General features: G+C 43.9%; 4 protein-coding genes across 9 annotated transcripts; 3 read left to right on the top strand and 1 right to left on the bottom strand.

Annotated features, from left to right (window-relative positions):
- The first annotated feature begins 35 nt into the window (after positions 1-35).
- On the top strand, positions 36-2,414 carry LOC110537028 (growth arrest-specific protein 1). The gene has a single exon (XM_021622743.2). It carries the CDS (start codon positions 656-658, stop codon positions 1,442-1,444), a length of 789 nt encoding a protein of 262 aa, XP_021478418.1. The 5' UTR covers positions 36-655; the 3' UTR covers positions 1,445-2,414.
- Positions 2,415-15,709: 13,295 nt separating this feature from the next.
- Positions 15,710-28,152, bottom strand: c9 (complement component 9; the record flags this gene model as incomplete). Its single annotated transcript, NM_001124426.1, is given in 12 exon segments — positions 15,710-16,143; positions 16,262-16,484; positions 17,146-17,321; positions 17,834-17,965; positions 19,617-19,717; positions 19,907-20,046; positions 20,253-20,486; positions 20,874-21,012; positions 22,966-23,107; positions 27,522-27,675; positions 27,836-27,944; positions 28,072-28,152. Coding segments are annotated over 12 exon segments (1,804 nt in total), but the record flags the coding sequence as incomplete, so codon positions are not given.
- Positions 28,153-40,094: 11,942 nt separating this feature from the next.
- On the top strand, positions 40,095-54,879 carry LOC110537025 (disabled homolog 2). Of its 5 annotated transcripts, none has more exons than XM_036937003.1 (15): positions 40,095-40,315; positions 43,867-44,148; positions 44,396-44,535; positions 47,659-47,757; positions 47,989-48,120; positions 48,199-48,279; positions 48,644-48,670; positions 48,834-48,884; positions 50,291-50,353; positions 51,164-51,784; positions 52,431-52,548; positions 52,821-53,486; positions 53,640-53,839; positions 54,166-54,232; positions 54,323-54,879. In XM_036937003.1, the coding sequence occupies exons 2-14, from the start codon at positions 44,013-44,015 to the stop codon at positions 54,205-54,207; spliced, it is 2,376 nt and encodes a 791-aa protein (XP_036792898.1). In that variant the 5' UTR covers positions 40,095-40,315; positions 43,867-44,012; the 3' UTR covers positions 54,208-54,232; positions 54,323-54,879. The 5 variants fall into 5 exon arrangements, with proteins under 5 accessions (XP_036792898.1, XP_021478413.2, XP_021478415.2 ...); XM_021622738.2 differs by having other exon boundaries at positions 54,319-54,879; XM_021622740.2 differs by lacking the exon at positions 51,164-51,784 and adding an exon at positions 50,664-50,687 and having other exon boundaries at positions 54,319-54,879.
- A 2,847-nt stretch (positions 54,880-57,726) lies between these two features.
- On the top strand, positions 57,727-68,506 carry LOC110537026 (mucin-5AC-like). 2 transcript variants are annotated; one of them, XM_036937000.1, is made up of 5 exons: positions 57,727-57,835; positions 58,857-59,085; positions 59,358-60,070; positions 65,692-65,728; positions 65,927-68,506. In XM_036937000.1, exons 3-5 carry the CDS (start codon positions 60,056-60,058, stop codon positions 68,323-68,325), a joined length of 2,451 nt encoding a protein of 816 aa, XP_036792895.1. In that variant the 5' UTR covers positions 57,727-57,835; positions 58,857-59,085; positions 59,358-60,055; the 3' UTR covers positions 68,326-68,506. The 2 variants fall into 2 exon arrangements, with proteins under 2 accessions (XP_036792895.1, XP_036792896.1); XM_036937001.1 differs by having other exon boundaries at positions 58,857-60,070; positions 65,687-65,728.
- The last annotated feature ends 3,583 nt before the right edge of the window (positions 68,507-72,089 follow it).

The raw sequence follows: 72,089 nt of genomic DNA, 5'->3' as shown, positions 1-72,089 counted from the left end.
ATTGGTCACGTTTCCATCTTCACGTCACTGCCCTGAACAATGTAACAAATCACAACAACTAATTTGACCAATAAGGCAAGGAGGTTTTAGTCAACCGACGCAGATGAACGAGAGAGTCATTCCACAGTCTTCAATGGGGCGAATCGTTCATCGCATTCCTCATGCCTTTACATAATTGTATAGCTAAAGAAGACACCGAATGGCATGCTAGTTGCGCAGATAGCCTAGGCTACATCATAAAACTTTTCCTGGAACGGAGTTTGCCTTTCTGAACGTTAAAACGACGACGGAACTGTTTTTTTCTACTTCATCTTGTCTGTGCGGCAAAGCAATGGAACGCAGAAGTTGAATAATTCAGTATTGTGAAGCCTCTACTGCTGTGAAGATAAGTGGAGAGTGCCTGTGAACTTGTATTGTAACAGTGTATCAAACCTCGGGGAAAAATTCAAATGAACAAATTGCAGGCCATGTGCGGTTTTCACACGGTATCACTGCATTGCACATTATTTGGTGAACCTCGTTCATTCCCCACTGGCGCGTACTGAATGGGAGGGAATGGATTTGGATGACTTCTTTTTGACATATTTGATGAATATACTGATAACCAAATCCACATGTTGAAGTCTTTTGTTTATTCGGATCAGTCTACTTCGAAATGGCAAGTTTTGCCGGGTTTATAAAGTGGACTGGGAGACCGACTTTGTATTTATGCTGTGCGTTTGCCCTGTTCGGTTGTCTTTGCATCGCGTCCCCTACTCATGGTCGTCGGCTCATCTGTTGGCAAGCCATTATGAAGTGTCATGGAGAGCCGGATTGTCACTACGCATATGACCAATACCTTTACGCCTGTGCGCCTGTTATCAACGGGGATAGGAAGAAGTGTCCCAGCCACTGCATCTCGTCCCTTATCCAGCTGAATCTAACTGAGACCGGTCCGTCTCTAGAGGACTGTGACTGCGCCTCGGACCCCGTCTGCCGGAGCACCAAACGCGCCATAGAGCCGTGCCTGCCTCGGACAAGCAACATGGGCTGCACCGAAGCCCGGCGGGAGTGCGAGAGCGATTACCAATGTAGCTCGGCAATGCGTGACTATTTGTTTCACTGCCGTAAACTTTTCGGAGGCGAGAGATGTTCGGACGATTGCAGGAGGGTGATAGCCAACATGCGCAATATGCCCAAAGCACAACAACTTGATACTTGTGTTTGTGATGGCACGGAGAGAACGATATGCGAGTACGTCAAAGTTAGTATGAAAAACTTTTGCTTTGACTCTATGGACAGATACGCAGGCAGCGGGTTTTCTGATTCGGACTCTGAAGATGATTATGATGATATGGAGGATTATGTCTATGTGGAAAACGCTAGTGATTCACTTAAATCCTCCTGTCGGGATGTATGGACTTCTACTGTGGCCACCATTTTGGTTCTAATGCGTCTTATCTGATAGGGCAGTCTACCCAAGTTGATTCAGCTGTTGGGGAAGTTGTTAGAGAAATAGAGAGGCCTGTGAAACGTTGACAGAGAGACAGAATAGCTCATGAAAGTGTTGTAACAACAGCACACCTGCTTTAGCGTATACTTTGTGTGTTTGGAAGATTTATTGGCCTTTGCTCTGCTGTCTTCATAATGGGGCTTCTCAACATTCTATCTGGTCTCAGTCTCTGTGCTGATAGGCTATGGGTCATCTTGCTCACAAATGTTTATATTTAAAATGTATACATTTTATGTGAATCTCAAAAGTTTATAGATTCATTTCCAGATAGCTGTGCACCTCTAAAATATGTAATTGTTTTAACCAAACCTTAAAGAATGTTCTAGGCCTACTATAAGCTTCTCCTTACCTTGTGTCTCACAAAATAGCCCAAAAAGTTTGACACACAATTTTCTTTAATGTGGACAGCCAGGTGACTTGTAAGTGTACATATGTATAATGCTGTTTCAAGACAATAGTGAAAACATCAGTATAAAACATGTTCTTGGTCACTTGGTGAAAATGGGGACAGACTAATCAAGTTTTCTTTCACTATGAGCTAGACAATAGATATAGGCCTACATTTCATTAAGATGCCATTTAAGCTCTAGTCAGTTGGTAATCATCTAAGTGACAGATGTAAAATGCATTTACCTAACCACAGTTTGATTTGTTATTTAATATTATTAGCCTTAATCATGTCCCAGACATTTCCATAAGCTCAGTATCAATATCAAGTTAAAAAACAAGTTAAGGGAGATTATTTTTATATGTCAAAATGTGTGAAGTTAAATTGTACAGTATATTGTATGATATGGATTTTTTTTCCCAGAGTTATTTGTTTATTACTGCTAAGGATTTTTGCACTGTATAGAAATGTCATGAAATGCTTCACTGTCTACATTGTATTTTAGTGAAAATATAAATGTTCTTGCTTAAAATTCTATTGACTCTTGATTGTTTCCGTCTTAACTCTACTTTATGTAGCCGTATGGGTAGCAGCAGGTGATTTTAGTACGGTGTCTCGCAAATCTTTTGGCAGCTGTACCAATCCTTTCTACATCACAAAACCCCCTCAATACAAACCATCAGTTCATCTGAGCTACTGAATGTTATCTGACTCCTAGAGCAAATGAAGAGTCAGATTGATATACACTTGAATTTGTCAACATTAATGTTTGCTGAAGGCTAAACTGTTAATGCTGGAAGACTGTATAAACCTGAGGACGAAATAGCCTATCTCCTGGGGATTGCAGCTCAGATGGAGCCAAGATGGGCCTGGCTAGTTTATTTATCCTCACCCCATGTGTTTGTTAGAAGAAGCATTCACACAGAGGAGAGAGGGTAAGAAAAGCTGTGTCTGGGTGAATTGAGACTTAAGTAACCATTACAAATGCACTCCGATTGGATTGCTGTTGGTGTGTATGTGTTTAGCTACGGACCATTGCTATGTATGTGTAACAAAGTAGTTTGTTTTTATTTGACACTTTCGCATAAACTATACTGTTATTATCATCCTGAACAGAAGTTGAAATGCTGGTTATTGACCTAGGTCTACTTGTAGATGTTGTAGCCTAGCCTACCCACCACCACCATATACTAAAATATAATAATCTTGGAGTTCACATAGATTCACAATTGTTTTCTCTCTTGGCATTACTGAGAGACAGAAAAAAAGATGGGACATCATCCTCTCCTTCACCTCTTGTCACAAGAGGGACTTGAGAGCCATGATGGCAGCCATGTTGTTTCTCTCTGGGAGGGGACGAGGGCCCTCCAGCCCAGTGAATGGAGGAGAAGTCGAGTGGCACTTCTGTCATAGAAATGTAAAACACACAATGGTGGAGCGGCACCATGTGCAGACACTTCATTCACTCTCTTTCTCTCTGACACCAGAGAGAAAGGAGAGAGCGGAGAGCTGGGCTGGGGGAGAGACAGAGACTGCTAGCTATTGCAGATAGGGGCTTCTCGGAAGGATGTGTAAAACTTCTTTCAAAGTTGTATCTCTCGTTGGGCCAGTAACCAAAAGGTCACTGGTTTGAACCCCTGAGCCGGCAAGGTGGACGAATCTGCATTTCTGCCCTTGAGCAAGGCAGTTAACCCCCAATAACAACTGCGCCGATGACATGGGCGTAGATTAAGGCAGCCCCCCGCACCTCTGATTCAGAGGGATTGGGTTAAATGCGGAAGACACATTTCAGTTGAATGCATTCAGTTGTTCAACTGACCAGGTATCCCTTTGTTTATGTATGAGTAGTACACATATTTTTCTAATAACATTATGTACAACATACATGAACACATTAAGTATGCTACATAATCAGGTTACAACTGGTTAACAAACTATTTGATACTGGTTTGTAAAACATTTTATTATGAGTTCTTTATAAATAGTCTGAGAAATAATTTATTTGAGATTGTAGTTTACTATCAGAATTACAATTATGTACTCCCTGTTCACCCACGACTGCGTGGCCACACAACTCTATCATCAGGTTTCCTGACAACAAGACGGTGGTAGGCCTGATCACCGGCGACGATGAGACAGCCTACAGGGAGGAGGTCAGTGACCTGGCAGTGTGGTGCTGGAATGACAACCTCTCCCTCATCATCAGTAAGACCAAGGAGCTGATTGTGGACGACAGGAAATTGTGGGGCGTGCACGCCCCCATCCACATCGACGGAGCGGGTCGAGAGCTTCAAGTTCCTCGGTGCCCAAATCACTAAGCACTTAAAATGGTCCACACACACGCGCACAGTCATGAAGAAGGTGTGACAGCACCTCTTACCTCTCAGGAGGTTGAAAAAATGTGGCATGGGCCCTCAAGTCCTCAAAAGGTTCTACAGCTGTACCGTTGAGAGCATTTTGACTGTCTGCATCACTGTTTGGCATGGCAATAGCATCGCCCTCAATCACATGGAGCTAAAGAGGGTGATGCGGACAGCCCAGTCCATCACCGGGGCCGAGCTCCCTGCCATCCAGGACCTCTATATCAGACAGGGTGAAAGGAAGGCTCAGAAAATCAAATAAATAGCTTACTAAATTGCTACACGGACTATCTGAGTTGACCATTGTATTTTATTTATTTTTGCACTGTCTTTATGCACACTCACAGGGCCCTACACACTCACACTACACACTCACATGACCCTACACACTCACATTACCCTACACACTCACAGGGCCCTACATACTCACACAAACAGTCACCACATAATTTGCTCACACACACATAATATGAACATACATTTATTCTGACTCTACACACACACTCACATACAATCACCATATAAGATGCTACTACTCTGTTTATCATATATCCTGATGCCTAGTCACCTTATCCCTCTATACATTTACCTCGATCACTCCAGTATCCCTGCACATTGTAAATATGGTACTAGAACTGACTGACCCTGTATACAGTATGTATATAGTATGCTTACGTAATTTCTTGTGTGTTTTTGTTCTACCTTGTGTTATTTTTAGTATTACATTGTTATTGATTACTGCATTATTGGGGTTAGAGCTGGAAAAAAGTCATTTCACTGTACTTGTGCACATGACATTAAAACTTAAAACTTGCTCAAGTTACTTTTGCTTTCCTTCCCACTCAATGTAAAAAAATAAAAAAAAAACTGTGGAAGCCCTGCAGCTTTGTCACGGTGATGTGGCGAATGCATTTATGGGCCTTTGTTTGCCGTCACAAAAGAGGGTCCTGCCGCTTTAAGAGGGCAGGCCTGGTCTCCAACCATTATTAATTGTATTGCCTCTTTATTATTGCTAGGGATAATGAAGGAATGAGAGTCATATGGGGCCCCCAAAACCATACTTTCTCTTGAAATGTTTTCAATTAACTTTTGGCACTGGAGGAAAATAGGCAAGATGTTTTTTTTCCATCATGCTGAACTAGAGGAGAGGCTAGAGGGGGATGGGTGCAGCGCTGCGGGACACACTACCTCATTAAAGTCACCTCATCATAACTCAATCCTCTACCTCTAGTGCCCCCCCCCCCCCCCCCCTTCCCCATTTATCCACACACACAGATGCACCCAAGCACAAACACATACATACAGAAGGGCATACACACACACACAAGCACATAGCATACACACACACTAACCCTTGGTTCTGGGTAACTCTGTGATCTGCAGAAGCAGACTAAGGGTCTTACATTAGTGGACATTCCAATCTAGACACAATTAAGGCGATGATGTGACTTATGGTTGAGATGCTTCTTGGAACAATGATTAACAAACCCCTGAGCATAATGACCACATTTTCCTCTCTGAACTTTCTCTCAGTTGAAATACATTACTAGAAGGTAAACCATTAACATTTTACACAATGTAAACTGCGTAAATGAAATAAGTATCAATACTGGATATCTATTCTAATATCAAAAAAGGGCATATTTCATAAGATTAGACTTTTATTTCACCTTTATTTAACCAGGTAGACCAGTTGAGAACAAGTTCTCATTTACAACTGCAACCTGGTCAAAATAAAGCAAAGCAGTGCGACAAAAAAACAACACAGAGTTACACATGGAATAAACAACGGTACAGTCAATAACACAATAGAAAAATCTGTATACAGTGTGCGCAAATGAAGTAAGGAGGTAAGGCAATAAATAGGCCAATAGTAGCGAAGTAATTACAATTTAGAAAATTAACACTAGAGTGATAGATGTGCAGATGATGATGTGCAAGTAGAAATACCAGTGTGCAAAATAGCAAAAAAAGTCAATAAAAACAACGTGCCCCTTAACAATTTTCCATGTTGTTTAAGAAGCATCTGTAGGCTACTCAATGAACAACAATAATAAATAGTAATAAAAATGGCAGTAATGAAATTACTCCCTTTCTCTTTTAAGCTTCTGTGAAACTCTTCAAAATTCCAAACTGCCACATTGATTCTGTCACGTCAAGCCCTTTGTGAGTTCACCGGCCTTTGAAGAAAACTGTCTCTAATCCAGTTAGACTTCCTTGTGCCTCCTGTGAACCCTAAGCTAGACGGAGAGAAACATAGGCGAGTGGGGAAAGAGTAAGACTAAAATTGTTCTGAAAGAGAAGGTTGATTTCCTATTTGTGTGTAAACAATCAGCCTAACTTAGAAACGTTGCTTATTTGAAATTGAACTTTAAAGTATAAAGCAAGTTTGTAATGTTTTTTAAAAATACAAACATACAGATATAGGATCTTAATTTGATCACTCGTTTGTTGCTGAGAAATGTCCTGCACCACTGGAAGTGCACAAGCTTTGTTATTTAGGTCAATTCCCTGAAAACCCACACTAAAACATGGTTTACACTACTTTTGGCTAGCTAATAGACTATCTGATCAGACAGCATTATGGACTAAACGTTCAAATCCAGTTGCTGCAGGGTTATTTTGGTCAAAAGTATATTTGTTTAAATTCAAGCTCTTAGGACAGGGTGCATTTTTCCTCTTTCATTGACATATTTGCTTGTCATGACTGTATTTAACCACACCATGTCTTGTGGAAGGGACTTCTGACAGTATTCTTGACTACTTACCTCTCAGGACTAACTAGAGAATAAACAAACTCACCCACAGACAAGCTGAGTAGGTAAACCCCCAGGCCAGCGGTCTACTGAGGGCTGTAGAGGTTATTGGGGCTGCCTGGTTCACCCTGGGCTTTAGGAGAGGTGAGGGGGTTACGTTGGGGAGGGGCTGATTTATTGTTTTTAAGTGCCTGGGGGGGGGGGGGGGGGGTCTGGAGGAGAGGGGAGGGGGGTTGGATGTTGTCGAGTTCAGATCTCTCTGAATGATGATGCTGACACAAATGTCCCAAATGGCACCACATTCCCTATGTAGTGCACTACTTTTCCTGGTCAAAAATAGGATAGGGCTATGGTAAAAAGTAATGCACTACATAGGGAATAGGATGCCATGTGGGACATAGATAAAGAATGGGGATATTCACCCAGGCCAATCAGATAACTTCTTCCAACCCATGCAGGGATCTCTGGAACGCTGGAGTTGAGCTCTCAGTGGGGCGCCCTGATTGGTTTCTCATTCCTGCCTCTCCTTCCTGCGTCCAGGGCCAGAGAAGACCAATAGAGGAACGCTAATGTTTTGAAAGGACCGAGGGAGTCGAGAGTGAAGCGTAGGTTTTGAGTTTGGGTTGCGGGGGAGAGTAGAGAAGGAGGAAGAAGGAACACAAAACATTGCTGACACGGGGCATCATTTCATTTCCACGGTGCTGGGACAGCTGTGTGCAGTAATCTGCCATGGCTCCACTGACCCCAGGGGGGGAGACTTCAACTGTGTCCAGCCGTTTAGAGGAGAGGACCAGGGAGTGGAGCCCCTTTCACACCATTCAGGGGTTTGTCTTAAAGCAATATACCCCCCTATACTTCTCTGAGAGGGGAATATGCAGTCCTGTGTGTTTAGGTCCGAGGACGCAAGGAGACAACAATGGGTCATTTTTTAAAGCAAACTTAGAATTCATGCCTTGGTTCTATAGCTGTTTGATCAATGAGCTGGGAAACAATCACACACACACACACACACCCCTATATGCAAGAGTTTAGATCTTGGGAAAAAATATTTTTTAGAAAGTTAGTTGACCTTTATTTATTTGACTTTTAGCTACCATTCTGTAAGTTGCTATTTGTTGTTTGGAAAATGTACAAACATAAAAATAATCTATTATCATATGGAATATGGCTTTATACAGCCTTTAAGCATCACATCACTTCTAGCCTGGGGATACATAGATACTTAAATGGGATTTGAGTGCATGATCATTTTGGGGAAATAATAATGGTTGTCTATTTCCTTCTGAAGTAAAGGGCCAGGTTCCTACCCTACAATTGTTTACATGTATCTTGTAATTCTGTTCTGTTTTCCCACTTGCTGTCCCGGTATATGTTTTTTATAGTGTTGCGTCAATCAAGGTTTTTAACTTGTCCTTTTCTTCATGTGATCATTAAATCATCCTCAAACTTTAATATTGCCAAATATAATATAACCAACGTGTTTTAGCCATCAAACAGAATATTAAAAAACAACTCTCTCAAATATACTCTTCTTTCAAATGACGTTTCACAGTACTTTTACCCTTTTGTGTGCTCAACAATTAACCAATATAACAAATATGAGTTAACAGAGAACTGGGAGAGTCTATCGAAGGAAAGAGGTTCATTATTTTGTGCTAACCGTTTTGTTATAGAGAGGGGTGAGAACAAAACATTTTATCCTAAGATAATGGCCCGAGGCAAGGGGGATGTCGGTAGTGAATAGGGTCTCCCTGGATCTCAATGGGAGCCCAAAGCTTTACTCCATTATCTTGACATCCTGAGGGCCAGGGGCCACCACCCCCAGCCACTGTCTAGGTATCCCTCCATCACACATTCCTCCCACTCTCTCTATTTCTCTCTCTCTCTAGCTCTATGCTCTGAGGCTTTTTCTTTTTACGATGAAGGGAGGACAGTTTTATGGTGTTATTTTTGAAAAACAAAATGTAGGTCAGTCTTGAGAGGGGAAGAGATGGAGTGATAGAGAGAGGAAGGGAGAGGCACTGGATATGAGAGATAGAGAACATGCAATTACAAGAGAGAAGAACAATAGAGTTTTGGTAGAGGGAGAGAGACAGACAGACAGACAGACAGACAGGCAGGCAGGCAGACAGACAGACAGACAGACAGACAGACAGACAGACAGACAGACAGACAGACAGACAGACAGACAGACAGACAGACAGACAGACAGACAGACAGACAGACAGACAGACAGACAGACAGACAGACAGACAGACAGACAGACAGACAGACAGACAGACAGACAGACAGACAGACAGACAGACAGACAGACAGACAGACAGACAGACAGACAGACAGACAGACATTGGGGTGGCAGGTAGCCTAGTGGTTAGAGCTTTGGGCCAGTAACCGAAAAGTTGCTGGATTGAATCCCCAAGGTAAAAATCTGTCGTTCTGCCCCTGAACAAGGCAGTTGACCCACTGTTCCCTGGTAGGCCATCATTGTAAATAAGAATGTGTTCTTAACTGACTTGCCTAATTAAATAAAGGTTAAGGAGAGAGAGAGAGAGGGAGGGAGAGAGAGACAGCACAGACAGACACAGAGAGAGAGAGAGGGAGGGAGAGAGCACTGACAGACACAGAGAGAGAGAGAGAGACAGCACAGACACAGAGAGCGAGAGATGGAGGGAGAGAGAGAGCACAGACAGACACAGAGAGAGAGAGGGAGGGAGAGACAGCACAGACAGACACAGAGAGAGAGAGAGAGGGAGGGAGAGAGAGACAGCACAGACAGACACAGAGAGAGAGAGAATTGAGAGAGACAGAGACAGACACTTAGAGAGAGAGGAGTCAAGGTTAAGACTGAGGCCAAAAAGTGTTTTGAGTCGTAGCGGCTATTGAAACAAGCCAAGCAACAAGCACTCAGAATATGAGGGTTTACCACAAGATTTGTTTGTGGAACCAAAATATAATTATAAGAGGCCCCTTCCGTTTCCTTATCTGTGTTGCACAAATGAAATGATAAGATTCCTCTCCACTGTCTCCATTACCTAAGCATAACAGCAATGGAGAAGTGATCACATTGGAAAGGTTGCCTAAAAGATCTCATGCGAGTGATTTAAATGTGTTAGAAACACATACCTTTAAGGTATGCTGCGGTGCTGCAGTTGATTTGATGTATCACTGTGCAACTTTCAGACAGTGGCAGCAGTGGCAGTACTCTCATTGCTTTGTAAGCAAACCAACACTTTGACACCCCCACATTTTCTCCCTCCCTCCCTCCCTCCCTCCCTCCCCTTCCCTCTCCCCCTCCACCACTGTTTGTTTAACAAGCTTGGCTCAGGCGTAGGGATCTCCAGTCATGCTTGCAGTGTTGACGGTAAATGACTCAATTTAAACCCGAGAGCAAACAGGCAAATCAAAGCCAGCCGAGCTAGGCAAATATCACAGTTCATCTCAAGCCCTTTCTAGCCATTGTGAGAGCAGGATCTAGGAGCATTAGGCCAGTCACAATGACTTTGTTCACAGCTCTCAGATGGAAACAGATAAACAGCGTCACAAAAGGGGTCAGGACACTTGTGGATGTTAGCAGAGGCTTTAACAAAGGCAGAATGGACTTGACAGTGAAGTGCTATGTAGTAAAAGGGATAATACCTTCTGGTTGTGAAAAGTAACGTGTGTGTGCGTGCGTATGTGTGTGTGTGTACCATATGTGTGTGATGTGTTATGAATGTGCATGTGTAAGCCGTACGGAGCATGAGTCTGTGTATCAGTAGTTTCATGACGAGAGGGTAAACGTTCAAATACCAGGGAGCTGCTGTCTTTCTGCCTCATCAACATCCACTGTCACTTTCCTTTATTCTATAAAACCCATCCTGGTTTCATCCAGCAGAACACAGAGACCAGCGGGGAACAGAGACCAGCAGAACACAGAGACCAGCAGAACACAGAGACCAGCGAGACACAGAGACCAGCAGAACACAGAGACCAGCGAGACACAGAGACCAGCAGAACACAGAGACCAGCGAGACACAGAGACCAGCAGAACACAGAGACCAGCGAGACACAGAGACCAGCGAGACACAGAGACCAGCGGGACACAGAGACCAGCGGGACACAGAGACCAACGGGACACAGAGACCAGCGGGGCACAGAAACCAGCAGAACACAGAGACCAGCGGGGCACAGAGACCAGCAGAACACAGAGACCAGCGGGACACAGAGACCAGCGGGGCACAGAAACCAGCAGAACACAGAGACCAGCGGGGCACAGAAACCAGCAGAACACAGAGACCAGCAGAACACAGAGACCAGCGAGACACAGAGACCAGCGGGACACAGAGACCAGCAGAACACAGAGACCAGCGGGGCACAGAAACCAGCAGAACACAGAGACCAGCGGGGCACAGAGACCAGCAGAACACAGAGACCAGCGGGGCACAGAGACCAGCAGAACACAGAGACCAGCGGGGCACAGAGACCAGCGGGACACAGAGACCAGCAGAACACAGAGACCAGCGGGGCACAGAGACCAGCAGAACACAGAGACCAGCGAGACACAGAGACCAGCGGGGCACAGAGACCAGCGGGACACAGAGACCAGCGAGACACAGAGACCAGCGAGACACAGAGACCAGCGGGGCACAGAGACCAGCGGGACACAGAGACCAGCGGGACACAGAGACCAGCAGTACACAGAGACCAGCGGGTTACAGAGACCAGCGGGACACAGAGACCAGCGAGACACAGAGACCAGCGGGACACAGAGACCAGCGGGACACAGAGACCAGCGGGACACAGAGACCAGCGGGACACAGAGACCAGTGGGACAGAGACACCAGCGTGACACAGAGACCAGCGGGCCAGAGAGACCAGCGGGCCAGAGAGACCAGCGGGACACAGAGGATCAGGAACATCTTTACGACCTGGCCTGTCTGGTTCCAGTTTGCTCAATCTAGGAACCATGCTGTTACCAGTTCAGACTTGTGTCAAATGATAAACTTGGCTATGTGAGAGGTAATGCCAAAATATGTTCATATCGAAAGAGAGCTCTCTTGTATACATACTTATTGCTAGCCTAAGATGTCTACATACTGCAACCTAATTTACAATGTCATGGTATCTCTACACCCTTAGAAAAATGGCTTCCAAAGGGGTAAAAACCCTTTTGGGTTCCATGTAGAACCCTCTGTGGAAAGAGTTCTTCATATAACCCAAAATGGAACAAAAAAGGTTTCTCCTATGGGGACAGCCAAAGAAACATTTCAGGTTCTAGATAGCACCTTTTTTTCGAAGAATGTATACACAATAAAAAATATATCAGATATCTTATTTTTCTCCTGTCCATGTCAAGATAAACCATCTCTGAATCTCAATCACCTTCATTCGTCAGTCTCCATGTCCTGTCCAGATCTTAGTATGTCTTTCCCCTCTCTCCCTATCCTTCTATATCTCTCACCTTATCACTCTCTTTTGCTTTCTCTCTCCACCCTCTCCCATCTCTCTCCCAGTTTCAGCGCATCTGTTTCTCATTTCCATGGTGTAGCTGCTTGGAATGTGGCCATGTTTTTAGAGATGAGTTATTAGGCCATTAATACATACTTTACCCAACACTTTTTGAAGTGGGCCAAAGTGGAAAGACACAGCAGCACTGTGTTTTAGGAACAATGCTGTTTTGGATGACTTCTTTTAGTATGGTTTCATGGTTTCAATGCCTATTTGGAATGTTGGATTCGTGTTTTGTAAAATGTGTTTTATATGTTTGTGACAGCAACGGGCTGATCAGATTTACCGGCTGTTGTTTTTCTGTAAATGTATACGGCCCTCCAGTGCCGTTAGGTAAATTTCCTTAGTAGACAAAAGAGGATAACTTCTTTGTGGAAGCTCTCTAACGATAATGCATTTAACTTACAGTGCATTCGGAAAGTATTCAGACCCCTTGACTGTTTTGACATTTTGTTACGCTACAGCATTATTCAAAAATGTATTAAAAAGTTTTTTTTCTTCTTATCAATCCACACGCAATACCCCATAATGACAAAGCAAAAACAGGTTTTTATAAATGTTTGCAAATGTATAGCATTTTTTAAACAGAAATATCACGGGCTGCCCCCAGGTGGTGAGGGTAGGTAGTAACACATCTGCCACGCTGATCCTCAACACTGGAGCTCCCCAGGGGTGCGTGCTCAGTCCCCTCCTGTACTCCCTGTTCACCCACGACTGCATGGCCAGGCACGACTCCAACACCATCATTAAGTTTGCAGACGACACAACAGTGCCTGATCATTGCCTGATCACCAACAACAACGAGACAGCCTATAGGGAGGAAGTCAGAGACCTGGCCAGGTGGTGCCAGAATAACAACCTATCCCTCAACGTAACCAAGACTAAGGAGATTATTGTGGACTACAGGAAAAGGAGGACCGAGCACGCCCCCATTCTCATCGACGGGGCTGTACATCGACGGGGCTGTAGTGGCGCAGGTTGAAAGCTTCAAGTTCCTTGGTGTCCACATCAACAACAAACTAGAATGGTCCAAACACACCAAGACGGTCAAACCGGGCTATCTGCATTGTGTCCCACCCATCACTCGCCAACCCCTCTTTTACGCTACTGCTACTCTCTGTTCATCATATATGCATAGTCACTTTCACCATATCTACATGTACATACTACCTCAATCAGCCTGACTAACCGGTGTCTGTATGTAGCCTCGTTACTGTATATAGCCTGTCTTTTTACTGTTGTTTTATTTCTTTACCTACCTATTGTTCACCTAATACCTTTTTTGCACTATTGGTTAGAGCCTGTAAGTACGCATTTCACTGTAAGGTCTACCTACACCTGTAGTATTCAGCGCACGTGAAAAATACACTTTGATTTGATTTACATAAGTATTCAGACCTTTTACTCAGTGCCTTGTTGAAGCACCTTTGGCAACGATTAAAGCCTCAAGTCTTCATGGGTATGACGCTAAAAGCCTGTATTTCAGGTCTCTCCTCTGGCTGGCCACTCAAGGACATTCAGAGACTTGTCCCAAAGCCACTCCTGCATTGTCTTGGCTGTGTGCTTAGGGCTGCTGTCCTGTTGGAAGGTGAATCTTCGCCCCAATTTGAGGTCCTGGACACACTGGAGCAAGGATCTCTCTGTACTTTGCTCCGTTCATCTTTCCCTCGATCCTGACTAGTCTCCCAGTCCCTTCCGCTGAAAAACATCTCCACAGCATGATGCTGCCACCACCATGCTTTACCATAGGGATGGTGCCAAGTTTTCTCCAGACGTGACGCTTGGCATTCAGGCAAAAGAGTTCCATCTTGGTTTTATCAGACCAGAGAATCTTGTTTCTCATTGAGTCCTTTAGGTGCCTTTTGGCAAACACCAAGTGGGCTGTCGTGTGCCTTTTACTGAGGAGTGGCTTCTGTTTGGCCACTACCATAAAGGCCTGATTGGTGGAGTGCTGCAGAGATGGTTGTCCTTCTGGGAGGTTATCCCATCTCCACAGAGGAACTCTAGAACTCTGTCAGAGTGACCATCTGGTTCTTGGTCACCTCCATGACGAAGGCCCTTCTCTACCCAATTGCTCGTTTGGGCCGGGCGGCCAGCTCTAAGAAGAGTCATGGTGGTTCCAAACCTCTTCCAGGCCACTGTGTTCTGGTGACCTTCAATGGTGCCACCCTTTTTTGTTACCCTTCCTCAGATTTTTGCCTTGACACAATTATGTCTCGGACCTCTACAGACAATTCCTTCCACCTCATGGCTTTGACATGCACTGTCAAATGTGGGACTTTACATAGATGCGTGTGTGCCATTCCAAATCACGTCCAATCAATTGAATTTAGCACAGGTGGACTCCAAAAAAATTGTAGAAACATATTAAGGATGATCAATGGAAACAAGATGCACCTGAGCTCAATTGAGTCCCAAAGCAAAAGGTCTGAATACTTATGTAAATAAGGCATTTCTGTTTTGTTCTTTTATCAATTTTTTAAAATGTCTAAAAACCTATTTTCGCTTTGTCATTATGAGGTATTGTGATTAGATTTATGAGGAAAAATGTTTTATTTAATCAATTTTAGAATAAGGCTGTAACATAACATGTGGAAAAAGGGGTCTGAATACTTTATTAATGTACTGTATATACACTGAGTGGACAAAACATTAACAGTTTCCTAATATTGAGTTGCACCCCCCTTTTGCCCTCAGAAAAGCCTCAAATCCTTCTTTAACCTTCAAAAATCTCCCCCTTCTTCTACACTGATTGAAATAGATTTAACAAGTGAACTCAATAAGGGATCATAGCTTTCACCTGGATACACCTGGTCAGTCTGTCATGGAAGAGCTGGTGTCCTTAATGTTTGGTACACTTTGTGCATATTTTAACACGAGAACATTATGGTTCTAGATATTTGGTTTCCTGAAGGAGGAATCATGACATTAAGATTGCCAAACAACAGCAATAGGTTTCGGTTAAAATGCATTCCAAGCCTCCATTTCCCTTAACTTCTTGAGATTATGAGATTATCAAAGATGATCATGAAGACAAACCTAAGGTTTCTAAGGACCATATGAATTGTATTAACACTGTTGGCCACAAGGCGGAATAGTTTCTTGTTAGACGATCAGTCAAAGGAAGCTACTTCAGGTCACAGTCTAGTGAACACTTGAGATTAGGATGAATTTTAAATATGTAATGGGATGTTTTCATGTTGTATGGATACCTTTCATCATGAACTCTCAATAAAAGGTCAAACTTTATTGGCAATGTTGATTTGTAAAACAGAACTACTTCAAGGAATACGTTGATACAGTTTTTAATATTAAAAAATGACATATGTGTGTGTGTCTGGCGCGTGCGTGTGGATGTGTTTGCGTGTGTGTATGAGTGTGAGTGCGTGAGCGAACATGTGTATAAGATGCATTAACTCCTCTTTGTCTACATGTATGGGGTTCCGTTAGTTATGCTGTGTCATCATAGTGTTCTGTATGAGTGTGCTCAGCAGTAGTCTTCAGTGACTATGTCTCCCCTGCAGGTGGCATCAGAAAGGCCCTGTGTGTTACAGCTGCGGGTCCTTATACGTTTTCCTCCACTGCAGCCTGACCAGGCTGCCCAACACGACCAGTTCCCCTCCTGAGGAACACTCTCCACGGGGGTTTTAGTATTCTTATCTGGAGAAGAAAACTATATTTTCAGCTTGACAGCTTTAACTATATACATAGGACAGTGTGCTTGTGCGTGCATACATGCTTGGGCATGCGTGTGTATACAACGGCTGGCTCCACTCACTGTTATCAGCCTTGGCATCCTGGCAGGCCAGACCTTCAAACTGGGGCAGACAGAGACACAGGCACTTCCCATCCAGCAGGGCCAGAGAGCCCCCGTTGTGACAGGGCTTACACTTGCACACACTGTACTCAGCCTCGTACTCCTGAGTGGCTCTCTGCATGTTAAGCCTCCTGGTGTTCGCATCAGGCATACTCAGTGGGATCAGGGTCTGAATGGGTTCTGGCTATGAGGGGAGACAGACAGACAGGACAGGAAACTGACTTACTGTAACATTCAGTTCAATACAACTCAAGGAAACAGAGTTGTGATGTGAACTGGAGACAGATGGAAGTGGAGTTATTGGGCATGGGATAGAATGACGGTCAAAGATAAAAGTAACAAAAAGTTTTTAAAAATACATTTGAATGACACCGAGGGGCAACGCTGTTACATCCACTCGCATTCAAACCCATGCATGTGCACACACACGGACACACTCATACACAGATGTAAATAGTGCAAACATGCACTGAAACGTATTCAGTTGGCCTTGCTGTTATGATGTTTGTTGTCCTGGATGTATTTTGTTTTCTGTTGTTTTCAGTTGTTATTTTCTGTTTGTGTTTGTGTTTTCCTTTGTTTACATTTTCTTCTCTTTTGTTCATTTTGTTGGCTGTTGGGGGACTGTGGCTTGGGGGGAATGGAAGGTGAGGTTGTTTTTTTGGGGGGAGGGGGGGCTTCACTGCAGGTAGATTGTATGTTTTAATATACATACAGTATATATTTTTTATTACAAAAATACAACTTTAACAATCCCTTTTGGGCAATGTAACACCTTCTTTCAGATCTACACAGTGTTTATAGGAGTGAGACAGTATGGGATGGATTTGGAATTGTGCCCTCACCTCACTGCTGAGGAGTGCAGGGGCATCGCCCACTGTCCGGGCCCAGTTCTGATAGGTCGTCACGTCCATTAGCCCCTCCTTCGTTATCTGGGTTCTCATGGCGACAGCGGCCTCCAGGGTTCCGCCCCTGACTAGAGTTATCACCTTATCCACCAGCGCCTTGCCCTCCTTCTCAGCTGTGGATACAGAGCCACCATAGGAATCAGGAATCAAGGAGGGTGGGTGTTGTGTGTGTGTGCCAACAGCATACCACCCTGCATGCCACTGCTGGCTTGCCTCTGAAGCTAAGCAGGGTTGGTCCCTGGATGGTCCCTGGATGGGGGACCAGATGCTGCTGGAAGTGGTGTTGGAGGGCCAGTAGGAGACACTCTTGATTGGGGACATTGCCCTGTGTAGGGTGCCGTATTTCAGATGGGACATTAAACAGGTGTCTTGACTCTGTGGTCACTAAGGATCCCTTGGCACTTATCTTAAGAGTAGGGGTGTTAACCCTGGTGTCCTGGCTAAATTCCCAATCTGGCCCTTATACCATCAGGGCACCTAATCATCCCCAGCTTCCAATTGGCTCATTCATCCCCCCCTCCTCTGTAACTATTCCCCAGGTCTTTGCTGTAAATGAGAATGTGTTCTTAGTCAACTTACCTGGTAAAATAAGGGTTAGATAAACGGTATGTTTGTGTTGACGGACCTGTGTTTTTATTCACAGTGTCTTTACAGTGTCCGGGTCTGATGTGGGCATCTCCTCCAATCCCGATGTTGGTGTCAAAGTTTGCTGAGATTCCAACTTTAATGCAGTCCTGGAGCTTTCTCTCAGTCAGCTCTATAGGAGAGACAACATTGCTAAGAGATCACATACGGACATCACTGCAAACAGGAGAGGTTTTTATATGGTCACATTTCATTCATTTTCCCAAATCATTATAAAAAAACATGCATATAGAACCAAATATTTTCTCTCTTATCCTCAATACAATGTTGGGCTGTTTTGAATAAGAGCCCTAGCTAGTATTGATGTTTCATGTATCAGTGGTAGCCTCTTAAAGGCCCAGTGCAGTCAAAATGTTGTTTTACATTTTTATCAGATGGCAAAAGTCCCGACGTTAAATCTTCGTCATACTTCTTCTGCACAAAACCCCTCTTACACCATTTAAGATAGAAACGCCTTTCAAACTTTAAAATGTGCAGACTGGTCTGGAATAGTGGGCTTGTATACAACTGTTTGATATTATTTACACTTTCTGTCCATCTTCATTTACTTTAATTGTGACATCATCACTTCAAACTTCCATTCACTGTAAATGCAACAATGCAACATTTGACACAAATCAGCTACTTTGGCTAAACACTTATACATCTTCTCTGCTCTTCAAATCTGAAATAATAACATCATTATCTGGTACCATTACAGCATCAACAACATTTTCTGTAACTTTAAAAACTGACATTTTGATCTTTCCCAACAAGTTAGACAAGAAGTTAGAGGGTATGAAATCTTCATCCACTTCTCTGCTATTCCAATCAGTCCACTGAACAAAAATATCCGCCAAGGATCTAACAATACAGCCGTTTTAGTAACTGCATTAAAAAAAAATGGCCAACTTTTTCCTAACAACTGACATTTTGACCAAAGTTGAAGTAGACATCTTGGTCTACTTCTGTGCGATACATATCTGGAAATACGAACAGAAATATCTACTACCAATCAAGCGCTACAGATGTTTTAATAACCACAGCAACTAATTTAGCCACGTTCCCACTGTTGAATGAATTGCTATGGAACTTTTCAGAACTTTCAAATTAGAACAATGTGGGAGCGCATTCAAGCATGAGACAATGAGTAAACGTTGTTACTAATAACACTAATCAGCTACCTTGACCACTTTTCTCAACAATATGTCGTAGACAAAAACTTAAAGGGTATGACACCTTGGTCTACTTCTCATATATTCAAATCTGAAATCAAAACAGCAATAACAATAACTACTTAAGTCAAATATTTTAAACTTCTTCCACTACCACAAAAATACTTGTAAAGAGTTTAAAGCAAGTCCCACCAATTTTTCTTCACGGAAAATAACCATCCAGTTTCCTGATAGTTGCTGGTAAAAAATGCACTCTACACAGGAACTTCTAATCAGCAGGTTTGCATTGGCGGGAATTCCGGCTTTCCATGGTGACAACACCATACAGTAAATAGGTTAATTGACCAGTAACAATGTTCTAAACCTCTCTGCCAATAACAGCTAGTTTTCCGGTTTCCCCTCCCCACTCAGACCACTCCCAGCCAGTCCTATAAAATTATTGTTAAGAAATAGTTTTCCTAAAAAGTTATTTTTGCCAATTTTAATTGAAATCTATTACAATAAGGTATTTAATTGTTACCCAGAAATGATTTGATATAAAAACAGCTGCATTGGACCTTTAATAAGAGTGGTGTTGGTAGAAAAACAATACGATTTTAAGATCCCTACTTTTGTCCTTGATGGTGTCCTGGTTGAGAACGTAGACCAGCTGGTACTCTCCTCCAGACTTCCCATTCCTGGTGTAGTGAGTCCCATAGTCCTCCAGAAAGCTGCATTCCATTCAATTAAATTCCATTAAATTCCATTCAACTTAACTCAAAACACTTAATCCATCCACAATTGTCCAAGCAGGAGTAGGCAAATACACACACACAACAATTTATATACATTATATATCAATTTACACAAGATACAGTCACAAAAACAATGTGTTTCTAGTGTAATAATAACAGTCCAACCTGAAGTACTGTCCTTTCTCGTACTCCAGAGGTAGAGACTTGACATGCTCTAAAAACTCCCCAGCCACCTGAAGGTCCCGGGAACGCATCCTATAGGTGCTCAGCTGCACACGGCCGTTCACGCGCATGAAACTCTTGTTCTGATTGGACAAGAACCAACATCAATTCATAAATTCAAATCAGGGAGTTTAAACTCAATCAGCCAAGACATTTTAGACTTCCGGCAAGTATAAAGCCACTGTGATTTACAAGATGGATGAAATAAACAAATACAAATGGACTGAAAGTATTTTATCCATGGGGTACAGAGAGCGTACACTTCAGTATAACATGAAGCCTACTGTACCTTGATGGTAGTGTACTCCGAGACTTCCTTGATCATCTGTGTCCTGTCATACTCAGCATCCAACCCAACCCCTCCTGACACAGTCGTATTGGACTTGGCCATAGACTTTTCTGTGGGGGTGAATTTTAAGTTCAACCCAGCGCTCACAGTCAACTTGGTCTCAGTCATCAGTTCCCTCAGGAGGGTGTATGTGTCCTCATAGATCTCTTTGGAAACGGTCTCCTCTGCTATAGTCTGGGAAAGACACATGCAGGGGTCAGAGGTCAATCACCAAGGTTTGAATTTGCTGAAGTGTTACATACTGTATTGTCTCATCTTCGAACCCAGAAGCAAATCTCACATGCTCATTGGCCAGCTACTAGATGTTAATAGTCTGTCACAATGTGGGATGGAACTTTGAGCAAATATACAGACAATATCATAAAGCCAGAATGGTTTGGGTCAGTGCAATTTAAGAACTGATTTGAAATTACATAAAGATGATTTGAAATTACAATGCAAGAAAAGTTACATTTATGGACGGAGAAGTGATTCATCTTAGTCTGAAATCTGAGCTGAATATCTCTGTTTCAATATTATTTTACTGAAGTGAAGGCAAATTCCAGGCTAGGCCTTACTCACCTCATAGTTGAGCAAGCCCACGTTCCAAGGCAGCCTGTTGTACTCGTTGTTATTGATGTTCTTCACCTTGTTGCACATCCCATTGAAGTAGTCGTTGTTGAAGGGGTTTATACGGGGCTCCATGCCCAAGATGTTGATTCTGTCACAGCATAAAGACAGACACAGAACTTAAAAGAACACTAATATAATAAGTATTTCTATGGACATGTCAGAGAGCTCTGTATTCAGACCTTAGTGGCTGCTGGAGAGCATTCAGGAGCAGACCAGAGTTCAAATAGTATTTGTTTTCTTTACTTTGTGTCTTTGAGTGTGCCTGGAGTCGAGGTTTGCATTTTTGGGAATATTCCATTGCACCAGGCATACTCAATCAAGTGCAGCTATCATCCCCGTGCTCAAGAAAGGGAAAGTAACTGAACGACTACCGATCCGTAGCACTAACTTCCATCATCATGAAATGCTTCAAAAGGCTAGTCAAAGACTACATCACCTCCTCCCTCCCTTGACACACTCAACACTCTCCAATTCGCCTACCGCCCTGACAGATCTACGAACGAAGCAATCACCATTGCGCTGCACACTGCAATCACCATTGCGCTGCACACTGCCCTCACCCACCTGTACAAAAGGGATGCATACAGTATGTGAGGTGTCACGATCGTTTGTAGAGACGGACCAAGGCACAGCGAATGTTGAGATCCACATTATTTATTAGAAAGTGAAACTAAGCAAAGACAAATAAACTAACAACGAACTGTGACTACAGAGATGCTACAGGCACTAACACAAAACAATATCCCAAATGCTACTTAAGTATGATCCCCAATTAGCGACAACGATAGCCAGCTGCCTCAAATTGGGAATCATACTAAAACACCAACATAGAAAAAACTAACTAGAACCCCACATAGAAAATATAAACTGACCTACTCTACCATAGAAAATAAAGGCTTTCTATGGTCAGGACGTGCCATGAGTTTGCTGTTCATTGACTACAGCTCTGTCTTCAATACCATAGTGCCATCTAAACTCATCACAAAGCTCACGACCCTTGGGGTGAACTCCTCTCTATGCAACTGGGTCATGGACTTCCTGATGGGTCGCCCCTAGGTGGCAACATTACCTCCGCCACAATGATCCTCATCACAGAGGCCCCAGAAGGGTGCATCCTAGGTCCCCTTCTGTATTCCCTGGATACCCGTGATTTTGTGGTTTCACACAGTTCCAACTCCGTTATCAAGTTCGCTGATGACACGACAGTAGTAGGCCTGATTACCAACAATGACGAGACGGCCTACAGAGAGGAGTTAGGCACTCTGACGGCGTGGTGCCAGGTAAACAACCTCTCCCTCAACATCAGCAAAATAAAGGAGCTGATTCAGGAGGAACCAGGTTGGGCACGCCCCATCCACATCAACGGTGCCATCGTGGAGACGATACAAAACGTAAAGTTCCTCGGCATACACATCTCTGATGAGCTGAAATGGTCAAACCACACGGACACCGTAGTGAAGCAGGCAAGGCAGCAACTCTTCAACCTCAACAAACATTTACCCTGCACACCCTCCAATGGACATTTATCATTGTTACAGCTGGAAATATGTATATATTATTAGTTTTTATTATTGTTTCATTCACTTCTCACTTCCCTCCCCTGCTGCTCCCCCCCTCTACGGACACTTACCCTGCACACCCTCCAATGGACATTTATCATTGTTACAGCTGGAAATATGTATATATTATTAGTTTTTATTATTGTTTCATTCACTTCTCACTTCCCTCCCCTGCTGCTCCCCCCCTCTACGGACACTTACCCTGCACACCCTCCAATGGACATTTATCATTGTACAGTTGTAAATGTGTATATTATTATTATTATTCTGATTGTCTCATTCACTTCTATTTTATTGACCTGAACTGTATGAGCTTGCAGCATAAAAACTGCACTGTAACCTGCGAATCAATCTGCGATCCTGTGCATGTGAATAACAAACTAATCTGATGTAAAATATTTAAAACAAAAATAAATACTATTTGAACCCTATTTGGTCTGCTACTGTCCAGGTGTTTGAGAGGTAAGTGCTGCTGTGCTGACCCGTATCCTGCAGTCCTGCCCTGTTCGTTGGTGTCATACAACTTTGTGCCACAGGGCTTACGTACGGGCTCACAGTCCTCGTCTGACCCGTCCTCGCAGTCATAGTCTCCGTTACACGACAGTCTCAACTTAATACATGCACCTTCACAAAGAGAGGGAGAGAGAGCGAGAAACACAGACAGACAGAAACGTGCATGATCAGTGTATGATGACAGTTTTATCAATTAATTCACTGCAATAGCACTACTGCAACTGTGTAAATTGTATTACTGTTAACTTAACTTTAGTCCATAGCTGCTCAGAGTAAACGTCCTGCCCTAAATGTAATATTGCCACCAGCTTTGATGCACACAGATTCAGCTTCATATTCGATCTGAAAAATGGAGGCACCATTGTGACAGCCCCTCCCTGCTCTGTCTACTGGGTTTTGCTGTGCTTACTTCCTGCAGGAGATTGGTGGGCGGAGTAGTAGAGGTGGGCGGAGCTGGGAGGGTCGTCAGTGCTGATGGGGCACACTTGTGAAATCTCAGCTGTGGCATAAAGCCACTGTTTCCCCATTCAGCAAGAGATCCCTCTCTCCATGTATACCTTTGGTTGTTTTGATGTAGCTGTGGCAGTTGACACATGTTGGGCAGTGTTAGTTCTTTGTTATTTTTTTTGTGGTGACCATGGCTGGGGCAGTTGTCTCAGGAGCACATCTGTGGCTCAGTGGGGTAACCAGCTTGCTAGGTGCTTTTTCTGTGACAGCGGGGTAAAGTGCATGAAGAATGAGGTTGAGCTAGTAATAGGTCTTGGGGAAGCTCCACTTGTTTTTTTGTTTTTTTTCTATCCTGTGTGGTTGACACTGATTCTGTTTTGTCTGGTTTGGGGTACTCAATTGGGGCGAGAGCAGGTTTTTTGTTCGTTGACTGTTTGACTATGGCTAACATTGAGTAATTATTCCAAGTCCTGAGGGAGGAGCTTCTGGATTGCTATACTAAAGATCAATTGTTATGAATTGCGACATATAACATGGAGATTGATGATAAATGTCTGAAAGAGACGGCCAAGTCCGTACTAAAGGCCAAGTCCGTACTAAAGGCCAAGTCCATACTAAAGGCCAAGTCCGTACTAAAGGCCAAGTCCGTACTAAAGGCCAAGTCCATACTAAAGGCCAAGTCCATACTAAAGGCCAAGTCCGTACTAAAGGCCAAGTCCGTACTAAAGGCCAAGTCCGTACTAAAGGCCAAGTCCATACTAAAGGCCAAGTCCATACTAAAGGCCAAGTCCATACTAAAGGCCAAGTCCATACTAAAGGCCAAGTCCGTACTAAAGGCCAAGTCCGTACTAAAGGCCAAGTCCGTACTAAAGGCCAAGTCCGTACTAAAGGCCAAGTCCGTACTAAAGGACAAGTCCGTACTAAAGGCCAAGTCCGTACTAAAGGCCAAGTCCGTACTAAAGGCCAAGTCCGTACTAAAGGCCAAGTCCGTACTAAAGGCCAAGTCCATACTAAAGGCCAAGTCAGTACTAAAGGCCAAGTCCGTACTAAAGGCCAAGTCCGTACTAAAGGCCAAGTCCGTACTAAAGGCCAAGTCCGTACTAAAGGCCAAGTCCGTACTAAAGGCCAAGTCCGTACTAAAGGCCAAGTCCGTACTAAAGGCCAAGTCCGTACTAAAGGCCAAGTCCGTACTAAAGGCCAAGTCCGTACTAAAGGCCAAGTCCGTACTAAAGGCCAAGTCCATACTAAAGGCCAAGTCCGTACTAAAGGCCAAGTCCGTACTAAAGGCCAAGTCCGTACTAAAGGCCAAGTCCGTACTAAAGGCCAAGTCCGTACTAAAGGCCAAGTCCGTACTAAAGGCCAAGTCCGTACTAAAGGCCAAGTCCATCCTAAAGGCCAACTTGATTGAATCCGGCATTCTAATGGAGTTGTTTTCTCCTGGTTTGGCTACATTTCGGTCCACTCAAACAGCCATAATCCAATCTTATCTTTTGAACAGCAAAAATAACTGTTGTTGCTACAACTAGAGCATGATGGACTAAAACAGCAACAAGCGTTGGAAAAGGAGTTGGAGGTAGAAAGGTTTAAACCGGAAACGGAGTGTGCCAAACTGACGCTGCAACAAGTCCGTTTAGACTTGGTCTGTCACGCCCTGGCCTTAGTATTCTGTGTTTTCTTTATTATTTTGGTTAGGCCAGGGTGTGACATGGGTGATTTATGTGTTTTGTCTTATCTAGGGTTTTTGTAGTCTATGGGGTTGTTCAGTTGAGTGTTCTAGGTAAGTCTATGGTTGCCTGGAGTGGTTCTCAATCAGAGGCAGGTGTTTATCGTTGTCTCTGATTGGGAACCATATTTAGGCAGCCATATTCTTTAGGTATCTTGTGGGTGATTGTTCCTGTCTCTGTGTATTGCACCAGTTAGGACTGTTTTGGTTTTTCCACGTTTTCTTATTTTGTATAGTGTTCACGGTTTCATCTTTCATTAAAGATGTTTATAAATAACCACGCTACATTTTGGTCCTCCTCTCCTTCCCAGGAAGAAAACCGTTACATGGTCAGAGATGGTAAGCTCTCTGACATCTCTTAATGACAGTTACAGTGATTTCTCTGGAGTTCGTGCTCAGCTTTCCTTCAATGTAGCTGGAAAATTTAGGCTCCGGATGAAATTCAATGAAAAGGGTAGCAGATTCCACGAATTGGCCTGACACCGACCGTACATTGATGTTTCAATGTGTGCTAACTGGAAAGCACAAGAGGCCTCCTCGGCTCTTAACGTTGCTGACAGCCAAAACTAGGGCGAAGTTAAAGCTGCTGTGTTGCACGCCTATGAGATGGTTCCAGAAGGGTATCGCCAGTGGTTTAGAACCTGGAAAATAGCTAACAAACAGACTTTTGTTGAGTTCGCACGGGATTTGCACACCCAGTTTAATGGATGGTGCACTTCGTTAGATGTTACAACCTACGAGCAGTTGTGCTGGAGCAGTTCAAAGATTGTCTCTGACCGCCTTGCCACATACATAAATGAGCATAAGGTGCAGACCGCCTCTGGGGCTGCCGTGTTGGCTGATGAATATGTGTTGAGGCATAAAGGTCACTTTGGGGAACCCCGTTTTAGCAGTGATGGTTGTAGGGATAGTTTTGGGACTACATTTTTTCCTACTGGGCCTGACCTTGTCTCAAGGGTTGACTGTGGTTCCCATGTGAAGTCAGATCATGGCAAAATCTGCAATTACTGCCGTGGTAAAGGTCATTGGAAAAATGAATGCCCTGTCCTTAGCGTTAAAGCTAGGCCTTCTGGGGTTAATGTGCCCGTAAAGCCTATGGAATTAGCGACACCTGCTTCTAAGTTAAGGGATTTAAATGTTCCACCTCAGGACCAGTTAAAAGAACCATTGGGTATGGTTGACAGTGCATCCATCTATTAACCGTTCATTACTGAGGGTTACGTATCTCTGATAGGTAACCAAGAGAGTGTCCCGGATGAGCCCCCACTTGTTACAACCTGGCTGAAGATTGTAACAAATAATGGGAAACCACACACTCAGTAAAGGAATAACAAAATGAATTTATTCCATAAAGTAAACACTCTCAACAATAATCAGATGAGGCAGGAAGGTCAGTAAATTAGGTGTCAACTACCAAAGCCACAACAAAACAACCAAAGGTATGCATGGTGAGGAATCTCTTGCTGAATGGGGAAAAAGTGGCTTTAGCTGAGCTTTCACAACTGTGCCCCATCAGCACTGACGACCCTCCCAGCTCTGCCAACCTCTACTACTCCGTGAAATGCACCAGCCACTTTTCAACGCCTTATGAACAGGGTTGTTTCTGGTTTGGAGGGATGTGCTGTGTACCTTGATGATGTAGTTGTGTACAGTGATACATGGGAACAACACTTGTGCCGTGTAGCAGCACTGTTTGGTCGCCTGGCAGAAGCTCGACTTACCATTAACTTGGCAAAGTGTGAGTTTGCCCTGGCAACTGTGACATACCTTGGTGAAGTTGTCGGTCAGGGGGAAGTACGGCCGGTACGCGCTAAAGTTTTGGCCATTGATCATTATACTCACGTCCAACCACTAAAAAAGATCTCCAGTGTTTTTTTGGGATGGTCGGCTACAACCACAGTTTTGTAAGAATATTTAGACTGAGGCCGCACCCCTTACTGACTTGCTTAAGGCAAAGGCCAACTTTGTCTGGTCTCCATTATGTCAATGGTCCTTTGCGGATGTTAAAGCTCTTCTCAGTACTGCTCCTGCAGGAGATTGGTGGGCGGAGTAGGTGAGGTGGGTGGAGCTGGGAGGGTTGTCAGTGCTGATGGAGCACACTTGTCAAAGCTCAGCTCTGGCATAAAGCCACTGTTTCCCCATTCAGCAAGAGATTCCTCTCTCCATGTTGACATCTAATTTACTGACCTTCATCTGATTATTGTTGTGAGTGTTTACTTTATTTATGGAATAAATTAATTTTGTTATTCCTTTACTCAGTGTGTGGTTTCCCATTGTTTGTTACAATCTTGGGCCAGGTTGTAACTCCATACACAGACATACTCATGGCTATGACCTAATTGGGAGGTACAGTACCTGATTCACAAGTGAACTCAGTGCTGGAGCACTCAGAGGGCAGGGCCTGTTCACACACAGCATCACTGGTGCACGCCTGCTGCTCTCCTATTGGCTGTCCTTGACAGGGCTTCCCACCAAATTGGCCGAACACCTCCACACTCCGAGAACGGTGCTGCCAACATGACAGAGTTCAAACAGTTAAGGAGCATACAAACTTTCACTCATGCTTTTTAAGCCACGAATCATTTGAGTCTGACATTTGAGAAAAATGAGAGACTGGGAGGCCAAATTGCTAGGCCCTGATCTGTATATTTTATTAATCTGAGACCCACCCGTATCTTGGTGCAGCTGTTACAGGGGGTCCACTCAGACCAGCGGCTCCAGACACAGTCCACTGGGTCAGGGGGAGCCACCTTGACCTCCCGAGTGTCCCGTTTGCCTCTATGGGTTACACACATAAGGTTCAGAGCTCAGATTACTAGAACAAGTGTCCTCTTATTGTATTTTGTGTAATGAGAGAATAAACAAGAGTAATGAGAGTATTTTGTGTCAAATAGAGCATACGTACGTTCTGTTTTCATCACCAGACACGGACACAGACACAGCCACAGCACAGAACCCCAGGAGAAGAGCAGCAGCTACCTCAGTCCTCATAACGGCAGAATGATAAACAGAAGGTTGGTATATCTTGCTTTATATTTAAGGCCTTTCTGTTAATGATTGCAGAACAAATCGATAGTTTGGATCTTGATTTATGGAAAAACGCAACCCAGAGTGTTATCAGTGGACTCATGGTAGAGTTAGTGGACTATCCCCTATTTCACAATTTATTACAATTATTGTGTATTAGAATAAATGGACAGATTTTCGAAATACAGTGTATTTTGTATTTTTCTATCCAACATATTATCCCAACATATGATACATTTCTGAAATCCTCAAGACGTTTCCTGATCACACAAAAATGACAAATGTTAATATCATATTGATAGGAGGCATTACACACCATTTTGTGTACTCTGAGCCAAACCATATTTTCAATTTGGGACAGTTTATTTCTTGGTCTGACAAGTGAAAATCTAAACTATTGTTTCTAAATCCTTGTAGAGAAACCACATGATCAAAATCACATCACTTCATTGGTGTGACCTTATAGAGGAGGGAAAAGCAAGCTTCAAACACCTCTGTGAAGAACACAGTGAGATTAGTGACAGCTTTTTTTCTGTTTTGATGTTAAGGTTATAAAACTGTCATAAATAATGCACTGTGCCAAACTGTGATGTAAATGTGCATACTATGTACTGGTATTATGTTAAAAAAAATTGTTGTCCCGCTTTACCAACCATAGCTAGCTAAAGTAGCACAGCATAGCTAGCTAAAGTAGGACACATGGAGTAGCTAAAGTAGCACAGCATAGCTAGCTAAAGTAGGACAACATGGAGTAGCTAAAGTAGCACAGCATAGCTAGCTAAAGTAGGACAACATGGAGTAGCTAAAGTAGGACAGCATAGCTAGCTAAAGTAGGACAACATGGAGTAGCTAAAGTAGGACAGCATAGCTAGCTAAAGTAGGACAACATGGAGTAGCTAAAGTTGGACAACATGTAGTAGCTAAAGTAGGACAACATGTAGTAGCTAAAGTAGGACAGTCTTATAGGCTTTTCTAATGGATGAAAGAGATCCAGTTTACATCAGGGACCACCTGTACTCTGGTTAGGCAGAGCTCTGGTTCTCATAGCACTATATCCTGTTTAATTTACATTTATTGGCACCAAACATAACTATTGTAGGCCTACTGTATCTACCATGAACAAATTATTACAATTAGCTACGTCTAACATCTGCAAACGTATTGATGCAAGAGTGTTACTGGAAAATGTACTCTGTCGCCCTGACCACTGGAGTTTGTTGAAATAGAAGAGCAAATAGTTGCTTTGTTTGTAGAAACTTGTGACGCAATGGTATTATTGACAAGATAAAAGTCCAACAACATTTTTGGGCCAGTTTTCCATTCTGGGAAAGCATTCCCATTAAACTGTTTTTAGTCCAGGCTGGACTAGGCTTAGTCTGTGTTTTGAAACCTGGCCCTAAATCATTTATAAAATAGCCTCCAACACTCTACTCAACAAATTGGATGCAGTCTATCACAGTGCCATCCGTTTTGTCACCAAAGCCCTATATACTACCCACCACTGCGACCTGTACGCTCTCGTTGGCTGGCCCTCGCTTCATACTCGTCGCCAAACCCACTGGCTCCAGGGCATCTACAAGTCTCTGTTAGGTAAAGCCCTGCTTTATCTCAGGTCACTGGTCACCATAGCAGCACCCACCCATAGCACGCGCTCCAGCAGGTATATCTCACTGGTGACCCCCAAAGCCAATTCCTCCTTTCTTTCCAGTTCTCTGCTGCCAATGACTGGAACGAACTGCAAAAATCACTGAAGCTGGAGACTCATATCTCCCTCACTAGCTTCAAGCACCAGCTGTCAGAGCAGCTCACAGATAACTGCACCTGTACATAGCCCATCTGTAAACAGCCCATCTATCTACCTCATCCCCATTCTGTATTTATTTATCTCGCTCCTTTGCACCCCAGCATCTCTACTTGCACATTAATCTTCTGCACATTGCTATATTGCAATTACTTCGCCACCATGACCTATTTATTGCCTTACCTCCCTTATCTTACCTCATTTGCACTCACTGTATATAGACTTTTTTTCCCCACTGTATTATTGACTGTATGTTGGTTTATTCCATGTGTAACTCTGTGTTGTTGTATGTGTCGAACTGCTGTGCTTTATTTTGGCCAGGTCGTAGTTGTAAATGAGTACTTGTTCTCAACTAGCCTACCTGGTGAAAAAAAATAATAATAATGTCCCTCCACAAACAGGGAGGGCCATCTGTGTCTCTAATGTGTGTCGTTTAACAAATGTCCACAAGGTGGCAACCCTAGACTGATCTGAAGTCTGTGGAGATCATTTTGCCTCTGTCTGTCTGAAACTGTAAACTCATGCATTACAGCGGCTTTTAAAACAACCTGCAACAACATTACAAATGTTCCACTCTGGTTCTTTTTCCTCATCTTTTTGTGTCATATTTAAAAACATTTGCAATCACTGCAATGTCTGTTTATATTTGCTGCCCTCCTGTAGGCATTTATGGAAAAACCACAGTAGGCCTAATGAGCAACATGACTAAAGTACAGTACATTAACACATAGCCTAACACAAAAAAAGTTTGCTTCTGAGAACATTTCAGAATGTTCTACAGAGTGATCTAGCCGTCATGTGATCTGATCGTTCAGGAAGCAGGAGTTTTCTGTGCTGAGAGAGAAGAGAAGAGAGAAGAGAGAACAAGAGATGTTAGGGCAAGAGAGAGAAAGGCTCATTGTCAGCACGGTATGCTATTAGATGGAAGCTCTTTTACACTGAAGGGGTTTGTTTAAGCCTGGTTTGATCAATATTGATTTATGTTTTATTTAATGGTGGATTATTTCATGTTGAAGAAATGTTGGTCACATATTTATTGTGAGTATTGTTATGTGCGTAAAAGTGTAATTATTTGGTTTATGTACTGACCTTATGTCATGAAATAAAACTCCCAGCCCAAGCTGCTAGCAATTGATGAAGAGTTAGCAGTAAGCTGCGAGCAATTCTTTAACCAAAGCAACCCTCCTTTTAACCCCTACCGCCCCTCCAGTCAATTTGGAGGCTGCCCGCTCCTGACTCCTCCTCTCCTCCTTTCCTCCCCTCTGCCCCTCCTCCTCTCCTCCCCTCTACCTTTCCTCCCCTCCTGCCCTCTTCCCTGAGCCGTGATAAATGTCAGGCAGAGAGAGAGAGGTAGAACAGAGGCCATCTGGCCAGGGTGTGTGTGTACACGCCGTGCATGCATGTGTGTGTCTCTCTCTTAGGTCCTGCCTGAGAGGCACAAATATGTGCTGAAGTCACCATTTTTCACCGGGCTCTGCCGCTGCAGCCTGTTTCCTCCCAGCCTTCTCAGGAAGCCAGAGGGGAGGCAAGGTGCTGCTTGGTCAAGGTTTCTCCTCACTAGAAAGACTTCCTGATTTAGAGGGGGGGTTGGGTCAGTGTCATCAGCAGGAACAGAGTTTGAACAATGATGTATAACATTATAGGATATGTAGAAACATCTCTACTCAAAAGAAGTAAGAAAGTGAAAAGATGAATCATAGCTCAAAGCCAGCAATGGTTCAACATCACCATTTCTGAGAGAGAAAAAATGCTTTATACTCTGTCTTCCATATGGGGTGGCAGCCAAAGGGCCATGGGACCCAGTCAGATAATAAACCAGTCCAGGATTCAAAGTAGACATTCAGGGAGACCAGGATGAGAAGCATATCAACTTCTCCTCTGGCACAGTCAGAAGACTAAAATAAGAAAAACAGTCAAAGGAAGAAGACTCCCTCAATTATGGAGTTAATTGTCTTCTTTTGGGTCCAGGCTGTGATCTGATTGGCTCCTTTGAGTTCAGGCTGTGATCTGATTGGCTACTTTGGGTCCAGGCTGACACTGTGGTCAGGTGGCCAGAGGTGATGCCAGAAGTCACTCCTCACATTGTTCCTGCAGGGACTGGAGCCTTCCTGTGGTATACTTGAGTCAGCTGCACTGCTGTGGACATGGCTATTGGCTAGTTCCCAGGTACAATTGGTTTTAAATAATTACATAGAACTCTTACTCATCACATTCAGCAGAATTTCATCAGCAGAATAATTTATCAGAATAATTTAGTTGAATCATTTAGCAGAATCATTCGAATCATGGCTAATACATCAATATGAATTGGTATCTCTTGTTTGGATCCTATTCGTGGCAGGTTTGGCAACACATTGCCTTCATAGTGCACTACTACAGAGCCCTGGTCAAAAGTAGTACACTATTTAAGGAGCCATTTGAGATGCAGTCTTGATGTCTGTTCACTAAATCACATTCCCCAAATATAGACTGTGGAATGTTTATTCAACTTTGTGTGTTGTTGTTATCTCTGTCACCACAGACGTCAGTTCAATGTCTAGTTTTGATTTACATTTGTTTGAGTTGTCAACTAATGTGAATTCAGCATGAAATCAACAAAGAATATCACCATGCCATTGGATTTATGTTTAAAATTGGGTGAAAAAATACTAAATGCTCCTACACTGACTTTGCAAATCCAATTAGTTTTCCACGTTGATTCAACATCGTCACATAGATTTTGGGGTTTGAAATGATGTGGAAACAAGGTTGATTCAACAGTTTTTGCCCAGTGGGTGGATACTAGACAGGGAAGTTGGGACATGTATCTGTGGTCAGAAGTGTCCCAATAGTGTTCTTGTTATTGGGTGTGCTTCACAACTAAATGGAATGGAAGTGATTTCTATTCAACAGAAATATGAAACACCATTTTTTTCCCCAGACACCAGAGTCATTGAAAGAAGAATGAACTTGTCACCATTGACAGATTTGATAGAGGGCATTGTTCTGTGTCTACATTGAATATGCCTATAGGATACTATGTGTCTCGTACACATGCGTCTACATCTGTTTCGTAAAGATTCTATATCTATTGCTGAATGGAAAATAGTTCTACACGCCCACGGTAATTCCACCCTAACCTGTATCATATGTGGTGGGTTGACATAACAGAATCGTGCTGATACACTCCACTAGCCCTGACTGGCCATTTCTCAAATGGCACCCTATTCCCTTTATAGTGAACTACTTTTGACTAGAGTACTTTTTGTTGTTGTTGATTTATTTGACCATTTAAAAGCACAATACAACCACGTGGACACAATGCATTTAAAAATGATTGAAGATGACACAAAAAAGTTGTAAAACACATTTCCGTTCTTGTCGTGTTGAAAACAGAATATCAAATCAAATCAAATGTATTTATATAGCCCTTCGTACATCAGCTGATATCTCAAAGTGCTGTACAGAAACCCAGCCTAAAACCCAAAACAGCAAGCAATGCAGGTGTAGAAGCACGGTATGCATACACAAGATTAGAACATGACAACAAAATACATATCATCAAATTAAAGTGTATTGGTCACGTACACAGATTTGCAGATGTAATAGCAGGTGCAGTGAAATGCTTGCGTTACCAGCTCCTGCAGGGCAGGAGAACGTCTCTCAAAAACAATACAAATACACACATAATCAAATCAAAGATCAAATCAAGAAATGACAGAATGAATCCAATAAACAACCCAGAGTAGCTATACTAGAGTGAGAATGTGTCAGAATCCAGAATATAAATACGTGGTGTGTATAGAGAGTATATACTTCATATACTGTATAGACTTCAGAAGCAATCGTTAGGCAAGTGTAGGAAAGGATGAAACAGCGTCTGTGTAGTAAGTACAGACAGTAGTTTAAATCCCCTCGCACAGTCTCCGCAGCCGGACAACTTTCTCATGGCTTCTGGAGGGAAATGATGTAGGAATGCTCAACCGGTGTTGCTCATTCAGCCAACAGAAACTTTCAACCTGTTTTCCCCATTAAGCAACGGGTCGGTCAGAGGCTGAGCCTTCTCTTGTCTCTACTCCTCCCGTTACGGGGTCTGAGACACCGAAGCCTCCCACCATTAGCTCTGACATATTGAAAACCCTAGTCAATGGCGACTCCATTACCCGCAGTATTAGACTTAAAACGAATCATCCAGCGATCATATATTGTTTACCAGCGGGCAGGGCTACCGACGTTAAGGCTAATCTGAAGATGGTGCTGGCTAAAGCTAAAACTGGCGAGTGTAGAGAGTATAGGGATATTGTTATCCACGTCGGCACCAACGATGTTGGGATTAAAAAGTCAGAGGTCACCAAGCGCAACATAGCTTCAGCGTGTAAATCAGCTAGAAAGATGTGTCGGCATCGAGTAATTTTCTCTGGCCCCCTCCCAGTTAGGGGGAGTGATGAGCTCTACAGCAGAGTCTCACAACTCAGTCGCTGGTTGAAATCTGTTTTCTGCCCCTCCCAAAAGATAGAATTTGTAGATAATTGGCCCTCTTTCTGGGACTCACCCACAAACAGGAACAAGCCTGGCCTGCTGAGGAGTGATGGACTCCATTCTAGCTGGAGGGGTGCTCTCATCTTATCTACCAACATAGACAGGGCTCTAACTCCTCTAGCTCCACAATGAAATAGGGTGCAGGCCAGGCAGCAGGCTGTTAGCCAGCCTGCCAGTTTAGTGGAGTCTGCCACTAGCACAGTCAGTGTATTCAGCTCAGCTATCCCCATTGAGACCGTGTCTGTGCCTCGACCTGGGTTGGGCAAAACTAAACATGGCGGTGTTCGCCTTAGCAATCTAACTAGGATAAAAACCTCCTCCATTCCTGCCATTATTGAAAGAGATTGTGATACCTCACATCTCAAAATAGGGCTACTAAATGTTAGATCCCTCACTTCCAAGGCAGTTATAGTCAATGAACTAATCACTGATCATTATCTTGATGTGATTGGCCTGACTGAAAAATGGCTAAAGCATGATGAATTTACTGTGTTAAATGAGGCCTCACCTCCTGGTTACACCCATAAAGGCGGAGGTGTTGCTTACATTTATGATAGCAAATTTCAATTTACAAAACCTCCCCCGATGTTTTCGTCTTTTGAGCTTCTAGTCATAAAATCTATGCAGCCTATGCAGCCTATCACCTTTTATATCTACTGTTTACAGGCCTCCTGGGCCATATACAGCGTTCCTCACTGAGTTCGCCGGAATTCCTATCGGATGCTGTAGTCATGGCAGATAATATTCAAATTTTTGGTGACTTTAATATTCACATGGAACAGTCCACAGACCCACTCCAAAAGGCTTTCGGAGCCGTCATCGACTCAGTGGGTTTTGTCCAACATGCCTCCGGCCCTACTCACTGCCACAGTCATACTTTGGACCTAGTTTTGTCCCGTGGAATAAATGTTGTGGATCTTAATGTTTTTCCTCATAATCCTGGACTATCGGACCACCATTTTATTTTGTGTGCGATCGCAACAAATAATCTGCTCAGACCCCAACCAAGGATCATGAAAAGTCATGCTATAAATTCTCAGACAACCCAAAGATTCCTAGATGCCCTTCCAGACTCCCTCCGCCTACCCAAGGACATCAGAGTACAAAAATCTGTTAACCAGTTAACCAATCAGTTAATCAGGGCGTGCCTGGGGGGTTAGTCTAGTTTATTATTTCTGTGTGGGTGTTCTAGTTTTCATGTTTCTATGTTGGTGATTTGTATGATTCCCAATTAGAGGCAGCTGGTAATCGTTGTCTCTAATTGGGGATCATATTTAAGTAGTGTTTGTGGGATATTGTATTTTGAGTAAGTGTATGTAGCACCTCTGTAGTCACGGTTCGTTGTTCATTTATTGTTTATTGTTTTTGTTAAGTTTCACTATTAATAAATGATGTGGAACTCAACATTCGCTGCGCCTTGGTCCGTTTCTACAAACGATCGTGACACTTGCACAATACCCTAGCTGCAGTTGCACCCCTAAAAACAAAAAACATTTGTCATAAGAAACTAGCTCCCTGGTATACAGAAAATACCCGAGCTCTGAAGCAAGCTTCCAGAAAATTGGAATGGAAATGGCACCACACCAAACTAGAAGTCTTCCGACTAGCTTGGAAAGACAGTACCGTGCAGTATCGAAGACCCCTCACTGCTGCTCGATCATCCTATTTTTCCAACTTAATTGAGGAAAATAAGAACAATCCAAAAATGTATTTTTGATACTGTCGCAAAGCTAACTAAATAGCAGAATTCCCCAAGAGAGGATGGCTTTCACTTCAGCAGTGATAAATTCATGAACTTTATTGAGGAAAAGATCATGATCATTAGAAAGCTAATTACAGACTCCTCTTGTCCTGAGCCTGCACAACTCTGCCAGGACCTAGGATCAAGAGAGACACTAAAGTGTTTTAGTACTATATCTCTTGACACAATGATGAAAATAATCATGGCCTCTAAACCTTCAAGCTGCATACTGGACCCTATTCCAACTAAACTATTGAAAGAGCTGCTTCTTGTACTTGGCCTTCCTATGTTGAACATAATAAACGGCTCTCTATCCACCGGATGTGTACCAAACTCACTAAAAGTGGCAGTAATAAAGCCTCTCTTGAAAAAGCCAAACCTTGACCCAGAAAATATAAAAAACTATCGGCCTATATCAAACCTCCCATTCCTCCCAAAAAATGTTGGAAAAGCTGTTGCGCAGCAACTCACTGCCTTCCTGAAGACAAACAATGTATACGAAACGCTTCAGTCTGGTTTTAGACCCCATCATAGCACTGAGACTGCACTTGTGAAGGTGGTAAATTACCTTTTAATGGCGTCAGACCGAGGCTCTGCAACTGTCCTCGTGCTCCTAGACCTTAGTGCTGCTTTTGATACCATCAATCACCACATTCTTTTGGAGAGATTGGAAACCCAAATTGGTCTACACAGAGAAGTTCTGGTCTGGTTTAGATCTTATCTGTCAGAAAGATATCAGTTTGTCTCTGTGGATGGTTTGTCCTCTGACAAATCAAATGTATATTTTGGTCTTCCTCAAGGTTCCGTTTTAGCACCACTATTGTTTTCACTATATTTTACCTCTTGGTGATGTCATTCGGAAACATAATGTTAACTTTCACTGCTACAGTGGGGCAAAAAAGTGTTTAGTCAGCCACCAATTGTGCAAGTTCTCCCACTTAAAAAGATGGGAGAGGCCTGTAATTTTCATCATAGGTACACTTCAACTATGACAGACAAAATGAGAAGAAAAAAATCCAGAAAATCACATTGTAGGATTTTTAATGAATTTATTTGCAAATTATGGTGGAAAATAAGTATTTGGTCACCTACAAACAAGCAAGATTTCTGGCTCTCACAGACCTGTAGGAGGACGGGTGGCCGTATAACGAGAACGTGGAGGATGGGTGGGTGTATAACGAGAACGTGGAGGTTGGGTGGGTGTATAATGAGAACGTGGAGGACGGGTGGGCGTATAATGAGAACGTGGAGGACGGGTGGGCGTATAATGAGAACATGGAGGTTGGGTGGGCGTATAACGAGAACATGGAGGACGGGGGGCGTATAATGAGAACGTGGAGGACGGGTGGGCGTATAACGAGGATGTGGAGGACGGGTGGGCGTATAACGAGGATGTGGAGGACGGGTGGGCGTTTAACGAGGATGTGGAGGATGGGTGTGCGTATAACGAGGATGTGGAGAACAGGTGGGCGTATAACGAGGATGTGGAGGACGGGTGGGCGTATAACGAGGATGTGGAGGACGGGTGAGCGTTTAACGAGGATGTGGAGGATGGGTGGGCGTATAATGAGGATGTGGAGGATGGGTGGGCGTATAATGAGGATGTGGAGGACGGGTGGGCGTATAACGAGGATGTGGAGGATGGGTGGGCGTATAACGAGGATGTGGAGGATGGGTGGGCATATAACGAGGACGTGGAGGACGGGTGGGCGTATAATGAGAACGTGGAGGATGGGTGGCCGTATAATGAGAACGTGGAGGACGGGTGGGCGTATAATGAGAACGTGGAGGATGGGTGGGCGTATAATGAGAACATGGAGGATGGGTGGGCGTATAATGAGAACGTGGAGGATGGGTGGGTGTATAACGAGGATGTGGAGGACGGGTGGGCGTATAATGAGAACGTGGAGGACGGGTGGGGTGTGTAATGAGAACGTGGAGGACGGGTGGGCGTATAATGAGAACGTGGAGGACGGGTGGGCGTATAATGAGAACGTGGAGGACAGGTGGGCGTATAATGAGAATGTGGAGGACAGGTGGGGCGTATAATGAGAACGTGGAGGACGGGTGGGCGTATAATGAGAACGTGGAGGACGGGTGGGGCGTATAATGAGAACGTGGAGGACGGGTGGGCGTATAACGAGGATGTGGAGGATGGGTGGGCGTATAATGAGAACGTGGAGGACGGATGGGCGTATAATGAGAACGTGGAGGACGGGTGTTGAAATCACATTAGGGACAACTTATGCATTTTACCTAATTAGCAACTTTACAACTACTTAACATGCTAGCTAACCCTTCCCCTAAGCCTAACCTTAACTCTAACCTTAACCCCTAATCCTAACCTTAACTCCAACCCCTAACCTTAACCCCTAAACCTAACCTTAACTCTAACCCCTAACCTTAACCCCTAACACCTAGCCTAGCTAACATTTGTCACCTAGCTAATGTTAGCCACAACATATTGGAATTCATATAAGATATCATATGTATTGCAAATTCGTAACAAATTGTACGAATTGCAATTAGTAACATATCATACAAATTGTAATTCCTAAAATATCATAAGAAATGGATGATGGATATCCACAAATGACAAAACGTAACATATCAAATGAAATGGAGAGAAACAGATTTACATTTACTATGTTACGTCTACCCCTGAGTCCGGGTTGGTCTTAAAGCATTTTGCCCATTAACCAATCACAAGGCTCTGGTGAAAAGTAGTGCACTGTAGGGGATACGGTTCCATTTGGGACGAAGCCACTGGCTATCCATTCCAGAGGTCACAGGAACGGGAAAAAGGGAAAAGAGGTTCTTCCTCAGCTTGACAGCGATCTGGTTCAGAGACACTCTTCTCCCTAACTCCTCCTAAACAACATCCTCTGTCAGCAGATCTACACAGGAAACCTAGCCAGGAAGGAAAGCTTCCCTCTATCTAATTCTCTCCCCTAATCTGTCTCATAAGGCTAGTCTGGAATCACACACACGGACACATACACGCACGCACGCACGCGCAAACACACACACACACACACACACACACACACACACACACACACTAGGGTGGCTGTGAAATGCTACTTCAACAACCACTTTCATTCTACTGTCATCATGCCCAGTGTGAACAATAGAAGCGTAAGATTAAAAAAATAAAAAATGAACTGATATCCTACTCTTCCTTTTTCTCTGAAGGAGGTTCTGACAAAATGCTGCCCTATGCAACATGTGTTACTGAAATAGTTTCACTTAATGGAAATTGCATTTCAAATATTTGTCTTTGGCCTAACAGGCCTACTAAATTTGGGTCAAACAAACCTGGGGCAGTGCAGTGGGGAATTATTAAATGTTTTCATCTGCAAAACATCAGAAAATATCTGATATGTTCTTATAGGCTTAGGCTACACAGATCCCAAGCAGTATGGCCCAAATATTAGAATGTACATTTAGAGAGCAGCTACATTGATTTGCATAAAACTAAAGGCAACATCAGAAGGGTATACTAGTACAAAGTATGTTTAATGAGTTAGCCAGCTAACTTTGATGAACAGACAGAAATAGCTAGATGTTCTTGTTCATTAGGAAAGCTAAACTTAGATATGTGTTTTTGGTTGTTGACTCAATTAGACCATTCCCATTTCAAGCAAATTTTTCTGAGAAATGTAAAGTTATTTCAAAATATTTAGGCAAGTTAGCTGGCTAACTCATTCATTCTGCTTTGTAGTATGCCTCTCTTGTTGCGATGTGGTGTGAGAATGAAATAATGCTTTCATGTCAATCATATTGGTCTCATCATTGGTTGGTGTAGATTTGGGGGCTGCAAGGGGTTAAATTGGGAGGTTGCATGATCCTGCTGCTGTGGGGGAGTAGCCAATTCACTGCATAGCGGCACATCTCAGCGGTAACATCTGATTCCAACAAGTCTTTGAAAAGCTGCGTTTGATTTAACCCTCATAGCGGACAGGAGACGTGTCGACGGGGAAGGTAATATTTTCATGACATTCAGAACGCTGGAAGACAAACCTCGAATATGAAGAATTCTGTCTGGAGCGCTTGTTAACGGTACGTGACAGCCACATTCTTTCGCAGCCACAAATTTACCAGGCAGGGATCGCAATTTGTGTTGTCTTGTCACGGAGTCCTATATGAAATGATACATTTGGGATGATATTTGTGACATGTTTTACATGCTGAATCAAAGACACTCAAGAAAGCCCCCTGGTTTTTCTATTAGTTCCAGCTGTGCGCACGTCACTGGTAATTGTGGGAGTTCGCTATTTTTCATGCCGAAAATGTACTTCGGCTGAATAACGGATCGCCTTGTCTGTCTTGTTGAATGTAAGGCTAAAACGACGTTCAAAACATATTTTGGCCACCTTGGCTGTTTATCCATCATGGTTAATATTTGTCCTATTGCGCAACCAGATGTATTCCTGTCCTCCCTATAGCCTACTGCTATTTATGACTGCATCTTTGAGTTTATAAAACACAATACAAATAGCTGCCTTTTTTATCCCTAGTAGACGGTTATTGTTTCCCTGTAGTCTTTGTCTGTAGTCCAGGCCACTGTCTGTACCCACAGTGGGCCTATAGGCTGAAGTGCATTTCACTATTCCATTGAGTATGTGATTAATCCCATGATCTCCTCCAGATGTGCTGAATCTCTCTCTCTCTCTCCAGCAATTCTGCTAACTTGGTGAAAAAACACTATGGATTCAGTCTATGCATTTGGGCAAGATGGCCAATGTTCATGTTGATTCCCTGGCAGCTTTCAAATGGCTTCTAGCTATTTGTTATGCGTCTGGTTCTTCTTTCACTTCTAAAGCTGTGGAAATGCCAATGGTTTTTGTCTGTTCTTAGACTGGGGGCAGGTTTTTCACGCAGTGTGTCAGCCAGGTTAGTTAACATGCTGACATTGAGAAGTTGTATTTTATTAGTGTTTTCTATAGTCGCTGACCCCACAACTTATCTGGGGCAAAGTTACCTGGACTGTCACTCCTTGGTAGTTATAGACCAGCTAAGATCATGTGGGTCGTGTCACCACCCCTAAACTATTTCAGTCTTCAACCTTCCTGTCTGACAGTATCCCAAATTGTCCTCTTCTCACCCATTACTGGAGGTCCTTTGTCTTGTCACACACACATAAACCCCAGTGTTTTCCCTATATTCATTTAGCAGCGTCAGGCCTTCCCATATAATACATTTTGTATTTCTTATAGTTTTTGTTGAAGAATTTATAATGTTTGAGTCCCTCCAATAGCATAAGAACACAGCATAAGCGACGGTATGTGTAGAATTGCAGGAAATTAGCTTTAAAACAGCAATATTCTCAGCCCCTTGCCAAAATTTGTAGAATCGCAGGAAATTGGCTTTAAAACGGCAACATTCTTTGGCCAAGAGGATTGCCTCTAAAAATGTAGGACTGTCCATTGGCCACACCCCCTATCACACCACCACGCTAACTTTGTCACCACTGCTGAAAAAAATCTTGGGGGTAACAGTCACAAACAGTGTGGTGTGATGTGAACCATAGCTGAACCAATCAGTCATGAGGTATGATCTGGGATGTGATTGATATGGTATCTAACTCCCAATTTATTTAGAAACTAGGCTTAATTGTCTTCTCTGTGCTGGAGGCCCACTAAACACACATGTAATGAATAAGAACACTTGCACTCAGTGACAGATGGGACCAGCGACTCCGTAAGTCTTTAAGCGGAGGACTCAACCAAACCCTGCTGTCTCCGACTGCATCAGCTATCATGTCATGACTGGAAAACAGCAGCGTCCAGAAGTTTTAACTCTGAACATGGTAGCGCTAGAAAGCATTTCATCTGACTTGGCTTTAGAAGAGCTGCATACTTCTCATAGTGGAAGTTTAAACAGTTCAATCTCTTTGACAGCCTCCAGTCTCTGTCATTGTTTTAATGTTACTGTGATTACCTGACATCAGGTTAGAGCTCAGAATGGACTTTACTTGATGAGCGTTGGATTAATGTTAGCTACTCTTCAGCAGTCACTGACTGTGCTTTGGGTTTTAAAAGTGCCTGTAGACTGTCAGCTTTCTGCTTGTTTTCAGGAAATGGACTGTTTTTATGAGTAACCCCCCCCAGACTAGCACAGAGGGAGGGCGAGCAAGGATTACAAGAGGCATCTATGTAAAGGGGAGGGAATTCAACTTGAGCTGTGTCAAACAGGAGGTTCTTGGCCTTGCATGTCTCCCTATTCCAGAGTTATGATGATGTTTGTTGAAGGAGTTTAGCCAGCCTGGAGACATACACTGAGTATACCAAACATTAGGAACAACTTCCTAATATTTGACCTCAGAACGGCCTCAATTCGTCTAGGCATGGACTCTACAAGGTGTCGAAAGCGTTCCACAGGGATGCTGGCCCATGCTGACTCCAATGCTTCCCACAGTTGTCATTTGGGGGGTGGACCATTCTTGATACACACAGGAAACTGTTGTGTGTGTGTGAACCCCAGCCGCGGTGCTGTTTTTGACACAAACTGGTGCGCCTGGCGCACAACCTTTTTTTCAAACGCATTTAAATATTTTGTCTTGCCCATTCACCCTCTGAATGGCACACATACACAATCCATGTCTCAAGGCTTAAAAATCATTCTTTAACCTGTCTCCTCCCCTCCATCTACACTGATTTTTGAAGTGGATTTAACAAGTGACCTCTAAGGGATCATAGCTTTCACCTGGTCAGTCTGTCAAGGAAAGAGAAGGTTCTTAATGTTTTGTATGCTCAGTGACATTGACAAGTTGTTTGCATTTTGGTCTATCATGATGATTCCCATCTGAGGTTTTATAGGGTAGACCTGCAGTTGCTGAGGGAGAATTGCAAGCTGTACTGTCATATTGTCCTTAGGTGTGTGTCATTAAGAGCTAACTGGAGCACTTGGTCATCATGGGATCTGTCAGTTTTAACGCCAACCAGCTAGCGTAAGATGAACCTTTAATAGCTCAACCTTGGGTCGCTCCAAATCTTTGCTCTTCCAGAGTGAGTCGTCGGCTTATTCAGCTTTTAAACACCCAGCCTCTTGCCTATGCTCGTCTCAGACTTGGACTGGTGGCGTTCTGGACAATACCCCTGTGGCTGTGGGAATCTGACTGAAACAGGAAGTGCGTGTGTGTGGCCAGTTGCACAACTCTTTTTGATGCCCTCTAGGTGTTTCTCTCTCTCTCCCACACACTCAATATTAATTAAAGAGCCCACTGAATTCAATGGCAGTTCCATTACCTGCGATCACCGTTGCTACATAAAGCACATGGTTCACAGCAAGGCTACAACAAGGGTCAAAATGGTGTGCTCCTTATGCGTGGTTAGTAGGAACAAGGTACTGGGGTCATGACTCTTGGTTGTTGATCATTAAAGTGATATTACTTTTTATGATGCCCACAAAACCCGTAATGGACAATATTCCGGTAGTACAAGCCAGCGAAAGCTGTTGGTCTTTAAAATGTTTAGAGCTGTAATGTCTTCTGTTATCATTCTTTTATCACTAGAAATGTTTTTGTATTTCACCTTAAATTTTCCTGAAAGCTTAACATCGGCGTGTCATTGCATTATGTGTCACACTCCTTCCTCTCAACCCTCCTTCAGGCACATAACTGAGCATATGCGAGTGCTGAACCTCTTTGCTCAGTTAACCCCTCCCCCTGCCTGAGTGACCGGAGCTGCCGCCTCATCAGGTTTACCCGTTCTGTCTGCCTGTCCCAACTCCCGTAAGGCTGGCCCCCCAACCCACCATGTCTACGGAAGTGGCGCGCAATACACCTGTCGTCCCAGCCGACCCCTCCAGCACTCCCTCCCCCACAACAAGCATCCCCACCACCCCTTCCACAGCACCAGCCAAGACCCCCTTCAAGAAAGAGAAGAAGAAAGGTATTGTATGTAAGGGCCACTCCCTCTCTCCCCACATGTGAGGGATTTGGTGGTAAGGGCTGAACAGCCTTTTTCTGTGACCTCCGACTTGACCTATTTTGACTCGGCATATTTTGATTTCTATGCTTGTGGTGTGATGTTTGAGGCTATGTCATAAAATAAATACAGTAGAATAAGAGGGCATGCTCAACCGGATAGAAAGTGAAAATCAATCGGTTTAATATCCTTCTCTCATACCTCTGTCCAGCTCCAGAGAAGACTGATGAGTACCTGCTGTCCCGGTTCCAGGGTGATGGTGTGAGGTACAGGGCCAAGCTGATTGGCATCGATGATGTCCCAGAGGCCCGAGGGGACAAGATGAGCCAGGACTCCATGATGAAACTCAAGGTACCACATATCATGATGCAACCACTACAGTACACTTACTGTTACGCATCTACACTCAGTGGTCAGTTTATTAGGTACACCCATCTAGTGCCAGGTCGGATCACTGAATTCTTTGGGGCATGGAAACGGTATCACCGGGACCTAACATGTGCCAGGAAAACATTCCCCTCACCATTCCAACACCACCTGCTTGTACCGTTGACACCAGGCAGGATGGAGCCAGGGCTGCTTATGCCAAATCCTGACTCTGCCATTGGCATGACGCAACAGGAATCTGAATTCATTTGACCAAGTTATGTTTTTCCACTCTTAAATTGTCCAGTGTTGGTGATTGCGTGGCCATTGGAGCCGCTTCTTGTTTTTAGCTAATAGGAGTGGAACCCGGTGTGATCTTCTGCTGCAATAGCCAGTCCGTGACAAGGATCGATGAGTTGTGCGTTCCGAGATGACCTTCTGCACACCACTGTTGTACCAAGCTGAGTTTGTGGGCACACCTGTTAGCTGAGCTGAGTTTGTGGGCGCGCCTGTTAGCTTTCATGATTCTTGCCAGTCTCCTTCGACCTCATCAACGAGCTGTTTTCGGCCACAGGACTGCCACTGACAGGATGTTTTTTGTTTGTCGCTTCATTCTCCATAAACCCTAGACACTGTAGTGTGTGAAAAGCCCAAAAGGCTGGCCGTTTCTTAGATACTGGAACTGGCGCGCCTGGCACCGACGATCATGCCACCCTCAGTCGCTTTTGTCACTCATTTTCCCATTCAAACGTTCAATCCAACAGTGCTAATATAGCAAGCCAAGGTTACGTGACTGCCTGTAAGAGCAAACCGTTTTTGTGAAAGGGGTAGTGTACCTAATAAACTTGCAATCCTCACTTACCTAAATACTACCCGTAATGACAAAGTGAAAACATGTTTTAGGAATTCTTAAATTAAATACAGAAATTTCATTTGCATAAGTATTCACACCCTGGAGTCACCTTTTGCAGCAATTACAGCTGTGAGTCCTCTGGGTAAGTCTAAGCTTTCCACACCTGGATTGTGCAATATTTGCCCCATTATGCTGTTCAAAATGTTAAGTCAAAACTGTAACTCGGCTACTTGGGAACATTCACGGTGTTCTTGGTAAGCAACTTGAGTGTAGATTTGGCCTTGTTTTAGGTTATGGTCCTACTGAAAGGTGAATTCATCTCTCCATGTCTGGTGGAAAGGAGACTGAACCATGTTTTCCTCTAGGATTTTGCTTGTGCTTAGCTCCATAGTTTTTTTTTAAATCCTGAAACTCCTGTCCTTTTACAATTACAGGCATACCCATAACATGACACAGCCACTCCTATGCTTACACATATGGAGGGTGGTACTGATTCATCTTCTTGGGTATGACTCTAAAAGCTTGGCACACCTGTATTTAGGGAGTTTTTCCCCATTATGCTTGGGGCAAATCCAATACAACACAATCAGCTAAATTAATTGCTTTAACATTTTTTTGCAGCATTACTGGAATATTCTCATTTTGTACAGATTTCCTTTTCACTCTGTTATTTAGGTTAGTATTTTGGATTAACTACAATGTTGATGCCATCCTCAGTTTTCTCCTATAACAACCATTAAACTAGAACTGTTTTAAGGTCACCATTGTCTTCACGGTGAAATCCCGGAGTAGTTTCCTTCCTCTCCGGCAACAGAGTTAAGAAAGACGCCTGTACAGTGCATTTGGAAAGTATTCAGACACTTTGAACTTTTACACATGTTGTTACATTACAGCCTTATTCTAAAATGGATTCAATCGTTTTCTCTCAATCTACAGAATAATGACAAAGCAAAAACAGGTTTAGAAATTACATTTTATATATAAGTATTCAGATCCTTTACTCAATACTGTTAAGCACTTTTGGCAGCAATTACAGCCTCAAGTCTTCTCGGGTATGACGCTACAAGCTTGGCAAACCTGTATTTGAGGAGTTTCTTTCCAGAGATGTTCAAGTGTGTGCTATGGCTGGGCCACTCAAGGACATTCAGAGACTTGTCCCGAAGTCACTCCTGCATTGTCTAGGCTGTGTGCTTAGGGTCGTTGTCCTGTTAGACTGGGGTGACGGTTCCCCTTCGCGGTACTGAGTGTTCTGGAGCAGGTTTTCATCAAGGATCTCTCTGTACTTTGCTCTGTTAATCTTTCTCTCGATCCTGACTAGTCTCCCAGTCCCTGCTGCTGAAAAACATCCTTACAGCATGATCCTGCCACCACCATTGTTCATCGTAGGGATGGTGCCAGATTTCCTCCAGATGTGACGCTTGGCATTCAGGCCAAAAGGTTCAATCTTGGTTTTTTTCAGACCAGAGAATCTTGTTTCTCATGGTCTGCGAGTCCTTTAGGTGCCTTTTGGCAAACTCCAAGCAGGCTGTCATGTTCCTTATACTGAGGAGTGGCTTCCATCTGTCCACTCTACCATAAAGGCCTGATTGGAGTGCTGCAGCGACAGTTGTCCTTCTGGAAAGTTCTCTCATCTCCACAGAGGAGATCCACACAATCTTGTCTCGGAGCTCTACAGACAATTCCTTGGCTCGTTATTGCTCTGACATGCACGGTCAACTGTGGGACCTTATAGACCGATGTGTGCCCTTTTCAAATCATGTCCAATCAATTTGAATTTACCACAGGTGAACTCCAAGTTGTAGAAACATCTGAAGGATCATCAATGGAAACCGGATGCACCTGAGCTTAATTTCGAGTCTCATAGCAAAGGGTCTGAACACTTCATTCATTTTTTATAGAATGTATATATTTTTGCTTTCTTGTTATGGGGTATTGTGTGCTGATGAGGAGTTATTTTTTTTTATTCCATCCATTTTAGAATAAGGCTGTAACATAACAAAAAGGAAGGGCTCTGAACTTTCTGATTGCAATGTATCTTTGTAGTGACTGGGTGTATTGATACACCATCCTAGTGTAATTAACATCGCCATGCTCAAAAGGCTTAATGTTTTTTACTTATTTTTACCCATCTACCAATCGGTGCCGTTCTTTGCGAGACATTGGAAAACCTCCCTGGTCTGTGTTAGTATGTCTTTTTTTTTGTGTGTTTATGTAACTCTGTTGTTCTGCGCATGGCGGTCATTGTTTCTTTGCAGGGCTTGGCAATAGCCTCTCGGTCACAGGGCAAACACAAGCAGAGGATCTGGGTCAACATATCCATGTCGGGCATCAAGATCATTGATGAGAAAACAGGGGTGAGAACAACTCTTCTATGGCTTTCTAAACCATGTCTCAGTGGCTGGGGAGTACCAACCTACAAATGGAAAGATCTATTGTAGACATCAGAGGGAGCACATTTTCAGAATAATATGAACACAGGACATGATCTCGGTCAGGAGTAGATGCCATGTAGGCCTCCGATCATAGTTATTATGCTAATAAATACTTTTTTTTTTTAAGCTGTTTTTTCATTTCCTCCCTCTCAGGTAATAGAACATGAGCACATAGTGAATAAGATCTCGTTCATCGCCAGAGACGTAACAGATAACAGGGCCTTTGGTTACGTGTGTGGGGCCGAGGGACAGCACCAGTTCTTCGCCATAAAGACTGGCCAGCAGGTAACACACACAGGGACACAGACTGAAAGACTTTGATTGTATCTATTGACTGTTTTTCCATTAATCTCCTCCATATAGGCAGAGCCCCTGGTCATTGACTTGAAGGATCTGTTCCAGGTCATCTTCAACATGAAGAAAGAGTCTGAGGCCTCACAGAAGGTAAATACTATGGTGGGATCTGGGTTGTGTTCAGCAGGACACAACGTAGCTAAACATTTTGCAACAGAAAACACTGTTCTATGTGCTAATAGTTCTTCCCTCCCTACTGAACATTATCCCTATTTATTTATTTCAAGTATTGTTTTTGGGGAGGTAGCGTTTTGGGTTTGCTGACGGAAGTTGTGAGGTCGACACTGCCCCCTAGCGCTGTATTACAGTCCTGCACGACAAACCATGCTTTCTTTGTATTGCAATGATGACTCGTTATGGCACAAAAATATCACCTCAGCCAATAAGTAAATATAACATATGACATTACTCCAATGGAATCACCTTGTTTTCCCCTCTTCCTCCATCTGTTCAGGATCAGCGCAATAACGCAACAGTTGAGGTAAGCGCCTGTGTATTTGTCATGCCACTTAGCACCTATTTGTGGTTAGTTTTCCTTTTGCTTTTTTAATTGCCTGTATATGTTGATTTTAATATAAGCTTGATCTGAGATGTAGGCTGTAGTAGTGCATACTTGATCCTTAATGGCTGTTTCTCAATTATAGAATGGTGGCAATACCTTGCTCAGTATCGATGACCAGGCAGGCACTGCCAAAGTAAGTGTTTCAGATCATGGAATCATACATGCAAAAGAGCGCTAAGTGGATGCAAAAGAGCGCTAAGTGGATGCAGAATAGCGTTCTCCAGGACCACCTGTCTACTAGTAGACATTATGTGGTGTTTTGATCAATACTATTTTGTTATATCCAGTGCCATCATAAAGAAAGATGTATCTTGATACTGGATATACAGTTCCTTCAAAAAGTGTTCAGAAACCTTGACTTTTTCCACATTTTGTTACATTACAGCCTTATTCTAAAATTGTATTTTAAAATTTATATAAAAAATCCTCAGCAATCTACACACTACCCCATAATGAGAGTAAAAACAGATTTTTAGGAATGTTTGCAAATATATTCTGAATAAAAAAACATCTTATTTATGAGTTTTCAGACCCTTTGCTATGAGACTGGAAATTGAGCTTGGGTGCATCCCGTTTCTGTTGATCATCCTTCAGATGTTTCTACAACTTCATTGGAATCCACCTGTGGTAAATTCAATTGATTGGACATAATTTGGAAAATGCACACATGTCTATATAAGGTCCCATAGTTGACCGTGCATGTCAGAGCAAAAACTAAGCCATGAAGTCGAAGGAATAGGATTGTTGAGGCACAGATCTGGGGAAGGGTACCCAAAAATGTCTGCAGCGTTTATGGTCCCCAAGAACACAGTGGCCTCCGTCAATGTTAAATGGAAGATGTTTGGAACCACCAAGACTCTGCCTAGAGCTGGCCGCCTGGCCAAACTGGGCAATCGAGGTAGAAGGGCCTTGGTCAGAGAGGTGACAAAGAACTTAATGGTCAATGACCGAGCTCTAGAGTTCCTCTATGGAGATGGGAGAAGCTTCCAGAAGGACAAGATAAGAAACAAGATTCTGTGGTCTGATGAAACAAAGATTGAACTCTTTGGCCTGAATGTCAAGCGTCATGTCTGGAGGAAACCAGGCACCATCCCTACGGTGAATCACAGTGGTGGCAGCATCATGCTGTGGGCATGTTTTTCAGAGGCGGGGACTAGTCAGAATCGAGGTAAAGATTAAAAGAGCGAAGTGCAGATCCTCGATGAAAACCTGCTCAGGACCTCAGACTGGGGCGACGGTTCACCTTCCAACAGGACAACGACCCTAAGCACACAGCCAAGACAACGCAGGAGTGGCTTCAGGACAAGTCCAACTTGTATAATAAGGCTGTAATGTAACAAAGTGGAACATATCAAGGGGTCTTTATACTTTCCGAAGGCTCTGTATCTTTATGAATGGTACACCTCTGCGCCATTTGGCAGGCCTAAGGCACTGTAGGCCGTCATTGTAAATAAGAGTGTTCTTTACTGACTTTCCTAGTTAAAGGTTCAATAAATGTCTTTATGATGCTGATACTAGATGTTTGTGTGTTTTGTTCAGGAGGTGCAACAGCTGGATCTGTTTGGAGACATGTCCACACCTCCAGACATCCATTCTCCTACAGTAAGTTGACCTGCTGCTGTAGGGTGAGGCTCACTGGATGTGCGGACACACAATATAGAACCCCTCGTTTGTGGAAACATTTCATTCTGCGTTCATAAGGAGACCAAACGATGTCATTGGGGAAATGTTTATAACACAAACACTGTAGAAATGGGTCTAATAATGCAGTGGTTGATGGTTAGGATGCTCAAACATGTGTCATTACATTTTAGGACGGTACGGACAACATAACTTTGCTTCTATTTTATTTTTGAAGATTGGCGGCTTTTTGCCCGTTCTTCTTATTACTAACAGGGATCTTTATAATCAGGTGGCTTTGACAACTCAATCTTTGGTAAGGTTCCTCTCAGGTTCTCGCTAGCGCAGTCTTGCCAGTTGTCAAAGATGTCTGTTTTGTTCTGCATTGCGACAGTGTCTCAGGCTCTACTGCATAACTTCCCCCTCATTTTCCACCAATCATATCATCCCACATGTCATACAGGGCTCTCAAACTCAACTCTGTGAAGGTGTGTAATCTGGATGTTTGTCTTGAAGTCGTTTGATGGATTACAAAGGTAAAATCCTGGATATATATCTATCAAATATGGTTAAATCATCAAACGGACAAAAGCTAGCCTACTGCCATCACAAAGCACATTCTTAGAGTTGAGTTTCTGATTCCTGTTGAAATGTTTATTGGTCTGTCGTCAATACTGTTGCTTTAACAATCATTAACTGTCATGTCATTATGTGATTAATTTAGCTATGTTAACAGTTGCTTCTCTTTTTCAGCACAACTGATTTTTATCTCTTTCTCCTCTTGATAACCAGGAGACAAATGATATTCTATTGCTGGATCTGTCCGCTGAGGTTGACAGCAATCAGAACTGTATAAAAGGAAATCCCTTCACTACCTACGCCTCTAACCTTTGGGGCACCCCCCAAACAGAGAACCCCTTCTCCTCCGCGTTTGGCTTCTTTCCAACCCCAGACTCTGACCCTTTCAGCGACGACCCCCTTGCCCAATCAGCACCCCCCAATTCTCAGATCTCAGCACCCTCCACCAATCACAGCCAAGAGAGCTCTGTTCACATCTTGGGCAGGCCAATCATGAACGGCAATGGTCTTAATGGAGACTCTGACCACTTCGGTGAGCAGTTGAACGATTTGTCCAATAAGAACAGGATCCTGGCTCTCAGTAATTGCCAGTGGCCACTCGGTGGCGTTATGTCAGAGTGCAGGGTCCCTGTTCTAATCCAGAATGGTTTGGGACCTGTGGCCTCACCACAGAACCCCTTTCTCGACATATCTGGGGAAATCCCGCCCCTCTGTAACGGTGTGCTGTTCGACCCAAAAGAAAACACACCCATGGGTCATGGCAAGGACAGTTCGGTAGTGATAAGCCTCCCTCCACAGAACACTAAGGCTGGACGAGGTCGGAGGAGTGCCAAGGTGAAGCTCCATAATGAAGCTCTGTTGCTGCATGTCTGAGAATGAGTCTCTGTCTGCACACCACCTCCCCAAACCATGATAGGTTTTCTAACAACCCCTTTTTACAGCACTGGGATACCATACCACTATACTCTGTTCCTCAAGGGTAACAGGTTGCGATGCACTGGGTTTTGTATCTACCAACATGGTTTTTGTAGAAGTATATTAGGGTTGGTGGTGTGTTGGTTTTGTCTCTGGGATGCGGATGGAACTGGTGTGGGTTTCTAATGTAGCTAACTGCATGGTGGTGCTCCCATGGCTTCTCTAACTTGCTTGTCCCAGGGAAGTTTAACAACCTCTCTGCTCGACTGTAAACACTGCATCTGTCTCCTGTTTGCTATCTATTCATATGTTCCTTGTCCTAACGTTCATGCTTCAGTGAGGTGTGGAGGTAAGTGTTGGTATTTGCGTCTAAGTATTGTTAGAAATATTTGTTTTTAAGTATCGTATAACTGAATACAGTATCATTTAGTTTTCATCCATACAATAAACCATTTAATTTTGTGCTTACCACAGTTCTCTGCTCATGATTAATTGAGGGCCAGTAAATCATTGTTCACTATTCCTGTGATAAATTTGGTTGAATAATCTGATATTTCACTGACAGTGTCCTCCTGCTGACGACCTGTTTGGGGCTGACATGTTTGCTCCTCCCAGTCAGCCTGACAGCTCGTCTGCCTCCAATGACCTCTTCAGTCCCACCACCTCCTCCATGGCAGCTCTCAGTAAGACTAGTGTTACCATTGGCTCGAAATAGTCAATGATGCTACCCATGCAGTGTTGACGCATGTTAGTTCTATAAAGTGGTAAAATCTGCATCCGTAGCGGTGTAGCTCCAGCAACTATGTTTCATGTGTAATCAGGCTAGAGCAGTACCGCTCAGTAGTGTGCATACTAGCTAGTGTGTTAGCCTACTGGCTGCAAATCAACAGAATCTAACTACTGTACCCAAACCTAAATACATCACCCTCCTCTCTGTTCTTGCTCTCCTCTCCAGGAGCGTTGCAGTTGGGTCCCCCTTCAGTCACCATCCCTCGGACCGCCCCATCACCATGGGGAGCCCCAGCCTCTTCCATGTTCACCATGCCAGGAGGGGTCACACTCCCCAACCCCCAGCCCACCTTCCCCCAGCCATCTGCCTTCAGTGCCCTGCCCATACCTCCAGCCCCCTGGGGCCAGCAGGCGCCATCCCCTTATGGGGCCCCGCCAGTCAGCCAGGCTTGGGGACAGCCTGCACCTGCAGGGCCCATGGGTGCACCAGGCTGGGGCCAGCCTCCTATGACTAACCTCTTCCAGCCCGAGCCTTACACAATGATGGGAGGCCCTCCACAGGGTATGCTGCAGGGTCCACCACGGCCCCCACCCCGGCCACCAGTAAAGGAGGCCCCAGCTAAGGTGGAACCCAGTGCCTTCACAGCTCTGGACCCACTGGGAGGGGAGAAGGAGAAGAAGAGTGGGAAGGACATGTTCAAGGACTTCCAGATTGCCAAGCCTCCAGCCATCCCAGCAAGGAAAGGGGAGCAGATACCTGGGTCTGCCGCCCCAAGCACCAATGGGGATGGGGTGTTTGCCCAGTACTTCTCCAGCAAAGTGGGCGTGCCCCAGGAAATTGCGGATCATGACGACTTTGAAATTCAGAGTCGGATTTCAGCTATTGCCAATGGTAATGGCAGTTATTTAGGATTTTAAATTCCTGTCAATTGATTTGGAGAATACCACATTTATGATAAATTAATCTTTACTAGGATTATATCTTAATGTCCACTGACTATACATACATTTGAATCCACCTGATTACCCCCTTCTCTGTCTCTAGACCCACCCAAACCAGCCCCACTGCACTCTGCACCCATGATATCTCTTGCAGTGGTCCCTGGACCAGGGCTCCTGGATGCATTTGCCCCTACTCCAGCCACATTCCTTGCTCCAGCAGCAGCAGGCCTCAACCAGAACCTATTTGATGACGCATTTGGCTCTGCTACTCCTAATGCCTTTGGAGCACCACTTCTAGCTACGGTATGGATGTACACGCATATACAAACAGTGGTGCAACTTTCACTGAAATTGCATTTTTTTTCACCCCAGTTCTCATTGGAATGTGATACAAAACGAGGCAACTGTGTGCTTTAGGACCATGTGGACGCCTCCGAGCGTTCGGGTATGCTGTTTGGAGTGTTTATCCAAATGGATTAAAAAATAAACATTGTCCCCCACACTTCTAAAACCAAAGTGCCATGTAGGGGAATTAGTTCTATCAAAGTTCAAATGATTGTGACAATACTTTGTATCACTATAACACCTTAATCTTCTCTTTTTTATGACGGAACACTGCTGTTGCCCAGACCACTGGTGGCTCGGATCCCTTCGGAGACCCCTTCGCCTGAGTGACACCCTGCCCATCTTCCACATGTGAGTGACAGACAGATAACGCATTCTGAACCTTAGACTGAGTTTAGATAATACTTTAATCCAACCTGTGCGTTCTCTTCTTCCAGTCAGGTTTGCAGTGGTCCAGAGAAGAAGCAGCGATGCTCTACGACCAAATAACGTCTTCAGAACCAGCTACTACAACTACAAGCGCCAGACAATCCTCCACAATTACAACCCATAGCCCACACTGAATAACTGCCTTTCTTGATGTCCATTACATAGCCCCTCGTTCATTACATAGCCCCTTGTTTACCCCCCCCCCCCCCAAAACCTTGTTTTGTTTCGGTTCCAATCTCATAGCTTTTCAGTACCACTGACTGAAATGTATTGTAATAAAGTGACATAATGTGCGATGGAAGGGAAGGCCCTGGAAATGCTCTATTAAACACTGAATAATGTATTCCTTTAAGTGTCGTCTTTTGGATGTCTGCCTATAAGTTTTTTTTTTTGACTGGGTTATATAAATAAATGCCAGAAACAATGTTAATTGGTCATACATGTATTTAAAATCACAGTACTTTTGTGTTGTAGTTCAGTACCCCTGATAAAGATTAACTGGGGTGAATTTGACTTTGATAAACCTACTTTACAATCATGTAATAAAATGAATCCAGTGTACTTACAAATAACATGCCTTGGTCTCTTCCAATTGCAGTTTTGTACATTTCCATTTCCATCCTGTAAATGACATGATCATTAATATAGGATGTCGCTCATATACACTGAGTAAATGTACAGTTGAAGTCGGACGTTTAAATTCACTTAGGTTGTGGTCATTCAAACATTTTTCACCCACTCCCCAGATTTCTTGTTAAACTATAGTTTTGGCATGACAAGTAATTTTTCCAACAGTTGTTTACAGACAGATTAATTCACTGTATCACAATTCCAGTTGGTCAGAAGTTTGCATACACTAAGTGTACTGTGCCTTTAAACAGCTTAGAAAATTCCAGAAAATTATGTAATGGCTTTAGAAGCTTCTGATAGGCTAATTGACATAATTTGGGTCAATTGGAGGTGTACCTGTGGATGTATTTCAAGCCCTACCTTAACTCCGTGCCAAAGAAATCCGCCAAGACTTCAGAAAAAAAATTGTAGACCACAAGTCTGGTTCATCTGTACAAACAATAGTACGCAAGTCTAAACACCATGGGACCACGCGTTGTCTCCTAGAGATGAATGCACTTTGGTGCGAAAAGTGCAAATCAATCCCAGAACAACAGCGAAGGACCTTGTGAAGATGCTGGAGGAAACGGGTACAAAAGTATCGAAATCCAAAAATGAGTCCTATATCGACATAACCTGAAAGGGTGCTCAGCAAGGAAGAAGCCACTGCTCCAAAACTGCCATAAAAAAACTCCAGACTACGATTTGCAACTGCACATGGGGACAAAGATCGTACTTTTTGGAGAAATGTCCTCTGGTCTGATGAAACAAAAATAGAACTGTTTGGCCATAATGAACATCTCATGTTTGGAGGAAAAAGGGGGAGGCTTGCAAGCCGAAGAATACCATCCCAACTGTGAAGAACAGGGGTGGAAGCATCATGTTGTGGGGGTGCTTTGCTGCAGGAGGGACTGGTGCACTTCACAAAATAGATGGCATCACGAGGCAGGAAAATGTTGTGGATATATTGAAGCAACATCTCAAGACATCAGTCAGGAAGTTAAAGCTTGGTCGCAAATGTGTCTTCCAAATGGACAATGACCTCAAGCATACTTCCAAAGTTGTGGCAATATGGCTTAAGGACAACAAAGTCAAGGTATTGAAGTGGCCATCACAAAGCCCTGACCTCAATCCTATAGAACATTTGTGGTCAGAACTGAAATAGCGTGCGGGAGCAAGGAGGCCTACAAACCTGACTCAGTTACACCCACTCTGTCAGAAGGAATGGACCAAAATTCACCCAACTTATTGTTGGAAGCTTGCTACCCGAAACGTTTGACCCAAGTTAAACGAATTAAAGGCAATGCTACCAAATACTAATTGAGTGTATGTAAACTTCTGACCCACTGGGAATGTGATGAAAGAAATAAAAGCTGAAATCACTCTCTACTATTATCCCAACAATTTAACATTCTTCAAATAAAGTGGTGATCCTAACTGACCTAAGAAAGGGAATTTTACTAGGATTAAATGTCAGGGATTGTGACAAACTGAGTTTAAATGTATTTGACTAAGGTGTATGTAAACTTCTGACTTCAACTGTATCTCCCTCTAACTTTAAGCATCAGCTTTCAGAGCAGCTTTTTACTTTTCCTTTATTTTACTAGGCAAGTCAGTTAAGAACAAATTCTTATTTTCAATGACGGCCTAGAAATAGTGGGTAATAGTGGCCTTGTTCAGGGGCAGGACGACAGATTTGTACCTTGTCAGCTCGGGGATTCAAACTTGCAAAGCTTATTGATTGCTGCAACTGTACACAGCTGTGTACATCTGTGTACAGCCCATCCAACCAACTACCTACCTCATCCCCATATTTGTTTTTCTGCTCTTTTGCACACCAGTATTTCTACTTGCACATCCTCATCTGCACATATATCACTCCAGTGTTAATTTCTAAATTGTAATTACTTCGCCACTATGGCCTATTTATTGCCTTACCTCCTTACTTCATTTGCACACAACGTAAACAGATTTTCCTATTGTGTTGTTGACTGTACGTTTGTTTATCCCATGTGTAACTCTGTGTTGTTTTTGTCACACTGCTTTGCTTTGTCTTGGCCAGGTCACAGTTGTAAATGAGAACTTGTTCTCAACTGGCCTACCTGGTTAAATAAAGGTAAAATAAAAAACTGAGTGGCTACTCACTGTTTATTATCCTGCATAGTCGTTTTACCCCTACCTACATGTACAAATTACCTCTACTAAATATTACCTTGACTAATTACATCTACTCGGTAACCCTTGTAGCGTCACTATTGTTATTTTATTATGTTACTTAAAAAAAAAAATTCTAAAACTTACGTTTATTTAGTAAATATTTTCTTATCTCTATTTTCCTAAAACTGCATTGTTGGTTAAGCGCTTGTAAAGTAAGCATTTCATTTTCTTTATTTTCATTTTATTTAACCAGGCAAATCAGTTAAGAAAAATGTGTTATTTACAATGACAGCATAACCCGGAAGACGCAGGGACAATTGTGCGCTGCCCTATGGGACTCCCAATCACGGCTGGTTGTGATACAGCCTGGACTCGAACCAGTGTGTCTGTAGTGACGCCTCTAGCACTGAGAGCTTTAGACCAATGCACCACTCGGGAGGTCTACACCTGTTGTGTACGGCACATGTGACAAATAACATTTGAGTTGATTTGATTAACATTTGATGCCTACCGCCGGTTAACCCCAACGAAGAAGAATGGTCTGTATCGCAAGCGTTCCCAGAAGTCTCACGATGTTGCGCCTCTCGGTTTAGAAACTCTGTGACATTTGGTCATTCTATATTGTTACAAAACTACTATTCCCATAATCCCCATCACCGAAAACATCATGGCGGGGTAGTGTGTTCATGAGCGCTAAACTTGGAATAAAACGTCAAACATATGGAATATATCTAAAAAAAAAAAGAATTTAATCACGAGGTTTGTATTTGATTTGATCATGATATGTATTTGGAGAAGAGGAAGTTATTATTAGCTAGATTGCTACATTCGCTTTCCTATGCGTAGAATTTATAGCATGCTAACGTAAACTCGTACATCGCCTTGGTCCATACAATTGCCCTTATTTTAGCGCCCCAAAAACGTAATACTTCCAGATCAACTGTAAAGTCAATACCATTGTAAAGCACAATTTCTCCCCTTTCAAACAAAATAAATGACATAACCTAAACGCTTCCCGTTTCTGCATAATTCAAGCAGGCAATTGTAAAAATTGCGGGTGGGGAAGCAAAACTAATGCGTGATAGTGAGGAGAGATGTGTGGGGATTTTTTTTTTTTCACTCGATCTGTCCAATTTATCACCTTATCGCCTCTAAAATATAAATAAAACACTATAAAGAGTTTATATAATGTGTCATTACATACCTACTTGAAGGTTTGTGTCGAATTTGAATCGGGTTTTTAGGGCGGTGCTAAAGTGATATTAGAAGAAAAACAGAGGCTTTGAGAATGATGATGGCATGCAATAATGACGCAAAAAATGACGAGGTATCCCCCTTACCCCCGTTACTGTCCATTTCTTGTTTTAAAATGATACGAGAAGTGCTACACCTGGTGGAGAGAGATTGTAAGACAGAAATAGTTGCTGTATTGCTGCTGTACGTTACAACATGACACGCCACGATGTAACGGAGGGTCCGTTTTTTCAACTTTTCTCCAATACTATAGAGCCATTACCATGTCGATCAAGGCTTGAATAAAAACCTAGTTCACACCCTGATTATACAGTCGCTACAGTACCATTAGTTATCTTTGTAGCCTGGTTACGCACATTTGTACTCAATGGGGTGAGTTTACGTCTTTCGCCGTTACTATTCTGTTATAACAAATGCTAGCTAGCTGGCAAGATAATGCAATTACTTTATCAGATGTCTGTATCTCACTATACATTTTCTGGTGCATGTATTTACCAACCCAATCATGTCATCATCTGTGTCACAGTCTCTCTCTGCAGTAGGACAGAATGGTCCGCAGATCCAGGATCAGTATTCGTCCCAACGTCAGGCCGGCGGGCAGAGGCCCAGCAGCCCTAGCCTCCTCCCAAGACACTCCTCCATCGTCCCAGGCCACCGAGGCTCCTTCCCAGGCAGGGGGCCAGGAGGTGGACACCACCACTACTGCAGTGCCAGAAACCTCCACAGAGTCCACCACACCCAGAGAATGAGGAAAAGTCTGTCATTAAATCAAATGTATTATAGTCCCTTTTACAGCAACATTTGTCAATGATTAGTTGCTGCTGGCCAGCAGTCAGAGCTGGTTCTGGAAGTTAGTAACCTCTCATAGGATGTATAATTGTTGTAGAATTGAGAACTGTTCAAGTTAACATGGGTTATACACATGAGTAACTTGCCTCTTTCCCAACAACCATCCACTGACTGTGTGGCTGCTCACGTATTCCTTGATTGTCAGCATTGTTTCTGATCCTTTTGTCTTTTGGTATAGGGATGATAAAGACCCAAATGGACAAATCAAATCAGACAGAATTCAAAGGAGGAAGAGGTTCTCTTTCATGCCAAATCTTGCCAAACCCCGGGCGGCCGCAACCCCGGGCCTCACCCTCTACCCCTCCCGGACCTCCAAGTCCCCTGTGAGAGTGGGCACTGAGACCTCAGCCCCTGAGGCTCCAGGGGCCCCCCAGCGAGACAGATGCTGGACCCCCACAGGGCATGAGATGCCCAAGGCGGAGGCCCTCTGGAGGTAGTAGGCAGGCCAAAGTACAGCCCAAACCCAGCCCCCAGCCCCATCTTCCCCAGCCCCTGAGACAACAATCCCCCCACTGGGGAAGCAGGCAGTGGATTACTCATCCCCGTCACAACAGACCCTGCAGGCAGCAGACGAGGAAACATCCTCACAGCTCACCAAACAAGACAAAGGCAGCATCCAATTAGATCTCTCGAAAAAAAACACCAGCCACTAAAGCTCCATTCACTCCATCAGAGAATGTCCCATCATCCTCCCTTTCACACGAAGAGGGTATCTCAGTATCTGAGAGAGCTAAGATTCTGGTAGCCAGGTCTGTGTCTGTTGGGCTCACCGGGTTGGCACCAAGGAAGTCCAGGCTTAGCAGGTTCCTGAATGACCCAACGGACCTGCAGAGGCTGGCCAAGGCCCGGAAGCTCAGAGAACTGCTGAGACAGGAGATGAACAAGGAAAAGGTGAGATTGGTTTCAGTCTCACTGATTTTCTTTAGTTCAGAGATTAAGGCTTGATAATGTAATCTTGTGAAGCTAACACATGATGCATGTTTGATAGCACAGACTCTGCAGAGAATGTAGGATTATTATTGCAAATTGATAGGTTAAGTGAAGCACTTAGTGTACCTCCAACACATACAGTTGAAGTCGGAAGTTTACATACACTTAGGTTGGAGTCATTAAAACTCGTTTTTCAACCACTTCACAGATTTCTTGTTAACAAACTATAGTTTTGGCAAGTCGGTTAGGACATCTACTTTGTGCATGATAGTAATTTTTACAACAATTGTTTACAGACAGATTATTTCACTTATAATTCACTGTATCACAATTCCAGTGGGTCAGAAGTTTACATGCACTAAGTTGACTGTGCCTTTAAACAGCTTGGAAAATTCCAGAAAATCATGTCATGGCTTTAGAAGCTTCTGATAGGCTAATTGATGCCTAAAGGTACCACGTTCATCTCTACAAACAATAGTACGCAAGTATAAACACCATGGGACCACGCAGCCGTCATACCGCTCAGGAGGGAGACGCGTTCTGTCTCCTAGAGATGACGCACTTTGGTGCGAAAAGTGCAAATCAATCCCAGAACAACAGCCTTGTGAAGGTGCTGGAGGAAACAGTTACAAAAGTATCTATATCCACAGTAAAACGAGTCCTATATTGACATAACCTGAAAGGCCGCTCAGCAAGGAAGAAGCCACTGCTCCAAAACCGCCATAAAAAAATCCAGGCTACGGTTTGCAACTGCACATGGGGATAAAGATTGTACTTTTTTGAGAAATGTCCTCTGGTCTGATGAAACAAAAATAGAACTGTTTGGCCATAATGACCATCGTTATGTTTGGAGGAAAAAGGGGGAGGCTTGCAAGCCGAAGAACACCATCCCAACCGTGAAGCACGGGGGTGGCAGCATCCTGTTGTGGAGGTGCTTTGTTGCAGGAGGAACAGGTGCACTTCACAAAATAGATACCATGATGAGGTAGGAAAATTATGTGGATATATTGAGGTGACATCAAGACATCAGTCAGGAAGTTAAAGCTTGGTCACAAATGTGTCTTCCAAATGGACAATGACCCCAAGCATACTTCCAATGTTGTGGAAAAATGGCGTAAGGACAACAAAGTCATGGTATTGAAGTGGCCATCATAAAGCCCTGACCTTAATCCTGTAGAAAATGTGTGGGCAGAACTGAAAAAGCGTGTGTGATCAAGGAGGCCTCCTAACCCGACTCAGTTACACCAGCCCTGTCAGGAGGAATGGGCCAAAACTCACCCAACTTCTTGTGGGAAGCTTGTGGATGGCTACCTGAAACGTTTGACTCAAGTTAAACAATTTAAAGGCAATACACTCAATTAGTATTTGGTAGCATGTAAACTCCTGACCCACTGGGAATGTGATGAAATAAATAAAAGCTGAAATAAATAATTCTCTCTAATATTATTCTGACATTTCACATTCTTAAAATTAAAGTGGTGATCCTAACTGACCTAAAACAGACTTTTTACTAGGATTAAATGTCAGGGATTGTGAAAAACTGAGTTTAAATGTAGTTGGCTAAGGTGTATGGAAACTTCAGACTTCAACTGTACTATGTCTATATTAGGGGTAGGCAATTTCGATGGGGGTGGGGGCCAAAAAAAAATGGAACTCATCATGAGGGGCTGCATTGGCTCATGGGTCTGCTAGACTAATTTACCAATCTAAAAAAAATGTTGCTGACATGGGCTAATTGAGTGTCTGCTGATGCATGAATGGGAATACAGCCATGCATCAGTTGGTCACAGATATGTTAAAAGTGTAAGGGTGTGGATAGGGTTGCACATTTTGGGGAATATTCAGAGATGGAAACTTTCTGTGGGAATTAACGGAAATATATGCAAATTAATATTACTACCATTTAAATGTAGATGTTTCTTGCATTGGATATATTTACCATATCATATGGAGACATAAACCTTTGACCTTATCATAAGTGGACATAATTGCGAATGATTAAACCCTCCAATAGAAAAAACTAAACTATTTAGTCACAAATTGATCTTTAATTAAATGAATTGACTCTTCAGATGGGATGATTTCACTGAACAACAAATGAAAGGGAGTAGTCATCATGTGCCCTGTCTTGTGTGGACAAAATGTCAGGAGTATTCAACTGGGGGTACTGCAGGGGGTCCACATAAAATATTATAAATAAACTGGATTTTTAAATATATATTTTTTTAGGAATATGTTTTTCTTATGTCAACTTTATTTCTCAACTCCTAATATTGAGCCAATTACACTCACTGGAGTCAGTTACACTCACTGGAGTCAATTACACTCACTGGAGTCAGTTACACTCACTGGAGTCAGTTACACTCACTGCAGTCAGTTACACTCACGGAAATCAGTTACACTCACTGGAGTCAATTACACTCACTGGAGTCAGTTACACTCACTGAAGTCAGTTACACTCACTGGAGTCAGTTACACTCACTGGAGTCAGTTACACTCACTGGAGTCAGTTACACTCACTGGAGTCAGTTACACTCACGGAAATCAGTTACACTCACTGGAGTCAATTACACTCACTGGAGTCAGTTATACTCACTGAAGTCAGTTACACTCACTGGAGTCAGTTACACTCACTGGAGTCAGTTACACTCACTGGAGTCAATTACACTCACTGGAGTCAGTTACACTCACTGGAGTCAGTTACACTCACGGAAATCAGTTACACTCACTGGAGTCAATTACACTCACTGGAGTCAGTTACACTCACTGAAGTCAGTTACACTCACGGAAATCAGTTACACTCACTGGAGTCAATTACACTCACTGGAGTCAGTTACACTCACTGAAGTCAGTTACACTCACTGGAGTCAGTTACACTCACTGGAGTCAGTTACACTCACGGAAATCAGTTACACTCACTGGAGTCAATTACACTCACTGGAGTCAGTTACACTCACTAAAGTCAGTTACACTCAATGGAGTCAGTTACACTCACTGGAGTCAGTTACACTCACTGGAGTCAGTTACACTCACTGGAGTCAATTACACTCACTGGAGTCAATTACACTCACTGGAGTCAATAACACTCACTGGAATCAATTACACTCACTGGAATCAATTACACTCACTGGAGTAACTGACATGCTTTTTCAAAGTCTCTGCTAATAGGCTACCAGTCAATAGGCTACCAGTCAATAGGCTACCAGTCAATAGACTATCAGTCAATAGGCTACCAGTCAATAGGCTACCAGTCAATAGGCTACCAGTCAATAGGCTACCAGTCAATAGGCTACCAGTGTGGCAAGTGCCGCTAGCAGCTTTTTTTTGCCAGCACATTGCTAACCTCTGTTTAACCAGCTAAAAAGCTACTTCTGGCAGAAATGTGTCTGGAGTTACTTTTCTAGCTAAAAGGTTGGAGTTTGAATCTACAGCATACCTCCTCTTCCAATTATTATGTGGGGAGGTCAAAATAGTTTTTCATTGTCTACCAAATCTATTAATTTTTAAATGTTGATTACTTCTCCTTGCCATTATCATTCACCTAATGATAAGACAAGACGTGAAAAAATGTGCTTTTGCTAATGTATGATGGCAAGGAAAGGTTGAAGACCCCTCCTATACAGTGCCTTGGAAAGTATTCGGACCCCCTGATATGTTCCACATTATGTTACGTTACAACCTTATTCTAAAATGTATTTTAAAAATACATTTCATCATCAATCTACACACACTACCCCATAATGAAAATCAAAACAGGTTTTTAGAAATGTTCTACAAATTTAATATCACATTTACATAAGTATTCAGACCCTTTACTCAGTACTTTGTTGAAGAATTTGCACACAATGTATATAGACTCTTTTTTTCTACTGTGTTATTGACTTGTTTATTGTTTACTCCATGTGTAACTCTGTGTTGTTGTCTGTTCACACTGCTATGCTTTATCTTGGCCAGGTCGCAGTTGTAAATGGAGAACTTTTTCTCAACTAGCCTACCTGGTTAAATAAAGGTGAAATAAATAAAAAACATTTTTTTAAAAAGCACATTTGGCAGCGAAAACAGCCTCGAGTCTTCTTGGGTATGACGCTACAAGCTTGGCACACCTGTATTTGTGGAGTTTCTCCCATTATTCTCTGCAGATCCACTCAAAGTCTGTCAGGTTGGCTGGGGAGCGTTGCTGCACAGCTATTTCCAGGTCTCTCCAGAGATGTTTGATCGGGTTCAAGTCCGGACTCTGGCTGGGCCACTCAAGGCCATTCAGAGACCTGTCCTGAAGCCACTCCTGCGTTGTCTTGGCTGTGTGCTTAGGGTCGTTGTCCTGTTGGAAGGTGAACCTTCGCCACAGTCTGAGGTCCTGAGAGCAGGACCGTTCTGGAGCAGATTTTCATCAAGGATCTCTCTGTACTTTGCTCCGTTCATGTTTCCCTTGATTCTGACTAATCTCCCAGTCCCTTCTGAAAAACATCCCCACAGCATGATGCTGCCACCAACATGCTTTACTGTAGGGATGGTATTGGCCAGGTGATGAGCAGTGCCTGGTTTCTTCCTGATGTGATGCTGGGCATTCAGGTCAAAGAGTTCAGTCTTGGTCTCATCAGACCAGAGAATCTTGTTCTCATGGTCTGAGAGTCCTTTAGGTCCTTTTTGGCTTACTCCAAGCAGGCTGTCATGTGCCTTTTACTGAGGAGTGGCTTCCGTCTGGCCAATCTACCATAATGGCCTGATTGGTGGAGTGCTGCAGAGATGGTTGTCCTTCTGGAAAGTTCTCCCTTCTCAGCAGAGGAACTTTTGAGCTCAGTAGGAGTAACCTTCGGATTCTTGGTCATCTCCCTGACCAATGCCCTTCTCCCCCAATTGCTCAGTTTGGCCGGGCGGCCAGCTCTAGGACGTCTTGGTGGTTCCAAACTTCTTCCATTTAAGAATGATGGAGGCCACTATGTTCTTGGGGACCTTCAATTCTGCAGAAATGTTTTGGTACCCTTCCCCATATTTATGCCTCGACACAATCTTGTCTCTGAGCTCTACAGACAATTCCTTCAACCTCATGGCTTGGTTTTTGCTCTGACATGGATGATAAATGTTAACAGGATGCACCTGAGCTCAATTTCGAGTTTCATAGCAAAGGGTCTGAATACTTATGTAAATAAGGTATTTCTGTTTATTATTTGTAATAAATGTGAGAGAATTTTTTTTAGGATCGGTGTAGGATCGGTGTCCCTATCCCTATACTGTTTTTTGCTTTGTCATTATGGGGTATTGTGTGTGGTTTGAAGATTGTTTTATATATATTTTTTATCCATTTTAGAATAAGGCTGTAACGTAACAAAATGTAGAAAAAGTCAAGGGGTCAGAATACTTTCTCGAATGCGCTGTACATCACAACCATCCCTGCTTCATCCATGTTGTTATACTATGTTTTGTCATAATATCACATTTGATTTATATAGCACTTTCCACAAGACCTCAGTGTTATATTGAGGTCACTGGGTCAAGCACCCACCTGGTTCAAGCACTTCAGCTATTTTGCTCCAGATTGTGGATCTCTTATGAGGACTAATGTTTTTTTGTTTTCTTCAGTCTAGGATGTAATTGACTTCCTGTCTCCAGATAACATGGAAGGTTGGTTGGTCATTTCAAGAGCTGATATCTATTGCATCCTCTTAAGTAAAACAGTCAAAAACCTTTCTCCCTCTATCCACTAACTATAGAGTGTTAATTAAACAGTCTCTTCTCTTCTCCTCGGTCTGTGTTCTAGTATCTGATCTACCTCTCAGCACTAACTATAGAACGTTAAACAGTCTCTTCTCTGTGTTCTAGTGTCTGAGGAGAGCTACAACGAGGAAGCTAGAACCTTACTGGCCATCGGCAACCTCACCCAGTTGTCTCAGGCTGCTGAGGCCTGCACTGCAGGAGCAGATGATTTCATCACTGAAGGATGTTCAGGTGAGGAACAACAGTACCAGATGTCATCACAGCCCGCTGACCAATCACAAACTAGCACCACTCCTTCTGAATCTCTGACCCCTGACCTTTGGGTCACTGAGGCATCACTGACTGCTGAGGATTCTGTCCCTGTTGCCACGTCAACAGCCTCTATCCCAGTCTCCACGATATCAGCCTATGTTGCAGTCGCTATGACAACAACCACATCTGTCCCAGTCACCACGACAACAAAAATAGCCTCTATCCCAGTCACCACAACGACAGCCTCTGTCCCTGTCACCACAACAACATCCTCTGTCCCAGTCACCAGGACAACAAAAATAGCATCTGTCCCTGTCACCACAACGACAGCCTCTGTCCCTGTCACCAGGACAACAAAAATAGCCTCTGTCCCAGTCACTACGACAACAGCTTCTGTCCCTGTCACCACAACGACAGCCTCTGTCCCTGTCACCACAACAACAGCCTCTGTCCCTGTCACCAAAATAGCCTCTGTCCCAGTCACTACGACAACAGCCTCTGTCCCAGTCACCAGAACAACATCCTCTGTCCCAGTCACCAGAACAACTGCCTGTATTCCAGTCACCACAACAACTGCCTCTGTCCCAATCACCACGACAACAGCCTCTGTCCCTGTCACCACAACAACAGCCTCTGTCCCTGTCACCAAAATAGCCTCTGTCCCAGTCACTATGACAACAGCCTCTGTCCCAGTCACCAAAATAGCCTCTGTCCAAGTCACCAGGACAACATCCTCTGTCCTAATCACCAAGACAACAGCCTCTGTCCCAGTCACCAAAATAGCCTCTGTCCGAGTCACTACGACAACAACCTCTGTCCGAGTCACTACGACAACAACCTCTGTCCCAGTCACCACAACGACAGCCTCTGTCCCAGTCACCAAAATAGCCTCTGTCCCAGTCACTACGACAACAACCTCTGTCCCAGTCACCACAACGACAGCCTCTGTCCCTGTCACCACAACGACAGCCTCTGTCCCTGTCACCACAACGACAGCCTCTGTCCCAGTCACCAGGACAACCGCATGTATTCCAGTCACCACAACGACAGCCTCTTTCCCAGTCACCACAACAACATCCTCTGTCTGGGTCACCAGGACAACATCCTCTGTCCTAATCACCACGACAACAGCCTCTGTCCCAGTCACCACAACGACAGCCTCTGTCCCAGTCACCACAACGACAGCCTCTGTCCCAGTCACCACAACGACAGCCTCTGTCCCAGTCACCACAACAACTGCCTCTGTCCCAGTCACCACAACAACATCCTCTGTCCTAATCACCACGACAACAGCCTCTGTCCCAGTCACCACAATGACAGCCTCTGTTCCAGTCACCACAACAACAGCCTCTGTCCCAGTCACCACAACGATAGCCTCTGTCCTAATCACCACGACAACAGCCTCTGTCCCTGTCACCACAACGACAGCCTCTGTCCCTGTCACCAGGACAACAAAAATAGCCTCTGTCCCAGTCACCACAACGACAGCCTCTGTCCCTGTCACCACAACGACAGCCTCTGTCCCTGTCACCAGGACAACAAAAATAGCCTCTGTCCCAGTCACTACGACAACAACCTCTGTCCCATTCACCACAACGACAGCCTTTGTCCCAGTCACCAGTACAACCGCATGTATTCCAGTCACCACAACAACAGCCTCTGTCCCAGTCACCACGACAACAGCCTCTGTCCCAATCACCACAACAACGTCCTCTGTCCCAGTCACCACGACAACATCCTCTGTCCCAATCACCACGACAACAGCCTCTGTCCCTGTCACCACAACAACAGCCTCTGTCCCTGTCACCACAACAACAGCCTCTGTCCCTGTCACCAAAATAGCCTCTGTCCCAGTCACTACGACAACAGCCTCTGTCCCAGTCACCACAACAACATCCTCTCCCATTCACCAGGACAAATGCCTGTATTCCAGTCACCACAACAACAGCGTCTGTCCCAATCACCACGACAACAGCCTCTGTCCCTGTCACCACAACGACAGCCTCTGTCCCTGTCACCAGGACAACAAAAATAGCCTCTGTCCCAGTCACTACGACAACAGCCTCTGTCCGAGTCACCACAACGACAGCCTATGTCCCATTCACCAGGACAACCGCCTGTATTCCAGTCACCACAACAACTGCCTCTGTCCCAGTCACCACAACAACATCCTCTGTCCTAATCACCACGACAACAGCCTCTGTCCGAGTCACCACGAGCACAGCTTCTGCCCAAGTGCCTCAGAGCAGTGACGCGCCAACTCAGGAAACCATACCTGCAGAGGAGGAGCCTCTCAGACATGGGGAGGGAACTGTTATTGGACACGCCTCTCATGTGGAATTATGTTCAGAAGTGTCCAAGCAGCAGACGACCTCACAGACCAGGAGGAGACGCTTCACTAAGGTCAAACCCAACCTGGGCCTGGCTGCCAGGACCACACAACCCAAACCAAAACATCCTACAGAAAATATTACCACAAAGTCAAAACCACCACAGTATACCATCACACAATCAGAACCACCACCACAGCCAATGCTGAATATCACTGCATCCTCAAAACCACAGCCAACCATGAATATCACCACAGAATCACCACTGTCTACTGAGAGTATTACCACAGAGTCAGAACCACAGCCCAAACAGAGAAGTACCACACACTCCAAGCCACAGCGCACTGCAAATATCATCACACACAGATAACCACAGCCCATTCAGAGGACCAGAGTAGCCCATTCAAAGCCACAGTGTACACAAAATATTACTACGCACACAGAACCAGACCAACCCACACTAAATACCACCACACAGTCAGAACTACCCCAGCCCACACTAAATACCACCACACAGTCAGAACCACCCCAGCCCACACTAAATACCACCACACAGTCAGAACCACCCCAGCCCACACTAAATACCACCACACAGTCAGAACCACCCCAGCCCACACTAAATACCACCACACAGTCAGAACCACCCCAGCCCACACTACATATCACCACACAGTCAGAAGCACCCCAGCCCACACTGGATACCACCACACAGTCAGAACCACCCCAGCCAACACTGGATACCACCACACAGTCAGAACCACCCCAGCCAACACTGGATACCACCACACAGTCAGAACCACCCCAGCCCAAACTGGATACCACCACACAGTCAGAACCACCCCAGCCAACACTGGATACCACCACACAGTCAGAACCACCCCAGCCCAAACTGGATATCACCACACAGTCAGAACCACCCCAGCCAACACTGGATACCATCACAAATACACTCTCAGAACTACAGCCCATCTCAAATCTTGAGCAGCCAGGCCCAGGTACACGCAGAACCAGAGCCCCAGTCCCAGAGTCACCTCTGAGGTCATCAGAAGAGGAGAAAGGTTGCGATGGCCCAAAGGAATATACTTCCTCCTCCCTCAGTGCTGTAGGGTCTCAGTTAGGAACATCAGACTGGTGGTGTGACCCAAACAGACTGGTCCTCCAACCCGCAGAGCCCGTTTACCTAAACCCAAACCCAACCTGGGTCACACCGCTAGAGCCGCCACACACACTTCATCCCAGGTACCAGAAAGCAAAAACTGCCCTGTAGCCCAGATACCACATGTTGAGGCTACCAGGCCCAGCTCTGAGGTCCAGATACCACATGTTGAGACTACCAGGCCCAGCTCTGAGGTCCAGATACCACATGTTGAGGCTACCAGGCCCAGCTCTGAGGTCCAGATACCACATGTTGAGGCTACCAGGCCCAGCTCTGAGGTCCAGATACCACATGTTGAGGCTACCAGGCCCAGCTCTGAGGTCCAGATACCACATGTTGAGGCTACCAGGCCCAGCTCTGAGGTCCAGATACCACATGTTGAGGCTACCAGGCCCAGCTCTGAGGTCCAGATACCACATGTTGAGGCTACCAGGCCCAGCTCTGAGGTCCAGATACCACATGTTGAGGCTACCAGGCCCAGCTCTGAGGTCCAGATACCACATGTTGAGGCTACCAGGCCCAGCTCTGAGGTCCAGATACCACATGTTGAGGCTACCAGGCCCAGCTCTGAGGTCCAGAGACATTGCGCTGAAGTTCAAACACCAGAGGAGGCTGATGAGGTTCCCATGGAAATACAACAGATTCACCAAGTCATCCCCCTTACTGACATCATTGATGTTACTCAGGTAAAGTTATTATAAATATCAGCTATTAGTTTAGCCATAAGCGCTATTTTACAATTCAATGTGTTCCAATAAAAATGTCTGATTGTCTTCCGGTTGCGTTACTGTAATGTGCTTTTAGAATGTGTGTCTGATCTGTGTGCCTTTGATGTTTGTATTCATAGGAGGAAATACAGCTGATTCACCCCCCTTACTGACATCATTGATGCTACCCAGGTAATTCATTAATTGTATTCCTACCACAGATGTCTGGTTGCATGTGGAAATGTGCTCCAGAAATGTGTGTCTGATGTTTGGATTGACAGGAGGATACATCTCTCCTCACGGAGGAAATCTTCTTCTCTCAACAAAGTGATGCTCTCATCACACAGCATTCAGAAAGTTCTGGATCAACTGTTCTGTTGGACCCGGCCCAGCCAGACCCTGATGAGCCCATCTTCATCCTCTCCCTGACTGAAATCCCTTTCTTCCCCATGGAGGAGGAGAATGGCTGTACGTTTTAGATCCTCTCCGAGCCCCTCTCTTTTCTACCGGTCGCAGACGCATGCTCTCAACTGCAGCAGAGGTTAGTGCCTGTCTGTCAGTCATCACAAACCCGGTCCACTTAGTTTCCCCCCCAGATGCAATTTATCCAGTGGTGTAAAGTACTTCAAATACTTTAAAGTACTACTTAAGAAGTTTTTGGGGGGTATCAGTACTTTACTATTTATATTTATGACAACTTTTACTTTTACTTCACTACATTCGTAAAGAAAAGGATGTACTTTTTAATCCATACATTTACCCTGACACCCAAAAGTCCTCGTTACATTTTGAATGCCTAGCAGGACACGCACTTATCAAGAGAACATCCCTGGTCATCCCTACTACCTCTGATCTGTCGGACACACAAAACACAAATGCTTTGTTTTTGAATGATGTCTGAGTGTTGGAGTGTGCCCCTGGCTATCCGTAAATTTAAAAAACATGAACAATTGTGCCATCTGGTTTGCTTAATATAAGGAATTTGAAATTATTCATACTTTTACTTTTGATACTTAAGTACATTTTTGCAATTACATTTACTTTTGATATTAAAGTATATTTAAAACCAAATACTTTTAGACTTTTACTCAAGTAGTATTTTACTGGGTGATTTTCACTTTTACTTGAGTCATTTCCTTTACTTTTACTAAAGTATGAGAATTGAGTACTTTTTCCACCACTGAATTTATATACCATATGAATGTACGTTATCTCTTTCTCTCGCCATCTCTCTCTTTTGTGCTCTCGGTTTCTCGTCACCTGACATATGCCTCCACTCCTTCAGCAGTGATATTGTTGGTCCTGGAGGTGGTTTGGAGGAAGGGTATGCTGGTATCCTCTGTAAAGCCCCTGAGCCCATGTCATTTGATGAGGTCGTCCCTCAACCCACATACACCAGTATCAAGGAAGTGGAGTCTGGCTCCACAGCAGGCCCAGTAGATGTGTGTGCCTCAGCCAATCTCTCAGAAGACTCCATGGCTGACGCGGAGACTAGGGAGGACATAGATCCTCCTTTTAAGAGGAAAGAGCCAGGAGAGGTGGGCACAGAATACACAGTAGTTGTACATCTAATACAATGTTTAACAGACATGTTTTCCATTGTTTGTTTGTTCATTCAATGCCATCCATTCATCCATCCTTTTATCCATCCATCCATTCTTCTATCCATCCATCCTTCTGTCTATCCATTCATTCATCCATCCTTCTATCAATCCATCCATTCTTCTATCCTATCCTATCAATCCATCCATTCTTCTATCCTATCCTATCAATCCATCCTTTTATCAATCCATCCATTCTTCTATCCATCCAGCCTTCTATCT

The sequence above is a fragment of the Oncorhynchus mykiss genome, chromosome 12, assembly GCF_013265735.2.
Source record: "Oncorhynchus mykiss isolate Arlee chromosome 12, USDA_OmykA_1.1, whole genome shotgun sequence".
NCBI lineage: Eukaryota > Metazoa > Chordata > Actinopteri > Salmoniformes > Salmonidae > Oncorhynchus > Oncorhynchus mykiss.
Note: the sequence above shows the minus strand (reverse complement) of the source record. Positions and strands in the feature narration are given on the sequence as shown.

Bases quoted from the DNA above. Each gene is read 5' to 3' on its own strand.
- LOC110537028 (XM_021622743.2), top strand. From the start codon at position 656: ATGGCAAGTTTTGCCGGGTTTATAAAGTGGACTGGGAGACCGACTTTG.
- LOC110537025 (XM_036937003.1), top strand. From the start codon at position 44,013: ATGTCTACGGAAGTGGCGCGCAATACACCTGTCGTCCCAGCCGACCCC. The intron at 50,354-51,163 runs GTAAGTTGACCT...CTTGATAACCAG, and splicing joins CAGACATCCATTCTCCTACA to GAGACAAATGATATTCTATT. The intron at 53,840-54,165 runs GTATGGATGTAC...GCTGTTGCCCAG, and splicing joins GAGCACCACTTCTAGCTACG to ACCACTGGTGGCTCGGATCC.
- LOC110537026 (XM_036937000.1), top strand. The intron at 65,729-65,926 runs GTTGGTTGGTCA...TCTGTGTTCTAG, and splicing joins GTCTCCAGATAACATGGAAG to TGTCTGAGGAGAGCTACAAC.